Below are 72,089 nucleotides of genomic sequence, written 5' to 3'. Positions count from 1 at the left end.
GTGACTGCACTGTTCATTCAGTAAAACTACCGCAACACACATGACGTTTCAATTTATTACTTGTTTCCTACAAACTCTGTTCCCCACATATTTTGCTGACGTTATTAGCACATACCACTGAATGTAGGTGTAAAATTATGTGCTTGTAAAATGCATAGTTCAGGAGATCTATCGACTTAGATGTGCAAAACGTAAGCGCAATTTATGTCGTTCTAATTTATTACTTCCGTACTATCAAAACTATACCCAAAACATTTCAGACAGTATCCATATCCGCCGCTAAATGGACGTGCAAATTGTATCATTATGCGATAAATAGTTCAGTATGCAAGACGTCTTGAGGATTGAGTTGCGTGAAAACGAAACTGCAGGGCCATATTCGCCAGAGCTACAGGTGAAATATCTGTAGAAATATGTTACATGTACTACGTGTGATGTCAAGGATAAACAGCTCCTAAACACTATGGTCGATTTCAACCAAACTTGATACACATATTACTTATTATCTGGAAAGAAATATTGTGAGGGGTACGAACCACCCATCTCATATCGTGGTACCCGCAATGGACAGAGGAGTGTAGGGAGATGGGCAGAGAGAGGGTAGAGGAGGAGATGGACAGAGATAGGGGAGGAAGAAATTGACAGAGAAGGGGAGAAGGAAGTGGACAGAGAGAGAGACTGGTGGTGGAGAGGGGGGGAGATGGACAATGGACAAAAAAATGGTTCAAATGGCTCTGAGCACTATGGGACTTAACATCTATGGTCATCAGTCCCCTAGAACTTAGAACTACTTAAACCTAACTAACCTAAGGACAGCACACAACACTCAGCCATCACGAGGCAGAGAAAATCCCTGACCCCGCCGGGAATCGAACCCGGGAACCCGGGCGTGAGAAGCGAGAACGCTACCGCACGACCACGAGATGCGGGCGACAATGGACAGAGAGAGGCGGAAGGAAGCTGGCAGAGAGAAGGGAGGAGATGGACTAATAGACGACTGGAATAAATACATACCTGGGAAATGCTCGGTATGTTGGAATGTAATATCCGTCGCGCCTGACAGTCACGTATGTAGCAGCAATACCGCGATTCCTCTGCTGTACTTGCGTAGGGCACTGCCGAGAGTCGTCTGTTGCACTTGCAAACTCGTGTACATTTCCTCCTTCCACTTGTACCTGACAGCAGAATCAACTGACGAGTTTTCAGTTAAACTGCCACTGACGAAGATTCGCGAGTCGAGTTACCGACCTTACGGAGACGACGAGTTCTGGGATGACGTCATAGGACCCGCTGGCGAGTTCAAAACTAGTATACGGAGCGTATTTCTGATCTCCGGTAGCGAGCCCGCACTACTCTTTGAAATGTGTGAACAGCATCGGCGTGCGTTTCGTCTTCAGTAATGCGCAACAAAGTAATATTTCAGTTATCCTGATAATAAGTTTACCAAAATAACTTCACAGCCCTATGTTTAGTAATGTATGTGTATCATACCCTCCATCTGCTTTTTTTTATAGGTGCAGGTAAGTGACAGTAAGTAATTCGAAGATTCTGAGGTCAATCCTCGGTCGGCACTAGTATTTAACGCTTCTTTGTCTCTCCGGTAATTCGTACATGTGAGAAATTCGAAGCTACACCATAGTTTGTATTCCATCTTAAACTGTATATCGTCCTATAAATAGCTAATCACCTCAGTATACGAAGATAGGACAAGAGAAGGCACATCACCTCCAATAAAACTACGTGTAATACAGCACATCGGCGTTCACACTAAACTTCATGTTCAGGACGAATTTCCTTAAACAAGTAAACTCGTTAAATACATTAGATAATGTGCTGAAACAAGTATGAACAAAAGAAAAATAAATCACTCATTTACTCACAAATGTGTTGAACCTGTTTGTAGTAATATTATAGTTAACCCATTGAATTTAATATACCTACCAAATTAGAGAAATAAATTTGTGAATAAAACGATGTATTTTAAATAGGTCATGGGCTCCAGCTTGACAATGTGAGATTTTAGTGAAAAATAAATCCACAACGTCATGAATAACACATAATTTCCATAGAAATTTCTCGTAGAATTTAAGCAGTTTCAAATAGGATCAGGTAACAATCAGGCCGAAAAAGAGGTAACTGACACTAATTAAAAATAAAAAAACAAACGACGCCTAAGAATTTAATTTCTTGGAAAGAGGCCGTGCTGAAAAGCAATCACTCTGAATTTTCTAATTAGAAAACTCTTAAAGCTTTTAAAATAAAACAAACTCTATTAACATTCCACATCTCTATGCTTCATGTTTACGTATTTCCAGACCTCTGTCGCTAAAAGGCTCCGACTTGTAGAATGTAACGTAACGACGTCGGTGCTTGGGGAACAGCGTGCTGTAATCGAGTTTCGGTTTCGAAGAATTCGCCCATACGTGGAGCACACTCTCCTTTTGCACCGACAATGCCAGACCACACACGAGCGCTGTGACATCTGCAACAATCCTACCCCTTGGGTTCATTGTCATCGATCATCCTCCACAAAGTCCCGACTTTAACCCACCCCATTTTCATTTGTTTCCAAAGATTAAACAACACATTTGATAGTGACATTTGATAGTGACGAAGCGGTACAAGCAAACGAGAGGCTGTGGCTCTGTCAACAGTGTCAAACATTCTACAGTGACGGTGTCATTGAAACTGTCTCTCGTGTGTTAGATGCCGGAGCGACTGTTGAGAAATAAATATGTAGAGATTAAGAATAAAGATCCTGGATGTTAATAAGGTTTGTTTGATTTAAAAAGCTTTAGGAGTTTTCACATACAGTAAAACATTCGGAGGTATTACTTTTCAGCAAGCGCTCGTACGTAGGGACTTGGTATTTAGAAATATTCCTATAACTGCGGAGTAAAAAAAAAAATGGCTCTGAGCACTATGGGACTTAACATCTGAGGTCATCAGTGTGGCGTCACCGCCAGACACCACACTTGCTAGGTGGTAGCCTTTAAATCGGCCGCGGTCCGCTAGTATACGTCGGACCCGCGTGTCGCCACTGTCAGTGATTGCAGACCGAGCGCCGCCACACGGCAGGTCTAGAGACACGTCCTAGCACTCGCCCCAGTTGTACAGCCGACTTTGCTAGCGAAGCTACACTGACAAATACGCTCTCATTTGCCGAGACGATAGTTAGCATAGCCTTCAGCTACGTCATTTGCTACGACCTAGCAAGGCGCCATTACCAGTTTACATTGAGATTGTAAATCATGTATCAACAAGAGCGATGTTCTCCAATTATGGATTAAAGTTAAGTATTACATCAACTACGTACTTTATTTGCTACTATACATTCCCTTAACTGTTCCAGACCTCACGCCAGTCTGCGTGAGCTTTAACGCGTGCATTTCGGCCTCCTCTAGCAACACGGTGTTGGCTCTTCTGCCAACACAGCAATCAGTCCCCTAGAACTTAGAACTACTTAAACCTAACTAACCTAAGGACATCACGTACATCCACGCCCGAGGCAGGATTCGAACCTGCGACCGTAGCAGTCGCGCGGTTCCCAACTGAAGCGCCTAGAACGCTCATCCACCACGGCCGGCACTGCAGAGTAAATTTCTGTAGGAGAAAACAGTTGCATTGTGACTGAAAAGTATAGGGAAAATGTGTGTTTAAATAAATTTGTAGTAATAAGCCAGAATACAGAACATTATTACTCCTCCCTTTGATCTGACTAAAAATCATCGTTCCTTCCCTCATTTTTATAGGTAGTTATGAACTTCACACATTTGTAAGAGCATCTTTGTGGCTCAGTGTTTTAATCAATATTCGATTTGCGTTTTAGCCACTTTTATGTGTGTTTAAATGCAAAAAAAGAGGCGAGAACATGCGTTTCTAGGAAAGGAGCATGTTTTGATAAACATTCCCATTATGTTCAATGTTCAATAACTTTCAGATAACTTCTTCCCCTTTAGTTACTTGTCGGCTAAGGAATAGCCTACTTAACCAGTTATTGCAGCTACTGCCTAACTAAACATCTGCAGAAGAGGATTATGAAAAAAAAAATTTTTAACTGTGATCTAATATCCTAAATTTATGGTCAAAGGTGGCAGAAGAGCAACCAAAAGTTTGGCAAGAATTAACGTTTGGTCCTCATTAAAGTTCCGTTTGGAGACTTACATTATTTTTTAAGAAGTCAAGTTCTGAATTATATGAATGCCTCTTGCCACCCCACCCCCCCTCGTCCTCCACCCCCTACAGCGAACTACTGAAATAATAACAGGTAACAGTATAGCCGTTTTGTTTGGCAGTTACATCCAAGAAAATGCTGTATGACATACAAATCTGTTCTTAATAACGAATATAGAGTAAAACAACCCAGTTTTTGTACTGTATCCTTTGAATGGCAGCAAAGATCAAATGAAAATGATAATGTTAATTACATCTGCTCAGCGGTATGTAGTACATAAGCAAAAGTTTCTCATCTAAAGGATACATCACAAAAGCGATGCCATGACATATTACACTTAAATCCTCACAACAAATATTTAATTATTCTGTTAATTACTGACGTGCTTTCCTGGAAAATTAAATAGCCACCGCTTGTCTGATCGACGAGTGTATCAGGCAGTGGGTGTTGCTGCACGTAACATTGTTCGATAAGCGAACTGGCAGCGAAAAATATTAATTTAGATTCCATCTTAATTAGTGGTACTAATACTGATTCGGTCTTCGAATCAAAAAGATGCAGGTTCGTTCGAAAAGAAAGAATAAAACAGCAAGACGCGATGTGTGATTGGTCAGATGATTTTTGAACAATGCGCATTACCCTTCCTGAAACATTGTTTTCTAGAATAGAAAACACGTAATATCAAAATATGTGTCAGAAATCTATAGGAGACTCCAATGGTTGTAAACGCGTTTTCAAATAATTGATTATAATTCATCATAAATCAGATTACGAAAATGGCACATGTTCCTATGTATGTCTCAGCAGAAGGAAAAACGAAAGTAACGTTAAACGGGAAGTAGCCTCTTCCCTAGGAAATCTTTCTACTGTTTTTTGCAACATAAACGTTTATATGTCACATTTACACAGATACATCTCATTACAACGGTAGGGACTAAAGCATAACATTCATGGCATTAGGCTGAGAGTATTTTATTGTATCTTGAGCTGTGTAACAGATTCTTGAACGAAGAATGGGAAAGAATCCCGAAGAATGGGAAAGAATCCCTTCAGGAACAGTTTAAAAGATTGCCCAGAACAAAGTGGAATTTTCTGATGAATGACAACAATATTTCTGTATAGCTTTACGGAAGAAATAAAAAGACTTGTGTTTCTTATGCAACAGACTAGCGCGATGAGGAAGGTGAAGGAGCAAAATTTTACGCTATAATGGCTTTGAGATAAATGAATTTATGTACCTTAGTTTACAAAATAACAATAACTCTGAAATATAAATGCAAACATCCGATAGAGACCAATTACTTGTGAAATTACATCAAGGTGTAGCAAAACAGCGTCGCAAGTGCATTACTGATTGAAACTTACATTGAAGTAAATCGGGCAAGAACTTGCCGCAGATGGTCTTCCTTTGCTAACAACTAAACAACATGATACTGTCCCATAATCACTAAAAATCTTTGAACTATATGCGTAAATGTAAATTGCATTGCAGCAAATCTTTGCCATGTACATAATTATATGAACAGCACGTAGCTCGGTTGTAGTAGTTTATTACTGACTAAAATTCCACTTATTTAGTCAACATATAAGTTGGAAACTTATTATATATGCTGAAAACTTCATACAACAGAACAGTCTGACTTTCATAAGTAAAAAATTACTACCACCTGAACTTGGTGTGAACAGAGAAATGGAAGCATTCAATGCTTAACAGTAGACTATTATTGACCACCTCATCGAGAAAATTAAGATATATTGGAAAAGTCCACAGCAAGTAAATAAAGAAAATGGTCAACAACCTCAATGCTTAATGTTGGAAAGATGTTCCAGAACATACCAAATATCTTCAGCATTCTCACATCAGTACTAAAATTCTACAGCCAAAAAAAAAATAAGACATAAACTTTCGCACAAAACATATACACAACGATGCCACGTTTGCACATTTGGTGCACATACCAAACAGGGGAAAATTACAGAAATTTGATGCTCAAAGTTTAGTAACTTATACCGCATAAACAACAATACAAAGTCAACAATTTCTCGGCATTTAAAATAAATAAGCATTTCATTCATCTGTATACACAGCGTCCTGAAGATACACAAAACATATAGTAAATTGTATGAAATTAATTTGTTTGAGAATCGACATTTTCAGAAAAATGCTAAATACAAAACAGACACCGAGGGACAAATTTGACAGTATCTATAAATTTTTACGTAAATTAATGCTCAGTTCCAAATGAGTTCCCATGAAATTTTATCTGAATTTCATGTAGCTAGATCGTAAATGTATTTTTGCACAACGTTTGTAATATATGTGGAGGGCTTGTAATCTTTGACTTACAAATTAATGACATTGCATTTTCGTGTAAACATACAAACATTCGAATGACATGTTCTTGTCTTAGTGTTATGTGTGCTTTCACGCTCGTAAGGATAGGTACTAGATATTACTGTCCATATTTATTTATAAATACTTGGAAACTAGCCAATAATTTAGATATCTCACACAGATCCCAAGAGCTAACAGAGAAGTTGCAGCATTAGAAAATTGTAGCGAAATGCAGGAAGATCTGCAGCGGATAGGCACTTGGTGCAGGGAGTGGCAACTGACCCTTAACATAGACAAATGTAACGTATTGCGAATACATAGAAAGAAGGATCCTTTATTGTGTGATTATATGATAGCGGAACAAAGACTGGTAGCAGTTTGTTGTTGTGGTCTTCAGTCCTGAGACTGGTTTGATGCAGCTCTCCATGCTACTCTATCCTGTGCAAGCTTCTTCATCTCCCAGTATCTACTGCAACCTACATCCTTCTGAATCTGCTTAGTGTATTCATCTCTTGGTCTCCCTCTACGATTTTTACCCTCCACACTGCCCTCCAATGCTAAATTTGTGATCCCTTGATGCCTCAAAACATGTCCCACCAACCGATCCCTTCTTCTTGTCAAGTTGTGCCACAAACTTCTCTTCTCCCCAATCCTATTCAATATCTCCTCATTAGTTACGTGATCTACCCACCTTATCTTCAGCATTCTTCTGTAGCACCACATTTCGAAAGCTTCTATTCTCTTCTTGTCCAAACTAGTTATCGTCCATGTTTCACTTCCATACATGGCTACACTCCATACAAATACTTTCAGAAACGACTTCCTGACACTTAAATCTATACTCGATGTTAACAAATTCCTCTTCTTGAGAAACGCTTTCCTTGCCATTGCCAGTCTACATTTTATATCCTCTCTACTTCGACCATCATCGGTTATTTTACTCCCTAAATAGCAAAACTCCTTTACTACTTTAAGTGTCTCATTTCCTAATCTAATTCCCTCAGCGTCACCCGACTTAATTTGACTACATTCCATTATCCTCGTTTTGCTTTTGTTGATGTTCATCTTATATCCTCCTTTCAAGACACTGTCCATTCCGTTCAACTGCTCTTCCAGGTCCTTTGCTGTCTCTGACAGAATTACAATGTCATCGGCGAACCTCAAGGTTTTTACTTCTTCTCCATGAATTTTAATACCTACTCCGAAATTTTCTTTTGTTTCCTTTACTGCTTGCTCAATATACAGGTTGAATAACATCGGGGAGAGGCTACAACCCTGTCTTACTCCTTTCCCAACCACTGCTTCCCTTTCATGCCCCTCGACTCTTATAACTGCCATCTGGTTTCTGTACAAACTGTAAATAGCCTTTCGCTCCCTGTATTTTACCCCTGCCACCTTCAGAATTTGAAAGAGAGTATTCCAGTTAACATTGTCAAAAGCTTTCTCTAAGTCTACAAATGCTAGAAACGTAGGTTTGCCTTTTCTTAATCTTTCTTCTAAGATAAGTCGTAAGGTCAGTATTGCCTCACGTGTTCCAATATTTCTACGGAATCCAAACTGATCTTCCCCGAGGTCGGCTTCTACCAGTTTTTCCATTCGTCTGTAAAGAATTCGTGTTAGTATTTTGCAGCTGTGGCTTATTAAACTGATTGTTCGGTAATTTTCACATCTGTCAACACCTGCTTTCTTTGGGATTGGAATTATTATATTCTTCTTGAAGTCTGAGGGTATTTCTCCTGTCTCATACATCGTGCTCACCAGATGGTAGAGTTTTGTCATGACTGGCTCTCCGGAGGCCATCAGTAGTTCAAATGGAATGTTGTCTACTCCCGGGGCCTTGTTTCGACTCAGGTCTTTCAGTGCTCTGTCAAACTCTTCACGCAGTATCTTATCTCCCATTTCGTCTTCATCTACATCCTCTTCCATTTCCATAATATTGTCCTCAAGTACATCGCCCTTGTATAAACCCTCTATATACTCCTTCCACCTTTCTGCCTTCCCTTCTTTGCTTAGAACTGGGTTGCCATCTGAGCTCTTGATATTCATACAAGTGGTTCTCTTCTCTCCAAAGGTCTCTTTAATTTTCCTGTAGGCAGTATCTATCTTACCCCTAGTGAGACAAGCCTCTACATCCTTGCATTTGTCCTCTAGCCATCCCTGCTTAGCCATTTTGCACTTCCTGTCGATATCATTTTTGAGACGTCTGTATTCCTTTTTGCCTGCTTCATTTACTGCATTTTTGTATTTTCTCCTTTCATCAATTAAATTCAATATTTCTTCTGTTACCCAAGGATTTCTATTAGCCCTCGTCTTTTTACCTACTTGATCCTCTGCTGCCTTCACTACTTCATCCCTCAGAGCTACCCATTCTTCTTCTACTGTATTTCTTTCCCCCATTCCTGTCAATTGTTCCCTTATGCTCTCCCTGAAACTCTGTACAACCTCTGGTTCTTTCAGTTTATCCAGGTCCCATCTCCTTAAATTCCCACCTTTTTGCAGTTTCTTCAGTTTCAATCTGCAGTTCATAACCAATAGATTGTGGTCAGAATCCACATCTGCCCCTGGAAATGTCTTACAATTTAAAACCTGGTTCCTAAATCTCTGTCTTACCATTATATAATCTATCTGATACCTACTAGTATCTCCAGGATTCTTCCAGGTATACAACCTTCTTTTATGATTCTTGAACCAAGTGTTGGCTATGATTAAGTTATGCTCTGTGCAAAATTCTACCAGGCGGCTTCCTCTTTCATTTCTTCCCCCCAATCCATATTCACCTACTATGTTTCCTTCTCTCCCTTTTCCTACTGACGAATTCCAGTCACCCATGACTATTAAATTTTCGTCTCCTTTCACTACCTGAATAATTTCTTTTATCTCGTCATACATTTCATCTATTTCTTCATCATCTGCAGAGGTAGTTGGCATATAAACTTGTACTACTGTAGTAGGCATGGGCTTTGTGTCTATCTTGGCCACAATAATGCGTTCACTATGCTGTTTGTAGTAGCTAACCCGCACTCCTATTTTTTTATTCATTATTAAACCTACTCCTGCATTACCCCTATTTGATTTTGTATTTATAACCCTGTAATCACCTGACCAAAAGTCTTGTTCCTCCTGCCACCGAACTTCACTAATTCCCACTATATCTAACTTTAACCTACCCATTTCCCTTTTTAAATTTTCTAACCTACCTGCCCGATTAAGGGATCTGACATTCCACGCTCCGATCCGTAGGACGCCAGTTTTCTTTCTCCTGATAACGACGTCCTCCTGAGTAGTCCCCGCCCGGAGATCCGAATGGGGGACTATTTTACCTCCGGAATATTTTACCCAAGAGGACGCCATCATCATTTAATCATACAGTAGAGCTGCATGTCCTCGGGAAAAATTACGGCTGTAGTTTCCCCTTGCTTTCAGCCGTTCGCAGTACCAGCACAGCAAAGCTGTTTTGGTTAATGTTACAAGGCCAGATCAGTCAATCATCCAGACTGTTGCCCCTGCAACTACTGAAAAGGCTGCTGCCCCTCTTCAGGAACCACATGTTTGTCTGGCCTCTCAACAGATACCCCTCCGTTGTGGTTCCACCTACGGTACGGCCACCTGTATCGCTGAGGCACGCAAGCCTCCCCACCAGCGGCAAGGTCCATGGTTCATAGCAATCTATAATTTTTTCTTTGTCAAATTATTTCTTTCAACAATTTGCCTGGAAAGAATAATGTGGTCAAAAATTGTTAAATGGTTTCTAAGATTCTTCAGAATAACAGGTAAATCAGGCACAAAATACCTTTCCTTGACATCATTGATGTACCTTCACACATGACGCACGCGATTTCAGGGATTGAGCGTCCGGGACCATTCACAGGCCCACCTAAAGAGCCCACCTGGGTCGGGCTAGTGGTGCGCTCTGGTGAGCTGCCAATGAAATAGTATTATTTAAACTATCTCAAACAAGTGCTCTGCCTATTTTTAACCCTGTATATCTGTTGTCCAGTCAATGTATTCAGTGCTATGCACAAACTGTATTTTGCATGTTGCTTTATAAAGTACTATGTTCCACAAATCATGTTTGTTCTTGCTATAGCAAACTTAGAGATGTGAGAGTTACATTTTCTCTGCATGTTAGTGCTCGTACTAAGTCACCTGATGAACTTCCCAATGGAAGAAATACTCCAACGTATCACTGTCCAGCAGCAAACTTTCACAGAACACCACCCGACTCTCGCCACCACTCTCAGTCAGGTGCCCTCTGTGTGATTGCGGCAGGTTACTCTCCTGTCAGTGCAACCATCGCCCTTTCTGGCATATGATGAATCTGCTGAAGATTGAGACACTTACAAGACATCGTTATGCTGACATTTTCAGGTTTTTCACGTGGGCGATGCAAAACTTTGTAGGGCTTTCTTTATTTCCTAGCTTTCGCCATGCATTTATCAGTTGTTGTATCAACTTGAACCTTTGCAAGACCTGGTCAGCTTATCATCCGATGAAATGTGCAAGTTCCTCTCACACTGTTATTGTGACAAAACACGTCACTGCAATGCATGTCAAATTCTATCATTGTCGGAAATGCCCAAACCAATTTTACAAAGCCAGGGTTGCAGAATTACACGGGTTGAGATGTCTACAAATTTGTCACTAGCACCCATCACGAATCCTATGCCACTCACATGGTGTGTGATATTATTATTTGTCTGGCCCTGGATAGGGAAGTCCATGAAAAAGCACTTCAGTGTGAGAATCCAATGCTTATTGATGTGCTCAATATAGCACAGTTCTTTGAAGTGTCACAGGCCATAGGCAATCAGATTGCTGCGTGGCGGGATGTATCGGAAGTTCCTAAACAAACCCCTGTTAGGCATGCTGCAAGTGTGCAGAATGACGGGTAAGCCATTTCATAAGTACAACATTCGACTGCGTGTTGCACGTGGCAGCGTTGGTTACAGCCACAGCACTAACAGGCCGCATCACAACAGTAGCTGCATGTCCCCCTTCCACCTTTACACGAGCATGCTGCGTGCCCTAAGCATTGGGCTGTTTGCAATAAGTGTTGAAAGAAAGCAAGGCACATACAATAGTAACAATGGACATAAACTGTAACTCTATAGTGACTACTGTGACTCTACAATGACTGTCTCTCCAAAGAAATTGTTTATTGACTTGTGTGTGGCTAATAAATTGCTAAAATTACAAGTGGACACAGGAACTGCAGTGACTTGGGCTCCCCCCTACTCACACAGGTTTCACAGAAGTTGGTTAGCTACAATAAACAGCAGATTCTGATCCTAAATCAGTTCTCTGCACCTGTCTCTTACAAATCTGTTGTTCGCCCTTTCACCTTCCTGTTGTGGTTCATTTCCATATTGCAGACCTGTTCGGGTTAGATGTGTGTAACTATTTCAATTTCTCCATCACGTATGACATAAATTTAGTGTCTGATCAAGTTCTTTAGCAGCAACTAGAGTCCCCCTGCTCTGAGTTTTCATCTCCGTTTTCCCCTGGGCTTGGTTGTGCTACCGGTTTTCAGGCCCACATCACCACGAAAGAGTCCGACCGCCCTTGGTTTTTTCTGGGTGCAGCAGGTGCCTGTCACATTGCGTGATGCTGTCTGACGTCACTTCCTTACACCATAACATACTGTGGCTTCTACATGTCGGTCATTGGCGAGCCTCTCGCACCAAAACTTTGATGCACCAGCATGTGTATTGGCCAGACATAGATGACGACATTACATGGCTTATTGCCACTTAAACTCACTGCATTCAGCAACAGGTGGCCCCATGGGCATCGTTTTCCCCCTGGCTGATGTCGCAGCACTCATGGGACCATCTAAATGTTGATTTTGCTGGGCCCTTCCTAAATCAGTATTGGCTCACTGGATGCCTATTCCAAGTTTCTCTACATGGCACGTTGTCTATCCACATCCGCAACGACCACTATTTTGGCCATGTCAAAGATTTTTGCAATTGAGGTAGCTCCATATACTGTGGTTTCCAATAACAGCCCCAGTATCTTTCTTGAGAATTTGCATCATTTTTTCAGGCTAGTGGTGTTCACCATCTCACAGTTGATCCATCTCATCCTCAATATAATAGTGATGCCAAACGCATGATTCAGACATTTAATATCGCCAGCTCTGCGTTAGTTCCAGCTGGGTGCACATGTCGGAGCTTCGTGGCTGGTTCCGTGTGGCCGTCATCTCCGACACTTCCTGCTCCCGCCGATACCTGTGGTGCCAACCACTGGCCTCTATGAGGAGTGTCACGGAGATGTTGTCCTTGGTCCTGCCCTGCAGCCTCCCACGAGAGTGGTCATAGTGTGCCAAACTGCTCCTCATCACTTCCACCCCTACTCGCCAGTGCCGACACGCCACATGCTGTGCAGCCACCATTGTAAGGTGATGAAATGGATGCCAGCATTGTCACTGGAGTTTTTCGTGACTCGTAATCTCAGTGCCTTCTGAGAGCAGTTCTTTTTTTCTGTACCAGTGCTTTTTTTTTCGTACCCTGCATTTTTTATGAGCCTAGTCATATGTATGTGGCTTTCCCACCTTCTAGACTGGAAGAGTGATGTATCTTCACTAGTGACATGCGCAATTTCAGAGGGCATGCATGCATACATACAGTTCACAGGTCCACTTATGGGGGCCAAATACATCGGCCTTGTGGCGCATTCTAGTAAACCGTCAAGGAAACGATATTATTTAAGCAATCGCAAACGAGTGCTCAGCCTATTCTTTACCTGTATTACTGTCATCCAGTCAATGCATTCAGTGCTATGCACAACCTGTATCTTACATGTTGCTCTATAAGTAGTATGTTCCATAAATCATGTTTGTTATTGCTATAAAAATCATCCTTGAAATTCATCTAAAATTGATATGGTGCAAAATGAAGCTAACAAAGGAAAATAGATATTGAAATGTAATGTGACACAGAATTTAAAGTCAAGTTACCTCCCATTAGGAATGTGGACGCACTCAACAACTGTGATATGACTTTCAAAATGATAGAGCACAGCAATCAGCTATCCTTTCATTTCAGGCCTTACCAATCAAATCCAGATTTCGGTCAGTGCACAGCCATTACCAATACACTACTTGATAGTATCAATGCGTGTCCTAGTATGTCGGTCCCCTGTTGTTCAGGCTACTGTAACAGTTCGTTCAAGATTACAGTATAATGAAGGTAGGCTTTGCAGTGAACACATCGGCTGGCTGTATGGCACCCTCTATATAAACTACGCACTGTGAAAAATGCGCAGTTTTGGGAATTATTTGAGAATCGCTTGCTAGGAAGCAGTGAGGGGTTTGACCCAGGAGGTACAAACTAGCTCCTGCCGTCTTGCCAATAAGTAGCAGCCATTAACCTAACACTGTATGAGTACAATGGTTACATGGTAGCAGTTACTTCTGTAAAATATCTGGGAGTATTCGTGCGGAACGATTTGAAGTGGAATGGCCATATAAAATTAATTGTTGGTATGGCGGGTGCCAGGTTGAGATTCATTGGGAGAGTCCTTAGAAAATGTAGTCCATCAACAAAGGAGGTGGCTTACAAAACACTCGTTCGACCTATACTTGGGTATTGCTCATCAGTGTGGGATCCGTACCAGTTCGGGTTGACGGAGGAGATAGAGAAGATCCAAAGAAGAGCGGCGCGTTTCGTCACAGGGTTATTTGGTAAGCGTGATAGCGTTACGGAGATGTTTAGCAAACTCCAGTGGCAGACTCTGCAAGAGAAGCGCCCTGCATCGCGGTGTAGCTTGCTGTCCAAGTTTCGAGAGGGTGCGATTCTGGATGAGGTATCGAATATATTGCATCCCCCTATTTATACCTCCCGAGGAGATCACGAATATAAAATCAGAGAGATTCGACCGGGCACGGAGGCTTTCCGGCAGTCGTTCTTCCCGCGAACCATACGCGACTGGAACCGGAAAGGGAGGTAATGACAGTGGCACGTAAAGTGCCCTCCGCCACACACCGTTGGGTGGTTTGCGAAGTATAAATGTAGATGTAGATGTAAATGTAGAACCAGAAACCTGAACATGCATTAGGCCTTCATGTGTTTGTTTGTCACAAGTTAAACATGGTTCCAATTCCCAGGCTCTGATCAAGGCTTTAGGGAGGTGTCCTTGATTGTAAGGCAAACGCTGGAACTTGAAATCCCCTCCAAATTTTCCCAAGCAAGATTCCCTTTAACCCACTATGACCTCCTCTGACATATGGGTAATAAGAATTACACTCAGAATGGATGAATTTTGAACAATCCTCTCTTATTCCTGGGGTAGAGAATGAACAGTATAAAAAAGTGTCAGACCCAAAACCTGCACAAATACTGCGGATAGGTTGAATATTGTTAGCAAAGTGCGCAATATTAAAGTAATGCAGCGAATTGACGCATGGTGCAGGGAATGGCAATTGAATCTCAATGTAGACAAGTGTAATGTGCTGCGAATACACAGAAAGATAGATCCTTTATCATTTAGCTACAAAATAGCAGATCAGCAACTGGAAGCAGTTAATACCATAAATTATCTGGGAGTACGCATTAGGAGTGATTTAAAATTGAATGATCATATAATGTTGATAGTCGGTAAAGCAGATGCCAGACTGAGATTCATTGGAAGAATCCTAAGGAAATGCAAGCCGAAAACAAAGGAAGTAGGTTACAGTACGCTTGTTCGCCCACTGCTTGAATACTGCTCAGCAGTGTGGGATCCGTACCAGATGGGGTTGATACAAGACATAGAGAAGATCCAACGGAGAGCAGCGCGCTTCGTTACAGGATCATTTAGTAATCGCGAAACAGTCACGGAGATGATAGGTAAACTGCAGTGGAAGACTCTGCAGGAGAGACGCTCAGTAGCTCGGTACGGGCTTTTGTTGAAGTTTCGAGAACATACCTTACCGAAGAGTCAAGCAGTATATTGCTCCCTCCTACGTATATCTCGCGAACAGACCATGAGGATAGAATCAGAGAGATTAGAGCCCACACAGAAGCATACCGACAATCCTTCTTTCCACGAACAATACGAGACTGGAATAGAAGGGAGAACCGATAGAGGTACTGAAGGTACCCTCCGCCACACACCGTCAGGTGGCTTGCGGAGTATGGATGTAGATGTAGAGTAGAAGGTAAGAGTAACACGGTTGATGGCGCACGTATGCTGTTGAAATGAGTCAGGCTAATTTAATTTGTAAGTATTCTATGGCACGTTGTGTTCAATTTATTGTAGCTTGAAAACAGTTGATCTTTAGCCAACATAGACTCTCCGTACTAGATCAAAATGCGACATCAGTGCCACAACTACCCAGTTTCTCAAGAGGTTTATTGGGTATTTGTGACAAAATTGAGCCAATATTCTGAAGAAAATTCATTTTCTAAAATCCCTCACTGGATTATGGTCTGATGATATAAAGCTTATATATATGGTGAGTCACTAACTAACGCCACCAAGAATAACTCAGAAAATATGATAGGAGCTGAAAAGTTTGAGAGACAGAAGTTACACGGGACAACGGGGGCCACAATATGACGCTGGTTTCTTGTTACTAGCTGGGGTCGCTTCAGAGATGTGAAGGTCAACTTTGTTTTTTCAAATGGGATGCTATAGTTTGGTACTTATTTTCAGATAGCGTCTATCGAGACGCGTCCAATGATGTGTAACAGTAAGGTCTTTGTAGGTCAACGAAGGTCAAAAAGGTGGCATGAACGTCCATTTACAGGTGTTCGAAGTGACGATCATTGGTATCAATGATGTGCTGCAATCTTCTTATCATGGATTGAGTGGTATTCATGATCACTTCGGCACTCATTGAAGCCCATGCTCTGACAGTTCTCTCTCACATATCTTCAGGTGTAGTTGGAACGTCTTTATAAACAATGTCTTTTACGAATCCCCACTAGAAAAAATCCAGAGGCGTCAAGTGTGGCGAACGAGCCGGTCACGACACACCTCCTCCGCGTCCAATCCAACGATTTAGGAATTATCTCTGCAACTCATTTCTAGCCATCTGCGAAAAATGTGCCGGACACCCATCGTGTTGATACCACATTTTGTTCCTTGTTCCTATAGGTATTTCTTCCCATAACAGACCCAATGGTTCTTGCAGGAATGTGGTGTACTTCCTACCATTAAGATTTCCTTCGATGAAATAGGGGCCTGTAATTCTATCCTCGAGAATCCCACACTCAACGATCACGGCTTTTAGTGTGCAACTTGCCACAGCCAACATGGATTTTCAGTTGCCCGATAATGCATGTTATGCAAATTAACATTTCCATGGTTCGTGAATGTAGCCTCGTCAGTAAATAAAATAAAATCAATAAATGTGCCAGCCCTCCGAATCTTAAGTTGAGCCCATCGGCAAAATTTAATGCTGCACATACAATCGTACCAGTTAATTCTGTGTGGAGACTGATATGATGAGGATGATATTTATGGCGATGCAGAACACGAACAACACTACTCTGGCTCATGCCAGATTCCGTTGCGATTTGACGCGAACTAACACAAGGATCTCGAACCACAGTGGAAGGAGTACCAATTTCCGTTTCCTCGTCAGTAACATTTTTTTGTCGGATATGTTTCCGATGCGTTAAAGATCCAGTTGCTCTCAATTTATCATAAACATATTTAGATGTGCGAAGTGTAGGGTGAGGACGTTGAGGATACTTTTCAGCGAATAAGTCTCTAGATGTCACTGAATTTCGTTGGCATTCTCCGTAAATGAGAAGCATACCGACTTCTTCTTCGAAGGGATACAACATTGACATTCGCTTGATTCGACTATACTAGTCTTACCGTTCCTATTGGTGTTTATTGCGAAACTGTCGAATGGTGTTTACATGTCAATGGCATGTTAGATGGATATGCCGTATTCGGCGAATATTTACTATTTGCTTGATATACGAAAGAGAATTGTCAGAGTATGTGCTTCAATTAGTGCCGTAGTGATAATAATACGACTCAACCCATGATAAGAAGATTACAGCACTGCATTGATTCCAATGGTCATCACTTCGAACACCTTCTGTAAATGGACGTTCAAGCCACCTTTGTGACCTTCGTTGACCTTCAAAGATCTTACTATTACACATCATTGGATTAGTCTCGATAGCCGTTATCAGAAACCAAACTATAGCATCCCATTAAAAAAAAAAAAAAAGAAAAAGAGTTGACCTTCATATCTCTAAGAGACGCCACCTAGCAACAAAAAACGAACTTCATATTATGGCCCCAGTGGTCCCATGTAACTTTTGTCCCACAAACTTTTCAGCTACTATCATACTTTCGGAGTTATTCTAGGTGGTAATAGTGACTCACCCTGTATACAATACATAATGACCAATAAAGGATCCTGATGTAAGGCAGAAGTTGTATAGCACCAGACCATAATCCAGTGACGGACTTGAGAAAATGAATTTTCTTCAGAATATCGGCCTAATTTTTCCACAGACACCCAATAAACTTCTTGTAAAACTGTGTAATTGTGCCACTGATGTCGCATTTTGATCTAGTACGGTGAGTATACTTTGGTTAGAGATAAACTATTTTTAAGTTAAATACTTAACACACTTATAAAAACTTATAACTTCTTTTCATACTTAACCGACTTCCAACAAACCAACAGAAAGAAAGCCTTACGTTTGTCTGTTGACATTCTAGTAATAAAAATGTACATCGAATTATTTTTTCCCTTTTTACAAAGGATGTTAGTAAATAAGGACGAAACTATTCAGCAGATTCAATGGAACTTCAGTGCTTCGAACACTGCAATAGCAACAAGAAAAGTATCGTCACATGTAAACGCTTTGGCTTAGGAACTTCGTACAGGCAATATTCCAGTTGCCCTATGGACCACGTCAAATTTAACACAGAGTGACAAATGTTAAGGATAGTTGCATATTTACGTCAGAGCGAATAACTGAAGCTTAAGTTGTCGGTTAGAAGTATATAACCAAGTAAGTAATACGAAAAGCAATTTTCTGGAAAAAATTTTCCGTTGTTATTGTGGTCTTCAGTCCGAGGATTGATTTGGTGGAGCTCTCCACGCTATTCTAACCTCCTCAAGCGCCTTCACCTCTGTGTAACTACTGTAACTCACATCCATTTGAACCTGCTTACTATGTTCAAGTGTTAGTCTCCTTTACAAGTCTTACCACAAAACCCACAGACACATAGATTATAAAGATCATGCATACAGCCCAAAATGATAATATCAACACAGCAACTGTAACTATGTAACAACTTTGGCCATCTGTCACAACTCTCAGTCTGTCAAATCTGGCGGTAAAAGGTCGAATTACGAAAATTACAAAAAAGGGCGAGTAACAACAGAAGCAAACCGGAAAACAGCTTACAGCATAACGGTCCTAAATCTACACCGCGGTGTAAAATGATACAGAATGACAGCGACCACTGGTGACATACGGGCGTAAGTACCAAATTTGTATATCTGGAAATTCGACTAACAAACATTGTAATAAAAAATATTATATAAGTTTCGCAGAGGGTCTGAAGATAGCAATTGAATCGAAACGTATCCATCACAATACATACATCATTAATTTACTACAGCAGCAATCTGGGCTTCATTACATAACATCTGTAAGAGGTATCTTCAGTTCTTCGAGCCCATCACATAGTAAATTACTGGAAAAAATGCTTCGCTAAGTCAAGCAGTGTGACAATGCATGTATCCCTACGTTACGGGGCATTTTAGGCTGCAACAGTTGATCTGTAGTTGGCTGCATATCACATATGAAACAAGTCGTTGTAACAATGAAAGCAGTAACTGACAAGTACGATAAAATAAGAAAGAATACAAGGGAAGAAAACAGACGTCGAAATATCTTAAGAATTTGCTAAGAACTTCAACTGCTGTGGTTCGAATAAATGCAAACGGGGATCTACACGTTTTTAACAACCTGCTCCACCCTCACCCCAACTCGTCCTCCCCCATATACACAACACACACACACACACACACACACCGTATACTCCAATTCTATCCAGTGCACTGGTAATGAGGACTTAGCAATCTGGCCTAAGTCAGCTGGTGTTGAGCGCACTGCCTCAGGAGATGACAGGTAATCGCTGCCCTCATTTAATTTGAAAGGGAAAGACTCACGCGCGGGGAGGAACCGACAGAGCGGTATTTCGTGACGAGTTCGGCAGCTGAAAAACCAGAGTATTTTTATTTTTACCTACCTCTGTATGTGTGTGTGTGTGTGGACACTGACCTGCGTTCAGTCACGCGAGGTTCCTGCGAGGACAGCCTGCTCTAACGAGCCGAAAGGTTACGGAACGGCTGTCGTCTGTTGCATGGCTGTCGTCTGTTGCATGGTTGCTGGGGAAATGACGCTGACAAATCACAGTAAAGTGCTAAAATATTTACGCTGTGAAAAGATGTACACTAATTTGGAACTAGAGCTAGATCAGTGGAGCGTGTTCTCATTGAAATTGGTCGAAAAGATGAACGGAGGAGGAGAAAAAAAGAAAATATTTGAGGGAGAACGGAGATTGTGCTTTATGAAACGGGCATTAACACCCATGTCAAACGATCAATTATAGTAGCAGATAAAAAAATGTCAAATTACGATTGAAATTATAAAACAATGTTATTGAAAACGTGTACACAATAAGGCTTCTGTTGCACCATTCAGGTGGATATTAATTTAAACCAAGGAAAACCAATTAACTTTCAGACAGTATCGAAAATTCTTCTGATCACAATACTAAGAAATGGTAACACTGTTCATATCATTACCGCATAAATAACATTGTAGGTGTCAGGTCAAAATGAGCAGGACATTGAACTGAATTATGTGCAAGTTAAGATGACTTAGACGACCAAGGATTAAAAACCGAGACTGATGGGCAGTCTACAATATATAAAGAAGCCAACTAGCAGCGATAGAAACGTGCACTCACCGTAATGACCACGCCATCGACACGATGTTAAACACAAATATTCCTGCCATTCTTAAAAGGTGAGACTACTTCGGCTGTGTTGGAGGCTTTCAGAACTTCATGGAATATCCTAAAAATGTTAATAGATGCACCTGGCGACTGACAAGCGCCTTCTCACCACACTACTATACTCTCGTCACCAACTGGATTGGGGACACGAACGTACTACCCTGTAGGCTCCCTTTCACTCTGACGTCATATGCGATGCGCCATAGCAATCGGCTCCACGAAACATTTTTGGAAACCTTTTTTATCTAAGACTCTTCAACTACCAATGACAGCTGAGACTGGGTCGAACTGGCTCCAAAGAGCGTATTCGTCATTCGATGGTGTTTCAGAAGTAGTGACGTAGCTAGGGCAACTGTCACACAGGACATACTTCAACTCTGCTCACACACCTCCCTCCCCCCCCCCCCCCCTCCGCCGCACACCTCTCCCTGCCAACGAAGCAAAATGTATAGATTTCAATGGTTATCTTTTGTGTGACACAACAGAGGCGCTGAGAAACATAAGGGCCTTAAGTACACAGTCACCGATTTTGAGATTGTAGCATGTATGCATGCTCCTGATAATGTGTTGATATTGAGGCGAACGAGCTTTATCAGTGCTGCGCCCTTACACTGTATACATAAACATTTGCGAAAAGCAGTATCTGCCATTTCTCTGATTTTCACTTCGACATGGGCCCAAAGCACAAATTTTCATTGCTGTAGGAGCGGTCACTGGCTACACTGATGCCCGTTTCTTCATAAGAGCTGCAAGCTCTTGAAGGAATGCCCAACGGTAACCTCATGTATCATGCTTTCATCATTCAGTCTGTAAAATGGACGCTGAGGATTTCAGAACCCTCGTGTTACCAACGTCTCTACCAAACCAAAAGTTGAAGTTCTTGATAATGATGCACATCGAGGAAGACCACAATTTGTTATTTCCCGAAAGTTTTCGTATGCCATACAGATAAGCCACTTATGCACAGTTTCTCATCATTTCGCTCGCATTATGAATAGTTTTCAGCAAAAACATTTCAGAAATTTTAAAATTATGAAGGTCTCAGCAGGTTACCATGAACTGTTGTTTAATGTAAGATATTCTCCATTGAAGTCGTAGCAGCAACCATTTTCTTCAAGTTACGTCGAGGAAGACCACAGTTTATTTCCCACAGTTTGTGTAAGTAAGATGTTTAGGTTTTCTTATTGGTAGCGCCACGTAGCGCTTTGTATGAAAATCACTGGCTGTGCTGTGTGCAGTCTGTGGCTAGTTTGCATTGTTGTCTGCCATTGTAGTGTTGAGCAGTTGGCTGTTAACAGCGCGTAGCGTTGTGCAGTTGGAGGTGAGCCACCAGCAGTGGTGGATGTGGGGAGAGAAATGGCGGAGTTTTGAAATTTGTAAGAATGTATGTCATGAACTGCTATATATATTATGACTAATAAGGTAAATACATTGTTTGTTCTCTATTAAAATCTTTCATTTGTTAACTATGCCTATCAGTAGTTAGTGCCTTCAGTAGTTTGAATCTTTTATTTAGCTGGCAGTAGTGGCGCTCGCTGTATTGCAGTAGCTTGAGTAACGAAGATTTTTGGTGAGGTAAGTGATTTGTGAAAGGTATAGGTTAATGTTAGTCAGGGCCATTCTTTTGTAGGCATTTTTGAAAGTCAGATTGCGTTGTGCTAAAAAAATATTGTGTCAGTTTAAGTACAGTCATGTATAATTTTTCTAAGGGGACATTTCATATGTCGACCCTTAGCCGAGGATACCTCACTGGAATCTTCTGATTTTTTCTTGTAGTTTGTGTAATTAGTGTAGCTATTGTTTATTGCTAGCGCGTAATCATAGAGAGAATTTCCTTTGTAGTTGTAGTTTTTCATTGTTCTACAGTAAAACAGTTGTGGCATGCATGTAGATTTGCACCAAGTATTTCGCAACTGCGCTTGCAATTAACGAGATATTATTTTAATGCCATGTTAATGTGTTTTCTTATTTTGCTCTTCAAATTGTGCTTTTCTGTGTTGTCGAGTGAAATATTGTGACAATAATGGCGTGTGAAAAACGTAATACTAGGCTCCAAAGTAAACTGAGAAATGACAGTGAGGACGAAAGCAGTGTGTTAGCGCCACCGTGTAATGAATTAACTAAAGTTCAAAGTAGTAATTTGGTAATTGTACATAGGGAAATGGAGCGGGCTGCAAATAATGGTGTAGGCAGTGAAACAATTAGTGAACAGGGAAGCATTATCAATCGTTCGGTCGACAACAGCTTGACTCAGGAATCCGAAATGACAGGACACAATCTTGCAAATACTGTAGATTCAGGTTTTGCGTCCTCGCCGTTGCCTCAAATAAGTTGAGACACATTTTCTGCTTGTCAAAATGTGAATGTTGCCGGTGCAAATGCACTGCTGGAAAGCATAGAGGAACAGATTCCAGACACTAATACATTATTATTGCAATAATGCAATAAATGAAACAAAATCAGAGACGAACACAGCAACAGTTAGATACAATGGAACAAAATCAGAGACAAACACAGCAACAGTTAGACACAATGCAACAAAATCAGAGACAAACACAGCAAAATCTTCAAAAGTTAGACACAATGGAACAAAATCAGAGACAAACACAGCAAAAGCTTCAAAAGTTAGACACAATGGAACCAAATCTTCGGAAGTTAGACACCACGATAGAAAAAACACGTGAAGATTTAACTACTGAGTTACATAACATTGAATCTAAATGTCAAAAAGTCTGTAATGACGTAAAAACACAAATTTGTGAGCACTTTCAACCTATTTTTTCGCGGCATGAAAATGCATTACAGAATCACGAAGCAGCCATAAAAGAACTGCAAACTATTGTTCATGAAAATTATGAGACCTTGCAAGCTAAAATTGACTAAGTTGCATCTACCGATTCGGTTACGCAACTTGCAAAAACTCAGGAAAACTTAAAGGACACAGTAGGTACTCTGAAAATTGGTTCAGAAAGACACATGGAGGAAATTAGTTCATTATCAGAGAAAGTAGTTGAACTTTCGGATCAGCTAAATAATTTATCTACGAAGGTAGATAATACTCTGAATGACACAAAACCGGTAGTCCTTAATGACACAGAAGAGTGCGAACAAATTAGTAAATTCAAACAAAATCAGAATCAAATTAATACGCAACATCAAAGAGAAATCCGGGAAGTACAAGATCAGCTGACACAGGTAATACAAGAATTACGTATTTCAGAGGACACTCGCGCTCCAACACGGGAAGAGGGACTTAGAAATACGGAAAAGCCACAAAATAATAACTCAGGGCACTTCGGAAATTATGAAAGAAATTGGCAAGTTGCAACGAATTTTGAAATGGAACCGCCGAAACGACGTAACAATGACCGATATGCGACTCGCCGACATGATGATTTTGACTATAAGCTGTTCATTACTACACGTAAATTTAAAACATTTAAGAATTCTGGCAACGACATTCATCCACAAGCGTAGCTCCATCAATTCTCTCATTGTTTTCCTCCCAACTGGTCATTAGACCACAGATTAGAATTTATGTGTGGCTATTTAGAGGATGAACCAGCTGTAAGAATGCAATCGGTCATTCACGATTGCCACAGTGAAGGAGAATTTTATCATGCCTTCCTCTCAGCATAATGGTCTCAAGCTACACAAGACCGAGTAAAACATAGCATCATAATGATGAAACATTTCGAACAATCTGAATTTTCCAGTCTTGTGAAATATTTTGAAGACATGTTGCACAAGAATCAGTACCTGTCAAACCCATACAGCCCCTCAGAACTCATCCGCATTTGCTTAATCAAACTTCCTGAACATTTACGACATATTATTTTGGCAGGACGTTGCAAAGATGACATTGAAGCTTTTCAGGGACTGTTACAAGAATTAGAAATTGACACTGACAATCGCGGAACGCGAAAACAGGAACACAACAATTACAGGTCACATCCGTTACAATTCCGCAATGAAAGAAATAATAACTGGACATGACAAGGCTATTATTACAACGCAAATCGTGAACAAAACAGACACCACCCATATGACAACCACTGGCAGAGTAATAGTTACAGAGAAAGATCGCACTCCCGTAATTATGAATATGACAGAGATAACCATAGAAACAGACAATATGGAAACCAAAACAATTATTATCAAGGGAGACAGAATAACTTCAGACGCAACAGTTCAGCATGCAGTTACGATTCCGGGAGAAATTTTCCAACACATAACCGACAAACAAGAAACTATGTAAACTACCGACAAAACGACAGACCTGAATTCCATCAGAACTGGCGGGATTCAAACAGAGCAGGGCACTCTCGACAAGGTGAATTTGTAGAAGTTACGTCTCCTAATACCAATAACGATGCGTGCCAACAAAGAGACAGACAATGACTCGCACCGCAGGCAGCCGCGTGCGCCACCTGGCTCAGAGAAAAATAACATAGACACTAACCTTGAGAAAAATTCCAGTACTCTTTACCGACGTATACCACATGATAATTGTGTTCAGGTTGAAACTCTGAGTACTAGGAAGAGTAAAGGATGGCACCATATTTCACATGTAAAAACGTTTATTGAAAGATGATCTGCTTTTTAACTTTGTCTTTGCCATAAAACTTTTCACTTCACGTTACTAGTATGCTTCGTCAGACTTAGAAACTGTTAACATGCCACTATGTTTTAAAGTTAACTATCCAGTTTAGAACATAGGGAACATATTTAGACAGTATTTACGAGTGCATTGTTATAGTGAACAGACGACACAGTGTTATTGTGTGTGTACATTCTTGCTTGTTAGTTGCACGATTACGTAACGACTATAAGGCTGACATACTTAGAACATGTACCTGTACTGCTAATGAGATTTTAATGCAACATTTTGGTTAACTTGAAAATACATTCTGGATTTAAAGTACATTCTGAGAGATACCAGATGACACAGTGGTTAGTTTATTTGACATCTACACGATTATATCACGACGCTACTAAAATGTGACACAATTTACATTGTTGCTTTTGCGGTGTTTCTGTTTTATATCTGCACAGTTTTTCTGTATTATTCTGGAAAGTAAAACATGTTTTAGTAGTAACTTTTGTGGTATAGCTACAATGAGACAGCCTTTTACGTAGCACAACAATGCGTTACAGCACAGTACTTTGTTCATCATGGCAATAAGTGTAATAAGTAAGATATCTATACGCAAAGCATTTCACTTTTGTTTATCATGAGGTAAGTACATTGACTTCTGCAGAACTTAGCTTCCGGAGGACGATAACTACGACACTTCCACAGAGATTATCTTACAACAAGACGCACAGTTTAGCGCTACAGTACACATATTTGCGTGATTAATTTTGTACTTAAAACATTTATTTTTAAAGATATTTGAAGTAAAATGATATAAAGGTTTTCCGTGATACATTTCATTCCATTGCTGTAATCTGTAACACCTGAGGGTATAATTACATTAATCCTCAGGGGGGTACACGCTTACTTTGTGTACCATGTGTTTGGCAAGCACAAGGAGCCCTAGCTAATATGGTATTTGCTTATACAACTTCACACATTGGTACCATATTTCTCTAACACATAAATTACACAGATATCTGATTATTTAACAGAGAAACAAACATTTCTTTAACTACATCAGTGACACATATTTACACAATTACACAGTTGGATAACTTCACACTTATGAAACTGTATTTTGTCTGTAGTTTGTGAACTGTTCATATTTTTTGGAACCATTGTGATACTATGAGAGCTTTGAATGTCGTATTTGGTATGGGATCATGATTTTAAAGTACATTTGAGGTAGATGACACTATTTAAATGAGCAGAGAATTCTTTTTAGGTTTTGAAATTATTGGAGGAAGCTAAGACGTTTTTGAGAATTGACTGAGATGTTATGATATTATTATGATGACGATATGTATTATGCTGTTGAGGTATGTTTATGATCAATAAGATTATGCTACCGAATATGAGGAATTTGATTATGCTACCTATTTCGTATGATGAAATATTGAAGAAGTGTCAACGAATATGTATATGTATAATAAGGTAAGGAATAATGAGTAGTGGTTAGGGACTCTGATTTGTGGAGAAGGATGTTGGAAACCAAGAATCGTACTTTAGAATTATGAAATGTGTGTACATGTGTGAATGTATCACAATGCCACTGATAATTTCTTGGACACTGTTGTATTTATAGGATTTTGTTTCTACACAATTGTAATGCTAATTCTCGACCTGTGAAATTTTTTATATGAGACTGTCACTATAGCGCAAACTGCTGTCATAAATATTTCGGTAGGAGAGTTAAGTGACCACCTTCACGTAATGCGTCGCGGGCACCCATCTGCGCGACAGTCGCCTGGAAAAAAGCCATTAGTGTGTGCTTTTCAGAGGCACAGGTGGGAAGAAAAAAGAGGCCATTATCCTCGCTATTGACATTCCTTTGTAGAAAGCGTTTCAAATACGACACACTCAAACTTGAAAACATATGATTACACTGTGGAGCTCTTAATTTATGATATTTATTAAAATGCCTAATGAAATGACGAGAAACATTTTACATCTATTGTCTTTCTAGTTGAGAGAATTTATTTGCCTTTGGAGACGCCATTTGCCTAGTGAATGACGTTTCATATGTTGCTTTATATATATATTTGCTCATTTTGTTTCTAGCTGCACTGCAGCACTGGTTAAAATAAAATTTAATAGATGTTGTAATATCACTATTTTCTGTCTACAGACCCAGTAAAGAATACGTTTATGATGTACTTTCTTAGAAAAGAGAGCACAAATAATCATTTCCCTTCACAGGAACTGCATAAATAATTTTTTTACCATTTGGTAACTTGTCTGATAGAGTAAGTTCTCGTGATGCATCACTCTAGTGTTAAGATGTGACATAGGTATTAAACATGGCCATTTTTACTGTAATATTTTTTCTGCTTGACCTTTGTCATGTTTAGATATAAGTTACTGCATTTGCTGCTGCTGTTTGCAAGGCATAGTGCTACTAAATGTCACTTACTATTACTCTGTTAAGCCAGTTTTACTACTGATTTATTTTTCTTGTTGCTGCACATTGGCTCATGTAAGTTGTAATGTTGCATTTGCTTGGTAATTTAGATTTACTGTAGCTTGCTTTGCCAATTTCCATTTTTTTGTCATTGGTGTTTCTGTTAATTGTTTTGTGCTGCTGCATTGCCTCGTCCCTTAGTTTAGCATCTGAGGTCAGTAGATTTAGGTTAGCTTAAGATGGGGTAGGCTATATAAGAGAACGAGTTGTGAAGAATTGGAAGAAATGCATTGAGAAGCTATAAGAAAATGGTTTGGCCAAACAAGTACACTCCTGGAAATTGAAATAAGAACACCGTGAATTCATTGTCCCAGGAAGGGGAAACTTTATTGACACATTCCTGGGGTCAGATACATCACATGATTACACTGACAGAACCACAGGCACATAGACTCAGGCAACAGAGCATGCACAATGTCGGCACTAGTACAGTGTATATCCACGAAGCTTCATCCAGTCCCAAACATGCTCAATGGGGGACAGATCCGGAGATCTTGCTGGCCAGGGTAGTTGACTTACACCTTCTAGAGCACGTTGGGTGGCACGGGATACATGCGGACGTGCATTGTCCTGTTGAAACAGCAAGTTCCCTTGCCGGTCTAGGAATAGTAGAACGATGGGTTCGATGACGGTTTGGATGTACCGTGCACTATTCAGTGTCCCCTCGACGATCACCAGTGGTGTACAGCCAGTGTAGGAGATCGCTCCCCACACCATGATGCCGGGTGTTGGTCCTGTGTGCCTCGGTCGTATGCAGTCCTGATTGTGGCGCTCACCTGCACGGCGCCAAACACGCATACGACCATCATTGGCACCAAGGCAGAAGCGACTCTCATCGCTGAAGACGACACGTCTCCATTCGTCCCTCCATTCACACCTGTCGCGACACCACTGGAGGCGGGCTGCACGATGTTGGGGCGTGAGAGGAAGACGGCCTAACGGTGTGCGGGACCGTAGCCCAGCTTCATGGAGACGGTTGCGAATGGTCCTCGCCGATACCCCAGGAGCAACAGTGTCCCTAATTTGCTGGGAAGTGGCGGTGCGGTCCCCTACGGCACTGCGTAGGATCCTACGGTCTTGGCGTGCATCCGTGCGTCGCTGCGGTCCGGTCCCAGGTCGACGGGCACGTGCACCTTCCGCCGACCACTGGCGACAACATCGATGTACTGTGAAGACCTCACGCCCCACGTGTTGAGCAATTCGGCAGTACGTCCACCCGGCCTCCCGCATGCCCACTGTACGCCCTGGCTCAAAGTCCGTCAACTGCACATACGGTTCACGTCCACGCTGTCGCAGCATGCTACCAGTGTTAAAGACTGCGATGGAGCTCCGTATGCCACGGCAAACTGGCTGACACTGACGGCGGCGGTGCACAAATGCAGCGCACCTAGCGCCATTCGACGGCCAACACCGCGGTTCCTTGTTGCTTGTACAGCCCTCTCGCAGTGTCCGGAGCAAGTATGGTGGGTCTGACACACCGGTGTCAATGTGTTCTTTTTTCCATTTCCAGGAGTGTATTTTGAAAGAGGATGTGAACAAAAAAAATAGGGTTTAGGGACAACAGGTTTAGGTAGGATTTTCTTGGAAATAAATGATGAGGTAAGATAATGGAAAATAAATAATGAGGTAAGAAATATGTGAACATATAAATACAGAAAGCATGCTTGAATAGGATTTTTTTGGTGGAAACAAATGTTGAAAAAAGACGAAAGATCTATGGAATGAAGTTTTGGGTTGGAGTGCAGTAACAAATGTTACACTGAAAACAAACCCTCTCCTGTATTTTTGTGTTATTACACTATGTGAATTTGTGTTTTTCCTGTCTGTATGTGTCTAGCTAATATGATTTATGTTGTAGAATTTTTCTGATAATATGTTATTTACCTTGTAAATATGCTTAGACATTATTTATTCTGTTTTGTTTGAATGCTCATGTGTAAAGTTGATGTTTCAAAAGTTATTCTGACCTTTTATGTATTTACTTACGTCATTATTCCTGTAACACTGATGTATATGTTAGTTCAATTCTTTTGTAAAGCCCGTATTACCACAAATGTTATCTGTATTGTTATGTTCTTTAATGATTTATTTTGTACCTTTGTAATTGTATTCTTATGTTATAAAATTGTAATTGACACCAGTTCATCAAATTAAGTAACTTGTAAGTTACATTTCACTGCATACGTTTCTGTTGGTCATAGTATATGCACAATATGTGGAAAAAAAGAGGGCTGTTAGTGCTCCCACGTGTGTTGATAATTCAGCAAGGGACTGGTTAACAGCATTGCTGGTTCTAAGGACAATTCCAAAAACTTTGTGAGTGCACAAGTTGTGGTTTATCGACTTGCTATATTGTCTGCAAGACTTCTAAGGACAATTCCAAAAACTTTGTGAGTGCACAAGTGGTAGTTTAAGGACTTGCTATATTGTCCGCAAGACTCTTCGATGGTGATTGTGCACCTGCACAGTCGCAGCAGATGGCTGCTGGCCATCTCTACAAGGACTACAGTGGGTCTACACCTTTGATGATCCATCAATACCATTATTTCTACAAGGACTGCAGTGGGTCTGCACCTTTGGTGGCCCACCAATACCATACACCCTACCAAGACTATAGTGGGTCTGCTGTGTAATGACCTACCTACCAATCTTCTTCAAAACGTCGAATGACTCTGCTGTGGGTTTGCTCTGGTGTGGCCCATTACCAGTCTGCATGTCGAGAGTCAGCACTGTCTTTCCGTTGGAAGGACAACACTACTTCTTCAAGACTGTATGGAAATCCACTACTTCCGTGTGCATTTTCTTTTACTGCTCAGCCTTTGAGAAAAACACTGCAATTTTACTGTGATGAATGATCAGGACTGTCTTTATGGACTGTGAGAAAATTTTAGCTTTTGACCAACATTGTATCAATAATTGTGTGCATTTGATATCTTAGTTATTGTAATTATGAAAAATTTTATCAAATCATTACTGGCCACTGCCGAAAACAATTTGTAAAATTTTTTGTGGGGAGCATGGGGGCTATGTAAGTAGGCTGTTTAGGTTTTCTTATCGGTAGCGCCACGCAGCGCTCTGTATGAAAATCACTGGCTGTGCTGTGTGCAGTCTGTGGCTAGTTTGCATTGTAGTCTGCCATTGTAGTGTTGGGCAGTTGGCTGCTAACAACGCGTAGCGTTGTGCAGTTGGAGGTGAGCCGCCAGCAGTGGTGGATGTGGGGAGAGAAATGGCGGAGTTTTGAAATTTTTAAGAATGGATGTCATGAACTGCTATATATATTATGACTATTAAGGTAAATACATTGTTTGTTCTCTATTAAAATCTTTCATTTGTTAACTATGCCTATCAGTAGTTAGTGCCTTCAGTAGTTTGAATCTTTTATTTAGCTGGCAGTAGTGGCGCTCGCTGTATTGCAGTAGCTTGAGTAACGAAGATTTTTGGTGAGGTAAGTGATTTGTGAAAGGTATAGGTTAATGTTAGTCAGGGCCACTCTTTTGTAGGGATTTTTGAAAGTCAGATTGCGTCGCGTTAAAGAATATTGTGTGTCAGTTTAAACACAGTCATGTATAATTTTTCTAAGGGGACGTTTCATTTGTTATTTCCCCACAATTTGTAGGGGCGTAGCAAAATGTAGTGCCCTGATACGTACGTCAAAGACAAATAACAACCTTGAAACACAAAGACTTAACAAATCTACTAAATCAACCCTGAAAAACACAGATTTAACAAAACTACTAGGTTTCGTGTGTGAAGTGATCATATAGTTTCATCTGAACCTCAAGCCAGAGAACGTGCTTAATGAAAACGATGATACCGAGAACAACGAAGTGTTTGAATGGATAATAATTGTGTGTGTGTGTGTGTGTGTGTGTGTGTGTGTGTGTGGCACATTTAGAATCTGTCCTTTATGTTCTGAGTCTAGTTTCACATAAATTACAATCTACACAACAGTCAAAAGATGCTGTTGTCACTAGCCTGTGTATGAAAATTTTGTGGGCTCACATTGATAACAATAGATCTAAATATTAATTAAAATTTCATAACAAAGTGACTTCATTATTTCTTTATAGGAAATATAGGATGGTGATATTTGGGTAAAACACAGATCAGGCTTAAGAGACTTGTAACTACAAGGCTATAAATTTGATTTTCACAAACATCTATTTTTGTCAAAACTTTGTGTCTGTGCTTTGGGGCCTTATGGTTCTCAGTGCCTCAACTCAGAATATGGAACACCACACAGTCCAAAAATGAACTGCTTGCAACAATAACGCGGGTCGTGATTCATTTGTTTTATTACTCATCCACGGAAAGCTGTAACACATAGTACAACAGACGCGAAATACACTCTATGGATTTTCGTTAAGTTGGCTCATCGCAACGAAATAGGCTCATTTTAGAGGCTTGAAACAATAAATTATGTTCTCTGTACAAGGGAAAGATACGTCTCATCAAGCTATTGCTCCACCCAGTCCTGCCCCAGTCTCCTCATGATTTCCTTTCTTATATCTGAACCCTTTTTCTATTTTAGTGTTCTCAAATCCATTCTCTAATTCTCCATTCCCACCTTCTGTTCGTACTTTCTTCTTCTTCTTTTCCATTTTCTTCTTCATTCGCCTACTACTTCTTCCTCCCTCTCACCCTTTTCTTTTGCTCTTGCTCACTCTAAACGTGTCACAAGACAGCGACCCCAAAGTGACAGCCCCCAGAGAAGACGCCCGGTACCTTACCCTACTCGTAGCTACACTGCAGACGAGATGTTCTCAACAGAAATGGCACCCGGGGGAACTGTGTGCAGAGGAAGCAAGATATTAGCACTCTTATGTGCTTAGAGTGACCCTCAAACCATTTTGACACAATTAGGGAGTGGTGGGATGGTGCTGAAGATACAAACCATCTGCATGATGGAGAAAGAAAGATTAGGATTTAACGTCGAGTTGGCAAAAGTCTGCCGGCCGGAGTGGCCAAGCGGTTCTAGGCGCTACAGTCTGGAACCGCGCGACCATTACAGTCGCAGGTTCGAATCCTGCCTCGGGCATGGATGTGTGCGATGTCCTTAGGTTAGTTAGGTTTAAATAGTTCTAAGTTCTAGGGGACTGATGGCCTCAGCAGTTGAGTCCCGTAGTGCTCAGAGCCATTTGGCAAAAGTCTGCAGGATGTTTTTATAGTTGAGGAAAGTGATGCAAGAGACTAGGCAGTGAATTTCTGTATGTTCGCAGGAGAGAGGCGTTATTGGACTTTATAAGATGCCAAATTTCAGTGCGGGTCACCTCCACCAATTCCCTGACCGGTGTCATACCATTAGCGTCTATCACCCTGTATCACGACTCGCCAGCCAGGCAATCTTTTCTATGCATCCAGCGTCCAGTGGCGGATTTCATGAACCCGAGGAAATCACTGTATCCCTCCGTGTTCAGTAAGTAATGTGTGTCTTCTACATCGCACAGAGAGAAAATTTTCTGGATGGTGTGGCTGCTAAGAGATGTTTCCGTCTAAAGTTGAAATAATGAGTCATTAGCTCCACTGTGACTCGTCTGTTTGCTACAACAACCCAGGACAGTCGATGGCTGTCATCACAGCCAGTCCCTCATGGCAGTCGACTCAAGCAGCTCGCGGTTTCCCTCAGTCGAGCTGCTCGCGGTGAGCCCCAGACACAGTGACACACGAAAAGCTCAGTGCCTACCCTACCTCTGCATTGTAAATTCGTGTGGTAGCCTCGATATAGATGCCATCAAACGCACTGTACTCACACATTGATGGCCAGTAGAAAGTCTCACAGCATTCCAGCCACATGGCATGGCCAACTATCTCATACTCTGAAGATGGTGAATATGGTATTCTATATCCAATACAGTAGCTGCCTACATGGCTGTAGATGTTCCATATCTGCTCTTCGTTCATTTATTAATACTTCCTCTTACCGTTAACTCAGATTTTCTCTTTTTTAGGTTTCCGTACTTCAATAGCTAAAAACGAAACCCCTATAGGATCGCTTTGTTTTACGTCTGTTAGTCTTTCTGTCTGTTTGTCTGATAGCTCAAAAACTTTATTCTCAGGGCCGGGTAGACGTTTCAAGCTGAAATTTGTCACAGACTGGGTCAATAGTCCGTTGGCACTATAAAATATTGAAACTTCTAAGTCAATACAATCAAAAGATACCTCCATTAATGTCACAAATTTTAATAATTGCGAACTCACTCTTCAAAACCTATGGGGTGCTTCCTGTTGGATTAGAATCGTGAAATTTGTCAAGGAGCAAGGGTTCACAGTACAACCAAAGGATAAAATCAGAAAACTGTAAATTGGTAATTATATCCCACGAAAAATATATTTCATTTGTCATTTTTTATCCGTCGTCGAACTTAAAATTAAAACAATAGTCGAGCATTGAGAGTGACTGAGTTGCAATGGTAGAAGTCTTTAACATCAGGCAAGGAATGATTTTACTCCTCATATGACGTGTTTCGGAATGTATCCATCATCAGATATCCAGGAGCGATTATTGCAAGTAGTATGTGAAACAAACATTCGTAGACATATGCAGACTGCTATGCTAATGTTTGTTTTACATACAACTTGAAACGCCATATCTACTTGCAGTAATCGTTCCCCGATATTTGATGACGAATCAATTCCGAAACGCGTCCTATGAGCAATAAAGTCATTCGTTGGCTGGTGTTTGACTTTTACCACTGCGATCCAGTCAGCTTGAATGGAGAACTGCTGATAATTATAATAATGGTCGCCTGCCTCCTGTATGACTTCATGTCACTTTTATACTATTGAAATTAAAATATTCTCGAAAAACTCGGAGTCCTTGGGATCTATATCTTGAAAATGTTAATGCCGATAACACACAAAAATGGTCGAGATTTTCGATTTCCGGAATGGGTGAACTGTCTACACACATAATTAAGTTTGTACGGATTCCTCATAAGCGAGTCCTACTCGCAGCTGGCCCATTTTTGTGTAGTTGAGACCTTGTGACCGGAAGTACTGCTTATGGTCACTTGAGCTCTGTTGCCAGAAAATCGAACTATATATCGCTTTACCCTGAGAAGTAAGTATCCCTGCACATTTTACTGTCATTCTGTAGTCACTCAGAGCTGAAGGTTGTCAGCAACGACATGTCTGAATAAACAAGTCAGTTTGTTCAAGAGGCGTCTGTATTGTAAAGACACTTCATTTCTCGAATTAGCCTTTACCTTTTTATGCTGTATACGAGGTGCGACAATAAAGTAATGAGACTGTTTTTCTTTGCAAGATGTGGCAACCCTGCAGGCTTGCGTAGGCACCATATCTTTGACCTTGGTCTATAAGCTGCTTCTAGTCCAAGTGGCACATCGATGCAACTGCTCAGTTGTGCTGTAATAAGTTAACACGTGTTTGTGTCTCTCGTCACGGAAATGGAACCGCATAATATTGTGCAACGTTATGCCATTTCTTTTTGTGTTAAATTGGGTGGAAACGTGACGGCAACTTACAGTAAGCTTCAGAAGGCTTTTGGAGAGGAGGTTATGTCAAGAGCTCAAGTTTTTCATTGGCATAAAATATTTAGTGAAGGCAGAACGAATGTTGAAGATGAAGACCGCAGTGGCCGACCATCAATCTCACGGACGGATGTCAACTTGGCCAGGGTGCGTGAACTCGTATGATCTGATCGAAGATTATCCGTGAAAATGATTGCAGAATAACTGAACATCAATCGAGAAACGGTTCGTCTAATAATAACTGAAGATCTTGGTATCAGAAAAATTTGTGCAAAAATGATCCCCAAAAATCTCACACCACAACAGCGAGAAACACAGAAAAATGTGGCAACCGATATGTTAGAGCAAACGGAAATCAATCCGTAATTGTTGAGCCGTCTTACCACGGTGATGACAGTTGGTTTCTTCAGTACGATCCAGAGACAAAACGCCAAAGTTCGCAATGGTGTTCAAAGGGATCACCCAGACCAAGAAAAGCTCGCATGTCAAAGTCAAAAGTGAAATGCATGCTTGTGTGCTTCTTTGATTCCAAGGGAATTCTTCATAAAGAGTGGGTGCCTCCTGGACAAACAGTTAACCAATCTTCCTACAAAGAAATTTTAGAAAGATTCCGTAAAAGAGTTCTTCGTGTCTGTGCCAACATCGCTGATAATTGGATTCTGCATCACTATAATGCACCATCCCATACTGCTCTGTCAGTGCAGCAATTTTTAGCCTCAAAACAAATTTTCGCGGTACCACAGCCCACTTATTCACCAGATATCGCTCCGTGCGACTTTTTTCTATTTCCAAGAGTCAAAACGGCGGTCAAGGGACACATTTTCAAACAACACAAGGTGTCCAAAAAGCTGTGACGGGGGTCGTGGAGGATATTACAGAAGATGAGTTCCATAAATGTTACCATCAATGGCACAAGCGATGGAAAAAGTGTGTGCAATCATAAGGGAACTACTTTGAAAGAGACGACACTAAATTTCATTAAAATGGTAAACAATACCTTTTTTTACATCAGTCTCATTACTTTATTGTCGCACCTCGTATCACTGAAAAATCCTACAGAATCTCGACCCAATATTTACGAGTAAAATGCTGCTGAACTTATTATTTTGCTGCTGATTTTATTTTGAAGTATGTAAAAACCCATATGCGAATTATACCAACAGAAAAAAATCAGAGAGAAAGGAATCTTACGTACTGAAGAGCAGTATTTCAGAATATGATATCTGATGAGAACAGTATGAGAGGATTTACTTATTCCCCCAAAATGGCGACTACCTAATAATACCCGTTTGAAATATGAACCACGCCTTCTTCCACAAGAAGACACAGTGATATGAAAATCTATCGCTCTTGTGCTGGATGGCGCCAAGGAAGGATAAGGAACCTGCGTAGTTATGTCTGTAGTGTGTCTCGGTAGATATAAATTGGCCATGCTCTTCGCAACAACTGATACAAGAGCAGTTTCTTAAGATTGAGAGCTACTTAAGTGTGATCACTGTGAGGTCCTAACACCCCGGTTCACAGCAGCGTCAGCTCACATCCACGAACTTCAGGGTTGCAATTAGATGGAGCAGTTGGAAGACAATGGAGATCGCGGTCGGCTCTTGGCACTTGCCGCTTTGAACCATGATAGCTTTTACTGTCCATTACATTGGACAGAAGCTCCCTAACGTCGACCACAGTTGAACGCCACCGTTCTGGAGCGGAGAGCACAACTACACCCGTCAGGAGCAAAGAAGCAGTCTACCAGACGTAGCAAATCGACATCAGCATCGCCATGAGGTAAGAGGTCACCGAAGCGCCCCTCTCCCTTTGTTGCCCCTATAATTTTCTCACAAATCCTCTCTCTCTAATCTCTTTCATCTTCATGAGATTACCAACACGTAGTACGACCTTTAAGGAATTTAGGAGTTGAATTTGGCGACCCGTCTAACGGTATGTTTTACACCATCTCACTACTATCCGATGTTAGTAATCAGTCTGTGCCTTTAACGTAATTACCGATGTACACATATTAAAATAAATTGCATCATCTCGGTTCCGAGAGTTCCGGAAACTGTACAGAAAATTGGAATAGAGATCAACATAAACATCATTTCCGCCCTTTTTATTACTCATGAATAACACACATTTCATGTTGTACCACCATACAGCGAGACCTTCAGAGGTGGTGGTCCAGATTTCTATACACACCGCTACCTCTAATACCCAGTAGCACGTTCTCTTGCATTGATGCGTGCCTATATTCGTCGTGGCATACTAGCCTCAAGTTCATCAAGGCACTGTTGGTCCACATTGTCCCATCTTCAATAGCGATTCGGCGTAAATCTCTCAGGGTGGTTGATGGGTTACGACGTCCATAAACAGCCCTTTTCAATCTATCCCAGGCATGTCGATAGGGTTCATGTCTGGAGAACATGCTGACCACTCTAGTCGAGCGATGTCGTTATCCTGGAGGAAGTCATTCACAAGATGTGCACGTTGGGGGCACGAATTGTTGTCCATGAAGTCGAACGCCTCGCCAGTACGCTGCCGATATAGTTGCGCTACCGGTCGGAGGATGCCATTTACGTATCGTACAACCGTTACGGCGCCTTCCATGACCACCAGCGGCGTGTGTCGGCGCCACATAATGCCATCCCAAAACAGCAGGGAACCTCCACCTTGCTGCACTCGCTGGACAGTGTCTCTAAGGCGTTCAGTCTGACCGGGTTGCCTCCAAACACGTCTCCGAAGATTGTCTGGTTGAAGGCATATGCGACGCTCATCAGTGAGGAGAACGTGATGCCAATCCTGAGCGGTCCATTCGGCATGTTGTTGGGCCCATCTGTACCGCGCTGCATGGTGTCGTGGTTACAAAGATGGACCTCGCTATGGACGTAGGGAGTGAAATTGCGCATCGTGCAGAATATTGAGTCGTAACACGACGAGCACGAAAAACATTATTCAACATGGTGTCGTTGTGGTCAGGGTTCCTCCGAGCCATAATCCGTAGGTAGCGGTCATCCACTGCAGTAGTAGCCCTTGGGCGGCCACAGCGAGGCATGTCATCGATAGTTCCTGTCTCTCTATGTCTCCTCCATGTCCGAACAACATCGATTTGGTTCACTCCGAGACGCTTGGACACTTCCCTTGTTGAGAGCCCGTCCTGGCACAAAGTAAGAATGCGGACGTGATCGAACCGCGGTACTGGCCGTCTAGGGATGGTTGAACTGCAGACAACACGAGCCGTGTACTTCCTTCCTGGTGGAATGGCTGGAACTGATCGGCTGTCGGACCCCGTCCGTCCAAGAGGCGCTGCTCATGCATGGTTGTTTGCATCTTTGGGTGGTTTTAGCGACATCTCTGAACAGTCAAAGGGACTGTGTCTGTGATACAATATGTACAGTCAACGTCTATCTTCCGGAGTTTTGGGAAACGGGGTGATGCAAAACATATTTTTGATGTGTGTATTTTAAGTACTGTGTGAACTTTCTGATATCTTTGTGTAAAGCCCTTACTCCACGTCACATTCGGATCTGATAAAATACGCATCCTGGAGCATGTCCTACAAAAATTCCTTTTCTTTATAAATATTAGACCCTCACATAAGATGATAACACTGTCTGGCTATAATGGGACAAGAGAAGAAAACGAGTAGCTTACTCGAAGTAACATAATAATAATGGGCATAAATGGACACTTAAGTGACTTCTACGAACATAGTAAGTCGTGGTAAGCATATAGACCAGTATCAGTAATGTGGAAGTGACGCAGCTTTTCTGTTGAGAAGTATGAAATGCAAAGACAAGAGGCAATTACGTGGTTTATAAAGTGATGAACTACCAGTTCTCTCTGTACATCTGCAGCTGCTGATGTACCGTCTGGTCTGCAAAACAGCAAAGAAAAAGTCGATGCCTACTACGGTCTGCAAGTTTTGAAATTGTAAAATAGTTCAGCAGAGTTTGTGTCTCTGATGTAGGCAGAAATCTATGAAACCACGTGAGATAAATCGGTGCCGATTCCAGAGTGCATACTCATTCGTAAAGATATTTGAAATTTTAAAGTAACAGCAAAGTATCACGGATAAGCCTCACAATCTTTGAGCAAGAAAATATAATTGCATTCAAAGAGTGATTATGGCCACTATGACACAGTAAACGTCTGTGTGTGGAACACCTCAAGTAAAATATTTGTTCAGAAAGATGTCCATATGCATTCTAAATGTTGCTGAGCATTATAGTAATTAAGCTAGGCATAAAATTTTGCTGAAACCGACTGGGACAATGCTAAGTATAGCACGCCCGTCGAGTACGCAGCGATGGCGTAAGCATTGTCAACACTCGGAAGAGCCGAAGCATAAACAAGCAGCGAGCTCATTGCGTCAGACTTTGAGAGAGAGAGCGTCAGGGACAATTCACCACCTTAACGAGAGTTCACAACTGACACAACTCTATTCTGTCAAAGGGGCAAGAACGCCTTTCCGTCTGAAAACTTTGAATAAAAGAACGTTCTGAAGCTATGGAACTAAACACTAGATCGGCCCAGAACACTGACAAGCTACGAAAACGGGAGCAATTTGGTCACCAGTACAGGGGCATTACGTCATCGACTGATATAAAACCCTCGTCTTCCTTCCACTCTTTCTCAGAGTCTGGCCACTCCATCTACATCACTGATACAAAAGTCAGCTCCCCGAGTTGTGAGGTGGGTCTGGTGAATACAGCCGCCGCCATCTTGGAGTGCACCCATCTGCCTGTGGAGGGAACTTCAACTCTGTGAGCTGCATTCTTGCCGGTCACACTCGTGACTACCCAGAGATGAGCGATGGATCAGGAATGAAGAACCAGGAATGAAGAACCAGTCTGGCTTTCTGCAGGCTGTTCAAGTTGGGAGCAAGGCGCCCGTGCCGCCGCTCCTGGGCCGTAGAGGCACTGCCTACCTGGCTGTATGCTGGGACCACGTCTTGGGCTGTCCACGTCTCTGTTGGGTCTTCCGCCTACACATTACGGCAACCAACAACAGGGGCTTGCAGACTTATGGGGCCAAGCCTAAGTGCAATTACACTCATCGAGAGTACTGAAGCTCCAACAGACATCCGCAGCTACTCCAGCCTACAGAGAGGCGCCGGTCGCCGCTACCTCCTGCGCTGCCGACGGACAACGCCAGGGCTCTGCCAACAGATTCCTCGCCAGGCGCCAACACGATACCCTGCGCCTCTGTGCAACGTAGACACAGCACGGCCGCTGCTAGGCTGCAGAGGAAGAAGAAGAATGCTTGTAAGTCTGTGAAATAAACGACTGGTAATTGAATGTTGTCTTATTAGCGCCTTGGCGCACCACAGGACCACACTTCCACATCTCTGCTCGACTGCCCTACACCCACACAGGAAGCTGCATCTGGCAGGCTCCTACAGAAAGTATCCAAAAAGGCTAGGCTAGAGAGTGGCGAATTCACCGTTCTAATAGTTGGGTGGACTGATGTAGACTCAATTCTGAATCGTGATTCGAAAACTGACCATCTCAACGAACAATGATCGTGTCGTATTAACGTAGATAAGTGGTCGTTAAACATCTGCAAATGCCGCAAATCCGTCTCCAATGAAACGTAGTAAAAGACAATCGTTGTCCAAGGAGCGGGTACGAAACATAATTACGTGCATGGAAAAACATCCACAGCATTGCAAAAAATCAATTATGAACAGATTTAGAATAATTCCGCAGCAGTATGACAGTTCACAAAAAACTACGGATATTCAAGGGAGGACAAGGTGAACTTGTTACAGAAACTGGTATTTGTGCGTTTCAAGAATGCTCGATACAGTTTACGGGATGTGCGTGATAATACGTTATGCGCATCAAACTGCATGCGAAATAGATCGCAGTAATTTCAAGAGAATCAGAGGATGGTTGCATGACTTCAAACAGTGTTACCAGAATTAGAAGACGTTGGATAACGAAACTTCAAACAAAGCGTCAACTTGAAGATGTACAGGAAATTACGGCATCGGCCCCAAAATTTGTGGATGAGGTTAACAAACGTATCCCATAGTTCAGTACGGAACTTGTTTTCAACTACGACCAATCGATATTTGAAAAGGAAATGCATACAAAAGGAACCCTGGAAATTAGTGGTACCAAAAGATTTGTATCAAGATCAACTAATATCAATGTGTTAATGCATTCGTATTCAATTTGCCGACTGGATGGTAAGTTAGCTGGAAAATTATTTACTGTGCTGGAGAAGTTGGAGGTGCTCTGCCCCCATTCTTTCACGTTCGTGCAATCTTACAAGTCACAGCGAGCAAGAGTGGGCAAATGGGCGTAAGAGAATTACAGCTATGGTATTAGCACTGCTTTTGATCAATAGCTGTTCAAAACAACTTGCCTTTACTTGATTTCTGGTCGGATCATAAAAATTACACTCCTTTAGAGCAGACTATTGCTTGAGAAAAAGAGTGTGACATTACAGTTCATACCATTTGGAACCGCTGGACAAATTCAGCCTCTGGATGTTCGTTTTTCCTGTGCCTGTAACACATATTATCGCACTATCTGCAGCTTCACCTTAAAGGATAGCTAGTTTCACAATAAGCACCACGACAGACTGTTTCGCATTCGGTTGCATACCATCACATTCTATCAGCTATCATCACCTGGTTAAACCAATATGACTACATGCATTCTTTAAGAGTGGATATCTAGCTGAACGTTCTGCACGGATTGTAATTCCCAAGGAATTCGCCGTCGATCTTGATGGTGCGAACCTTTATGATCAGTGTGGAGCGCCGTTTTTCGTTCAGTGTCCATCGTGCAGGTAAATGGTTTGTTTTCAAATTTCTTGAATGTCGACGATGCCCATTCACTGAAGTGTAATACATACACCCCATAGAATGTTGATCTCTGCACACACTTTCTGTAGTCCTCCTGATGTACGTGGTGAGTCATTAACAGCTAATATTTTTTCCTGTCATAATTTTTGATGCAACGGTTTCAAATGAGCCTTACTAAAGATTGGATTTGCGGCCTCGCTCTCATGGGGTTCCTTGTGAATGTGTCAAAGACAGTTATGTTTTCAGAGGTCGACTGCTCTGAACAGAAAACACTTTGCACAACGTCTGCGATGCAGAATACCCAAAAGAGAAATCAATATTAAAAGTTGCGATTGTGACAAACAACATTCAAGTGTTAGTTTCTCTATTTTGCTATTGCAGGACCAGTGCATTTATGATGGCTGCTCTCGGCTACGTGAATTGATTGTATTTCTCTGTCTGTTAATTAATTACAGTAATCGATATTCGACATTGTCCTCCCTCCCTAGTCTCTTAGGTGGCTTTATTGGGACTCCTCTGCAAGTAGGCATGAAACAGATAGTCTGGAACGGAAGAAACTGAGAAAGAAATTAAATTCTGCTACCTACTGCCTATGCCCAGCGGAAATTAGGAGGAAACCGGACGGGCGGAGCAACATTACTGTATGAGAGCGACCGTTGCGAGCATCTAAAATAGCAAGAAACATTGGATGAAGGCGGGAGTGGGGGAGAGGGAAACAACTTAAATAGAGCCTTCATTAACTTTATTCCTGTCATAAGATGGCGGCATCAAGATGAAGAAATGCATTCATACGTTTACTGTGGAGATTCATCTGACAGCACTGTGGTCTCGACAATAAAACTTTGTAGCTAATTACGTTGTTGAGAGGGCCTACCACGGAGAGCCCCCAACTGCTGCACCGACCCACGGAGAGTTTCCAGCAGACAATCATACAGAGAGGAAATGACAGGGCTGAGCGCAGATAAACGCGGGCCGGTAATAGACCATACAATCCAGACAGATTGCCTAATTAACCAGACGTCATACAGTAGCCGCATATGCTATATGTGTAATTCTTATTTTATTTTGAGTGGTCATTGCTTTCAGTGTACGATGTTACCTCTGTTAACATTCACAGCTCAACGTAACTTGTCCTGTAAAGGTCACTGTATGCTTATGATGTGAAACGACGATCATTTACATCTTAACGTAGGTGACGAATATCCGAATTAATGAAAACTGATTTTCATAATCGACTCAGTCGTAGATCGACCTCCGCCTGAACGTGACTTACTATTTTTTTTTTTCAAACAAATCGTACTGTCCGCGCACTTCAACTTTGGGGCACGTTTCCACTTGCAGCGCCACTGCACCTCACGCTGTGAACACTTGTTATCCACACCAAGTGGTTCAAATGGCTCTGGGCACTATGGAACGTAACATCTGAGGTCATCAGTCCCCTAGAACTCAGAACTACTTAAACCTAACTAACCTAAGGACATCACACACACCCATGCCCGAGGCAGGATTCGAACCTGCGATCGTAGCAGTCCCGCAGTTCCGGACTGAAGCGGCTAGAACCGCTCGGCCACCGTGTTATCCACACCACAGCGGGGCTGTGTCTGCAGGAAATTCGTAACATTACTCCTTTGTGACAAAGTGCCACTCTCGTTGCGCAATGCTTTTAGCGTAGGTCGACATGCGGATGCTATTTTCTGAAATTCCTAGGTATAAGGAGCAGTCAAATGAAAATGAGACAGATGGAAAAAAGTAAGTAAACTAATAAGTAATTCGTAAGTAATCGCCAGTTAGTACATTTTTCAAACTGTGAGACGAGACGCTCATTGCCTTAATGGGGAAATGTTTTCGGTTGCCTGTGGAAACATGATTGTACCCAGGTGTACCCCTCTTCGTCCGAAGCAAATCGGCAACAACGAGTGTCTTTTTTTGGGGCTCGAAAGATCCGGAAATCGCATGGTGAGAGACTGGGACAGTATGGACAATGTGTAAGGGCTTCCCAGCGAAATATCAGCAGTTTAGTTGAAATAACTTTGGCATTTGCTTGCGTGAGAGTCTGTCCAAATGAATCGGCTTGTAGTGTGACGGCAATGTTGACGGACGGGTTCAGTGTGTTGCGAAGGTTGGTTCGAATACGATGCATAAGTTTCGCTGTAAAGCCCTTACACATCCTCTGTACAGTCCTGATTTCTCCGCATGTTATTTCCATATTTTTGATGCCCTGAAGAAATACATACGTGGCCGTCGATTTGTTTCGGAAGAAGAGGTGTACGCAGGTAGAATCATGGTTCCGTAGGCAGCCGCAAACATTTTTTCACGAAGGCATTGATCATTTTGTCTCGCTATGTGTAAGTAGGCTGTTTTAGGTTTTATGTTGGTAACGCCACGTAGCGCTCTGTATGAAAATCACTGACTGTGCTGTGTGCAGTCTGTGGCTGGTTTGCATTGTTGGAATTTTTGCTATTGTGGTGTTGGGCAGTTAGATGTGAACAGAGCGTAGAGTTGCGAAGTTGGAGGTGAGCCGCCAGCAATGGTGGATGTGGGGAGAAATATGGCGGAGTTTTATATATATATATATCGTTCTCTATCAAAATCTTTCATTTGCTAACTACGCCTATCAGTAGTTAGTGCCTTCAGTAGTTAGAATCTTTTATTTAGCTGGCAGTACTGGCGCTCGCTGTATTGCAGTAGTTCGAGAAACGAAGATTTTTGTGAGGTAAGTGATTCATGAAAGGTATAGGTTATTGTTAGTCAGGGTCATTCTTTTTTAGGGATTATTGAAAGTCAGATTGCGTTGCGCTAAAAAATATTGGGTGTCAGTTTAGTGTTGATCAGAATAAGAAAAGAGAGAAATGTCTGAGTACGTTCAGTTCTTCTCAGCTGTTTGAAAATCAAATAACTTAAGAGGTTTATCAGCACTAATTTTTCTAAGGGGATGTTTCATATGGAATAAATGTATCAACAGTTATGGTGATTACTTTTGAAATAAAAAACAGCTGCCTCGTTTTTACTTGACTGCCTCTTATGTATAAAGTAACGATATAGCGATTTTTCGATGTAAGTGATGGTAATGCTGAGGGTGTATCGGATCTAAAATATCGATATATTCCATAGATAATATTTTCATTGTGTAAAAGTGTATTCTTATTTGAAAAAGGTTGTTACCCCCCTGGAAGGATTATGTTATTATTTGCATTTGCTGTATTAGACGTCTGTGATGACAGATTTACTCATCAGTTGTTTTGAGAAATTTGTTTGATTGTTTCAGAGACAAAAGTATTAACATTCTTATTATTTTAAAACAAAGAAAACTTGCAGTGATGGTAATGACTCTGAACTTCACTAACGTAAACTATGAAAGAAAATAACTTTCTCTAAATTGCTAATAGTGTCGGGAAATCAACAATTTTACATAAACTGCTTTTTACTGGTGCCACGTCTGTGGTGTCACCGTGCAAGTAATGAGGAAGGAGGAGGGGAAAGAGTTAACACCTCGTTAAAAAGAACTATGTTTTACTCGGCCCGAGTGATAGAACCCTGCGAGAGCACCTTGCTAGAGTGACAATGAAGATAGCAACAGTAGTGGAGCGGAGAGAATGGAGCGCAGTATGGCAGAACTAATAGAAAAGGCATTTCATTTTACAAAATCGACCTTGCATCTTATTTAGATAACGCGGCTGTGTAGTCGTCGTCGTTTACCAGAAGGGCGGCAAGAACTTAAAATTCTGGAACCACCCAACGAGTTTCATATAAATTTAAACATGCAATTCTAACTACAACAATGGAGTGTTCCAGTAATTACACGTTTTTCCCAGGAGATAACAAATCCTCCGCCATCAGTGACTGTAGAACTGTGTAGGAATTTCAACAACGGAATTATGTTTTCAGAAAAAACTCACAAAAAAATAGCTATCTCCCAACAAGAATATAGATGAATTCCTAGTTGACCATATCACAATCTTGTATCCACATGACAAGAAAGGTCTCAAGAACGCTAATGGCAATTATTAGTACAGACCACTACGTAAAGCCAGTGAAACTAAATTTAAAGCCCAAAAGCTTCAGCAAAAGGATGCCAATAATTCCTAAATTTGGTACTGGTAACATCCTGCCACTGCTATTAGCAAAGGAATTTGACAAAACGCGAACACACAATTGGGAACAGCCAAATAATAGTTCATCACAACTGCCCAAAATAAAATTCCTTTCCAAAGACATGAAACCACCCTCGGTGGAGTGAAGACTTTGAACAGGTAGTAAAGTTTCGGCAAAAGTAATTCAGAACATGGAATAGTAACAAATCAGAAAATGCATATGATAGGTACAACAGAAACTTCAAAAGTAATCGCACAGATAATGCGATACGGTGAGAAGAATCAACTCCATTTACTTGGAGAAGACTTCCAATAAGTAATACTAGGAACCTTTTTATAAAATTTCTAAAACAAAGCTAAATGAGTACCATACCCAAAACCTCTGCTTCAAGAAGAAAAACGGTCGCTTGGCACTTCAAAACCAAGAAATCTGTAAAGAACTTTACAAATTAAAAAAAAAAAAAAAGCTTCAGAATTGCCTGAGTCACAGAAATATTTCCACCAGAAATTCCTCCAAGATCCAATATGGATTCACAAGCAGCAAACGAAGAAGAAATTCCTTGGCCAATTAAGAGGTTAAAACTTACAGAGCAACTGGCGAAGACAGAACTACTGAATTGTGGCGTTCGCTGTGTTATTCAGTGGTTTGCTATTTAACTAATTTGTAAATGGAAATGATGATCTTATTTTATTACATTGAGTAATTACTAAATAATTTTTCTCCCGGCTAAAGATTTGATCAAGTTGCTAAAGAACTCCAAGTTAACGTCGTGTTAAAGTGTTGTCTGTAAGTTGTGTAAGTGCCACTAAATCACAGTTCATACAGCAGATTCTATACAACTATTGATTAAGATGGAAGCAGTTATCATCAGCAAAATGTTCATTAAAACCACCGGATATCAGCCGCGTACAACACTGACGTATGTTACCTGAAACAATATTCTTCGCAACTCGTGCGTAATTAATTTCGGCTCCATACATCAGCTAGAAAAGTTTGTTATAACTTTCGTGCTATGAGCACTGTTTTTTAAGAACCAATCTGATTCGAATTATTTTCATTAAAATGAGTTCGGGACCACCGGTGCACATTTATTTTTTCACATTTGTATCACCTTCGGCATTTATTCTGCAGAGTTGCGTAATTTAAATTTGAATTTGCCGCTGAGATAATTGTTAAGATGGCGGCAGACAATTGATAGAGACTTTCTAATGTTAGAGCAAATAAGTAAATATTTAAAATGGTTATTAAACGCTATAAAATCTACTTTCGTATTGTGCACTATTTAGACTTCATCAAGCAAACATTTGATTTGTTTCTAAGGAAAACAAAGACAAGCACGCGATACAAATCGCTATCATCAATGGCTGCGCTCGTTGCAGCGGAAAGAAATAATTAACACAGATAAAGCTTACTGAGAGAGGAATTAGAGTTACAAATAATTAATCACTCATACTTATAATAATAATGAGCTCTATTTTCAAGTAATAATTAACAAATAATTACAATTTCTTAACACACCTCAGTTTGATATGCGTCCACAACTTACAAAAGCCAACCAACAAAAGGTAAAAACAAAGGAAGACCAACGCAGATCACAAAAGGAATTTACAATTATCATTGTCTTTGTATGATACATATCGATATGTCCAATCACATCATAAAATATTACATAAATAATTAATATTTATCATCGTTTTGATTCGTTTTCACTGTTTTTTATATGTCGAATAGATAATGTTTATAACTGTTAGAGGCATAATTTTCTCTCCTCGCACTGTAGCCAAAAATTTATCACGTGGATGTTACAGAACTCATCTGACTCAAAACCTTAAAAGTAATTAAAATAATCATACAAAACGCTTGTCAAAGTGGGAGACTTCTCCAGATGACTGAAAAACTAAATTGATACATCTACTACCTAATGAGGGAGAAAGAATAGTTGTTAATAATTATACACGGGTTTCCCTTCTTCCTATCCTATACCAAACTATGTCTCAAAGTCTCTTGAACCGAGCGCAACAACAACTTGAATGCAAAACTGGCGAATATCAAAGAAGTACCAGAACAAATAGATTCTGCCCAGGACGTATTTCAGTTCTAAAAATAATTGTCAGAAATCAAAAGCTTTCCAGCAGGGATGTAGTTCGTACTTTCGTAAATTTTAGAAAAGCTCATCACTTTGAGGATCAGAATACTGTCTTCCAAATTCTGAGATAAGAATGCACCTGAGAATAGCTGAACTTATCAGGGAAACACTAAATAATATAAAATCTAAGATAAAATTCAGGGGAGAGATTTTGTAACATTTTGAAACCAAAAATGGAGCAATACAAGGTATAGTACCCACTCCATTACTTTCAATTTCTTCTTAGAAAAAGTAATCCAAGACAGGCTGCATCTAAAATCAGAGCTTAAAATTGACGAAACAATCAAATTAGGAAGAACCACCATAAGGAAAAACTGCTTAGATTTTGCAGACGATTTGGCAATTCTATTCGAGGAGCTTCAAGTAGTAAAGAGAAATAGAAATTCTTAGAGCGTCAACAGAATGAGTATGGCTCGAAATACAATTTGAAAAAAAGAAAATACGTGTCTAGCAATAACCTGCCATTCAAATTTCTAAAAATTACGCAGCACTAAGTCGAGGGCTTGCTTGAATTGAGGAATGGGATGAAGGAATTGCACTTTCTTTAAACACTAGACATTCACAAGAGATACACAGCTATACGTATAAGTACATTATTATCATTATTATTGTGTTCAACATTTTTGCCACTCTAATTCCTTGTCACTTAAGTTTAAAGAAAACTTAATAAGGACAAGGAACTACACTGTGGCCGGCCGGTGTGGTCGAGCGGTTCTAGGCGCTTCAGTCTGGAACCGCACGACCGCTACGTCTGCAGGTTCGAATCCTGCCTCGGGCATGGATGTGTGTGATGTCCTTAGGTTAGTTAGGTTTAAGTAGTTCTAAGTTCTAGGGGACTGATGACCTCAGAAGTTAAGTCCCATAGTGCTCAGAGCCATCTGAACCATCATCATTCTCAAAAACTATGGAATCAATAATGAAAGACGGATTAATCAATTAACTGAATAAATATAAACTTCTAAGTGAATAATAGTTTTGGTTCTGAAATGGTGGAAGTTCAGATCCAGCCACAGCAGAATTAAAAAATGTATCACTTAATGCTCCTGACAACGATGAGTGTGTCACAGGGGCTTTCTTACAGCTGTCCAAAGTTTCTGAAACTGTTGACCATGAGATTCTACTAAGTAAGCTAGAATCATTTACAATAAGGGACGTAGATAATAACTCGTTACGATCATGACTAGACGCCCGGGTTCCCGGGTTCGATTCCCGGCGGGGTCAGGGATTTTCTCTGCCTCGTGATGGCTGGGTGTTGTGTGATGTCCTTAGGTTAGTTAAGTTTAAGTAGTTCTAAGTTCTAGGGGACTGATGACCTAAGATGTTAAGTCCCATAGTGCTCAGAGCCATTTGAACCATTTTTTTCGATCATGACTAGCAGCTTGGGTACAAAGAATAGAGATACCGACAAATCTTAATGCAAATAATGCAATTTGAACCATTTTTGAACTACACGGTTCCACGTTTACTAGTGCGTTGTTAGTATCCGTAAGAGCCATAGGTAAATAATTATTGCGACCAATCAAATCTTGTTTTTAACTGCCTGACACTAGAATTGTAGGATTCGTGTGATATGGAAGATCGTGATCAGTTTAAAGAATCATTGTATTGTAAATCACTACAATGGTTCAACATTTACCTTTAACTGCTATAATTGCTTAGTTATTTCGTACTCTCCCATTTTCACTTCACACTGAGGTAGACGATACACCAGGAGGAAGGAAGGAAAATTGGTGCTTAGCATGTCATTAGAGACGAAGCACAAGCTCGGATTAGGAAAGGTTAGGAAGGAAATCAGTCGTGCCCTTTCAGAGGGATCAACCCGTCACTCATCTCAAGCGATCTGAAGAAATCACGGAGAAGTTAGACCTAATTAGCCCGAATACTAGTTCAATTCCTCACTACCGCATCACTTTATTTGCTACGCAAGACATAATCCGGGGATAGGTGAAACTAATTTCATCGGTGACAGTTCCTGGACATTCCCCCTGTACAGAGCTGTTACGGGACATAAATGTGGCGTTAGTCACGGTTAGTTGATTCACCATATTCGATTTATGATTTACTGGACAGGGGCCTCATACGGTGGTAAGTGGCGAGTGGCAGGGTACTCGACTTATCGGCGGGTACAGTGAAGCTCAGCGACCAGTCATCGGCCGCGTTCACGCTGCTAATAAAAGGATTGTGTGTGACCGCCACTTACGTCGCTAAAGATGAGGGCAGCCCGGATGACAGTTGTTATTTCTGCGCTCCAAATTGCCGAGCCGTGTCTCCACCACCTGCGGATCTCTTCGACCGCTCGGACTATAATTTTGGGCGGCGAAACAGAGTCGTGCCTTTCTCGATCGCCCAAGGTCGCCCGTAAATGAAGCGTTTCTCCCACTCCGCAGTAGCAGCAGAACAATGGTTTGTCGGGTGCCTCGGCGCGCAGACAGCAAAATATCGGGGCCTTTGATTGCACTGTCGTCAGGTAGGGAATCACTGCAAGTGAGAGATCGTCTCGCTTACCTACTACTTATTTAGAAAATATGCACCTTTTACCAACTCCTTTCAAGGGAAGATATAATTCAGCCTTGCACAGACACCTACCAGTTGTTTTAGAAGCTCGGCCACTTCTTATTTTCAAGAAACGTCGGCTCCCTAACGCAAATGGGATTTACGGCAAAGAGTGTCACCATATAGTAGAGGAAAGGTGTAAATACGGACACCCTCTTCTGTTTTTGACTTAAAGGTACCTCCTTTTGTAAAAATTCTAGATTTTCTACTCTTAACAACTATAATGACTTTAAGAAATGGTGAGAGGTGAAACAATTATTGGCATCCGTTATTTCTATTCGATAACAAAGATTTACAAAATGCTTGTAGAATGGAACTTTAAGAGGGTGCAAATCGGGAATCCACAAAAAGGTGTACGACATCTTTCGAAATATTTTAGTGAAATGGGTTAAAACAATACAAAATGGGAGACTAGTCTACAAAAAGCAACTTTCGTACATTTATGCAAGAAATATGGAATTATTTTCAGTAATCGCAAACGTAAGTAGCTCCTTCAGCGCCAGCACAGTCTAAGTTTGCCCACATTTGGTACTTAATACATTTTATCCACATATCTCCTCTCAAGTTTTCATCACAAAACATGCAACTTGCGTCGCTTGAGTCTGGTGTATCCCCATCGTTCACGTCAAGGTTATTATCGCTGTCCACAAGATGAGGGCTGCAGGAGCCTGAAGAGTCCAATGATGAATCAGTTTTGTGGAACAAAATTTCTTTTTCTGAAGGTCTTTGGACTTTGCACCTCGGTCCGCAGGGCGTCCTCTAAGCTCAGAGAAACGCAATGAACTCTTCTTGACAGCACTTTTCTCAAGCAACTTTGTTAAATGATCTTTGTATGGCGTTCCAGTGATGTAGCAGTTGCTGCTTTTCGTCCCAGCATTGTGGTTCCCTCCTTAATGTTGGTGACAGGAGATATGTCTGATGGTGAAACTGCATTTGTTGAAGTCCCTGGAGAACTTCCCGGTGTTTCAATGGCTTCATCAACTGGCATAGCTAGAGCTTTTTGTGACTGAGCATCAGGATAACTTAGAGAAGAAGCAGATAATGTCGATGGTCCAGAGATAGCAGGTACAGGAGCATTTGATACAGAAACATTAGGTACACGTTCCACAGTGGAGCAAGATTTTCCTGCAATCAACTCAGCAGCTATGAAATCAGCGTCGCTGAAGATGTAACTGTTCATAGGGTATAATCCAGTTATTTTGAATACGTTTATTGCTATCTCAGCTGATTGGGTACGAAGGTAGGCTTGGCCAAAAACCTCCGTAACGTCGTAAGGTGCGAGAGGACGCCCATTGTGATGCAACAATATTATTACTGCCTCGCTGTAGTACGTTTTCAGAGGTCCCTTGAATGTCTTATCCAGAAGTTGCAGTTTGTGGGTGCAGTGTAGAGGAAGTGAGATGATAGTAAGGTGTTGTTCTTTGGCCAAGTCAGTCACATCTGGATTTCCAGTGTGGCTATAATGACCATCCTAGATGAGGAGAAAAGGCTTTTGTTCAGTCGGACATCTTTTCTCAATGAAATGAACGAACCGTTCGGTGGACAAACTGTTTTGAACCCATCCTGAAGGATGGGCTCTACCAATTGCATCAGGGGGCAACCTCTCAATGGAGCTTGGGACATGTTGGTTATAGGGAAAATAATCATTGGCGGGACGTAATGTCACGAAGCTCACATGCACACGATAACTGTGATTGTAGGCCATCTTTCTGCAGACTTTAGAACTGCGTTTTATTCCTTCCCTTTCATGCCTCTCCCTTTTGGAATTTTGCTTTGGCCCGCGGATAGTGGACTCGGTCTGTTGGATATGAGTGTTTGTTGAAAACGTCTGCCAACAAATAAAAGAAAACCAACACATTCTCTGTATTGAAGCCTAAGGTTCAGGCATAGGAAGTTCCACAAGGTTTGCGAACTGGCAGCTGATCCTTGTCTTTCTCAAGAGAAAGGTCATCCCAGATTCGTCCTGCCTCTCGTCCTCTCAAAGGGGTTGTGAGACTATTTCTCTGGGAAAGTAAAAATGCCATTCTTCTCAGATCAGCCAAGGAGACAAAAAACTAGATGTTTTTCGAGGTCTGCATTTAAAATCGGTTTCCTTTCAAGCTTTGTCTTTTGAACCGCTTGTTCAGGGGTTTCATTAAGTTTAAGAAATCTCTGCAGAGTGGTACGACGCACTCCGAAAGTTCATGCAGCAACTTTCACAGAAGCCTCCTTTTCTTTCATAGCTGCTATGACACCTACCATCTGAGATTTATCCCACTGATGCCTCTGGTTCTTACATTCGAGCGCTTCTTCGCTCTCGCCATTCTGGAAGGACGAACAAAAGCACTAGGGTGCATTATCGCAATTTGAAAATTCTATCTATTTGTTTGTTGCCGTGTGAGTTTTATATATATGAACTTTAAACAAAATTCGACAGCCACATCCCCATAAAATTATATTCTACATCTATACTCCGCGAGCCACCTTACGGTGTGTGGCGGAGGGTACTTATTGTACCACTATCTGATCCCCCCTTCCCTGTTCCATTCACGAATTGTGCGTGGGAAGAACGACTGCTTGTAAGTCTCCGTATTTGCTCTAATTTCTCGGATCTTTTCGTTGTGATCATTACGCGAGATATATGTGGGCGGTAGTAATATGTTGCCCATCTCTTCCCGGAATGTGCTCTCTCGTAATTTCGATAATAAACCACTCCGTATTGCGTAACGCCTTTCTTGAAGTGTCCGCCACTGGAGCTTGTTCAGCATCTCCGTAACGCTCTCGCGCTGACTAAATGTCCCCATGACGAATCGCGCTGCTTTTCGCTGGATCATGTCTATCTCTTCTATTAATCCAACCTGGTAAGGGTCCCATACTGATGAGCAATACTCAAGAATCGGACGAACAAGCGTTTTGTAAGCTACTTCTTTCGTCGATGAGTCACATTTTCTTAGAATTCTTCCTATGAATCTCAACCTGGCGCCTGCTTTTCCCACTATTTGTTTTATGTGATCATTCCACTTCAGATCGCTCCGGATAGTAACTCCTAAGTATTTTACGGTCGTTACCGCTTCCAATGATTTACCACCTATGGCATAATCGTACTGGAATGGATTTCTGCCCCTATGTATGCGCATTATATTACATTTATCTACGTTTAGGGAAAGCTGCCAGCTGTCGCACCATGCATTAATTCTCTGCAGGTCTTCCTGGAGTACGTACGAGTCTTCTGATGTTGCTACTTTCTTGTAGACAACCGTGTCATCTGCAAATAGCCTCACGGAGCTACCGATGTTGTCAACTAAGTCATTTATGTATATTGTAAACAATAAAGGTCCTATCACGCTTCCTTGCGGTACTCCCGAAATTACCTCTACATCTGCAGATTTTGAACCGTTAAGAATGACATGTTGTGTTCTTTCTTCTAGGAAATCCTGAATCCAATCACAAACCTGGTCCGATATTCCGTAAGCTCGTATTTTTTTCACTAAACGTAAGTGCGGAACCGTATCAAATGCCTTCCTGAAGTCCAGGAATACGGCATCAATCTGCTCGCCAGTGTCTACGGCACTGTGAATTTCTTGGGCAAATAGGGCGAGCTGAGTTTCACATGATCTCTGTTTGCGGAATCCATGTTGGTTATGATGAAGGAGATTTGTATTATCTAAGAACGTCATAATACGAGAACACAAAACATGTTCCATTATTCTACAACAGATTGACGTAAGCGAAATAGGCCTATAATTATTCGCATCTGATTTATGACCCTTCTTGAAAATGGGAACGACCTGCGCTTTCTTCCAGTCGCTAGGTACTTTACGTTCTTCCAGCGATCTACGATAAATTGCTGATAGAAAGGGGGCAAGTTCTTTAGCATAATCACTGTAGAATCTTAAGGGTATCTCGTCTGGTCCGGATGCTTTTCCGCTACTAAGTGATAGCAGTTGTTTTTCAATTCCGATATCGTTTATTTCAATATTTTCCATTTTGGCGTCCGTGCGACGGCTGAAGTCAGGGACCGTGTTACGATTTTCCGCAGTGAAACAGTTTCGGAACACTGAATTCAGTATTTCTGCCTTTCTTCGGTCGTCCTCTGTTTCGGTACCATCGTGGTCAACGAGTGACTGAATAGGGGATTTAGATCCGCTTACCGATTTTACATATGACCAAAACTTTTTAGGGTTCTTGTTTAGATTGTTTGCCAATGTTTTATGTTCGAATTCGTTGAATGCTTCTCTCATTGATCTCTTTACGCTCTTTTTCGCTTCGTTCAGCTTTTCCTTATCAGCTATGATTCGACTACTCTTAAACCTATGATGAAGCTTTCTTTGTTTCCGTAGTACCTTTCGTACATGATTGTTATACCACGGTGGATCTTTCCCCTCGCTTTGGACCTTAGTCGGTACGAACTTATCTAAGGCGTACTGGACGATGTTTCTGAATTTTTTCCATTTTTGTTCCACATCCTCTTCCTCAGAAATGAACGTTTGATGGTGGTCACTCAGATATTCTGCGATTTGTGCCCTATCACTCTTGTTAAGCAAATATATTTTCCTTCCTTTCTTGGCATTTATTATTACACTTGTAGTCATTGATGCAACCACTGACTTATGATCACTGATACCCTCTTCTACATTCACGGAGTCGAAAAGTTCCGGTCTATTTGTTGCTATGAGGTCTAAAACGTTAGCTTCACGAGTTGGTTCTCTAACTATCTGCTCGAAGTAATTCTCGGACAAGGCAGTCAGGATAATGTCACAAGAGTCTCTGTCCCTGGCTCCAGTTCTGATTGTGTGACTATCCCATTCTATACCTGGTAGATTGAAGTCTCCCCCTATTACAATAGTATGATCACGAAACTTCTTCACGACGTTCTGCAGGTTCTCTCTGAGGCGCTCAACTACTACGGTTGCTGATGCAGGTGGTCTATAGAAGCATCCGACTATCATATCTGACCCACCTTTGATACTTAGCTTAACCCAGATTATTTCACATTCGCATTCGCTAATAATTTCACTGGATATTATTGAATTCTTTACTGCTATAAATACTCTTCCACCATTGGCGTTTATCCTATCCTTGCGGTATATATTCCATTCTGTGTCTAGGATTTCGTTACTGTTCACTTCCGGTTTTAACCAACTTTCCGTTCCTAATACTATATGCGCACTATTTCCTTCAATAAGAGATACTAATTCAGGAACCTTGCCCTGGATACTCCTGCAGTTTACCAATATTACGTTAACTTTTCCTGTTTTTGGTCTCTGAGGACGGACGTTCTTTATCAACGATGATAATGTCCTCTCTGGTAAGCCGTCAGGTATTTTATCGTTTCTCCCAAGGGGGGGGGGGGGTCCCTCTAACCTAAAAAACCCCCGTGTGCACGCCACACGTACTCTGCTACCCTAGTAGCTGCTTCCGGTGTGTAGTGCACGCCTGACCTGTCTAGGGGGGCCCTACAGTTCTCCACCCAACAACGGAGGTCGATGAATTTGCAACCATTATAGTCGCAGAGTCGTCTGAGCCTCTGGTTTAGACCCTCCACACGGCTCCAAACCAGAGGACCGCGATCGACACTGGGCACTACGCAGATATTAAGCTCAGCTTGCACTCCGCGTGCGATGCTGGTTGTCTTCACCAAATCAGCCAGCCGCCGGAAGGAACCAAGGATGGCCTCAGAACCCAAGCGGCAGGCGTCATTCGTTCCGACATGTGCTACTATCTGCAGCCGGTCACACCCAGTGCGTTCAATAGCTGCCGGAAGGGCCTCCTCCACATTACGGACGAGACCCCCCGGCAAGCACACCGAGTGCACACTGGCATTCTTCCCCGACCTACCCGCTATTTTCCTGAGGGGCTCCATAACCCGCCTAACGTTGGAGCTCCCTATGACTAATAGGCCCGCCCTCTGTGACTGTCGGGACCTTGCCGGAGAATCGGCCACTGGCCCAACAGGCGAGGCATCCTGTGGTGGCTCGGAAACGATGTCATCACCACTAGGAAGCACCCCGTACCTGTTGGAAAGGGGTAAGGCAGCCGCCACGCGGCCAGATCCCACCTTCGCCTTTCGGCCAGGCACGCGCGAGCCCACCACTGTCCGCCATTCACCCTGGAGGGATGGCTGACCGGTAAGATGCTCACTGCCGGAAGACGCAGCGACATCAGGGGTTCCATGTGATTCCAAGGCCACCGAAGTAGGCATAGGTCTCACCACAGTTGCCCCAACGCCACTACGAGCCGACGCCTGCGCCTCGAGCTCGATGAGCCTAACAGACAAAGCCTCCACCTGCCCCCGAAGAGTGGCCAATTCTCCTTGCGTCCGCTCACAACAACCACAGTCCCTACACATGACTATGTTTACCCTACCCTATACGGTGACAAATTCCCAAGATAATCTTCTGATGAGCTACTCTGATAATCAAGAAACACTCACTGAAATACGAGACGCGAAAACTACGCTAGGTTTTCCCAGAAAAACTAGGAGGAAAAAAGAGGAGAGATGGGGTAATTATGTACCCTCCTTAAATAGAGGTCCATTTGTACACAAACCCAATAGGCCCATATTTACACCAACAATTCTTAACCAACATGGTGACTATGACGTCTAACCTAAAAGCGTGTGTAGCGTAAAACGTGTTTCTAAAAGTAGATTTTTGGATTCCGTTATCCGGATATCACTGAGAAATTGTTTTAAACTAATCAGGACATAAAAGAAAAAGATTTCACATACCTGCCAAACGTTTGCACTCCTGAACAAACACCAATTCACACAATAACCGATGCTGTAAGTACACTGTTTGAAACAATGGTTCCAACTGTTCACTGCTACCGTCTATCAATAATTGGCACCGTTTTCAGTTCTGGTCGCCAGACTGCGGCACTTCCCACACCCTCTTCGTGAGGGGTGCCCATAATTACAGCTGTGCCCATTTTTCCACCTTTTTCTATAACTTTAATTGCAAAGGGATACTTTATAGTGTTGATAATTTTCTGGCCTCCATGCTGACCACTCAATTTCAGTCAATTAAAATTTTAGAACTCAGGCAAAGTAGGCAGGATTTCACGGTCGGTATTTGCGTAGTTGCTGATATTTGTTTTATGGGGATAAGGCCGTGGTCCAAGCCGTGATTCATATTTCATTGATGAAGACATCATCAAATGTTTCAACGGCTCAGAAAGCAGTTACAGACTCGAACAAGTTCAGCAGGCTGAACTGTTTATAAGTATCCACGCAAAGCTCGGTTCGTGACGTCATCAGACGACTGTCTCAGATCGGAGAGTCGGACTGGTGTATGTTATGGAACCTGTAGTGGGGAAGAGTTTGGCCCAAACTTTGACTAATTTCAGAGTTCGACATTAGCGCTGATATCTGGCAGGTGGCAGCACTAGCAGTGGGCAATATGTACACTGAGGTGAGAAAAGTCGTGGGATAGCGATATACACACATACAGATCGCGATAGTATCACGTACTCAACTTATAAGGGGACACTGCATTGGCGAAGCTGTCATTTGTACTCATGTGATTCATTTGAAAAGGTTTCCAACGTGATTATGGCCGAACGACGGGAGTTAACAGACTTTCAGCGCATCATGGTAATTGGAGCTAGACGCATGGTACATTCCGTTTCGGAAATCGTTTGAGAATGCAGTAATCCGAGATACACAGTGTCAACAGCGTGACGAGAATAACACATTTCATGTATTATCTCTCACCACGGACGGCGCAGTTGGCCAAAGGCCTTCACTTAACGTCCGAGAGCAGTGGCTAACTGCCTTTGCTATCAGCACAACATCGCCTGCCCCCCCCCCCCCCCTTCTCCTGGTCTTGTGACAGTATCGATTGGACCATAGACGACTGGGAAACTGTGGCCTGGTCATAAGAGTGCCGATTTCAGTTGGCAAGAGCTGATGGTAGGGTTCGAGTGTGACGCAGACCCTAAGAAGTCATTGACCCAGGTTGTGAGCAACGTAGTGTGCAAGCTGGTGGTGGCTCCATTATCGTGTGGGCTGTGTTTCCATAGAACGGACTGTCTCCTAGTTATTTTCGGCAACAGGCCATTTTCAGTCATTCATGGACTTCATGTTTGCAAACAACGACGAAAATTTTATAGATGACAATGCGTTATATCAGAGGGCTACAATTGTTCGCCACTAGTTTGAGGGACGTTCTGGACAATTCGAGCGAATAACTTTGCCACCAAGATCGCCCAACATGAAAGTTGTCGAACATCTATGGAACATAATCGAGAGATCAGTTAGTGCACAAAATCCTGCACCGGCAAGGCCCTCGCAAACGTGATGGCATAGTGGCAACATGGGTCAACATTTCTGTAGGAGACTTCGAACGATTTGTTGAGTCCATGCCACGGCGAGCTGCTGCACAACGCCGGGCAAAGGGAGGTCCGACACGACATCAGCAGGTATCCCATGACTTTTGCCACCCAGTGTGAGGGTGTAGGGGGAGGGGGGGCGGATAGATACGCGGAAAACAGCTCTGTCGTTGCCTTACTGCGGAAACGGAGGCTATCTATCTGACATTCGTAAGGGCATGATAGTTGGCTTTTGAGACAAGGGTGGAAGTACTTCGCAAACAGCTAATTTTTTTAACTGTTAGCGTGCAGCCGTAGTTAAAACATACAGTGTTCATGGATGACGAGGGCTGGAATTTTGCAATACCGCAACTAGACGTCCATTGACTGGTGAAATATGGAATCTTTGAGAGGAATCACGTTTTGCGCTCCATCGGCGTTAAACGTCTGAACGTAAACACCCCGCAGCAATCGTAGGGGGCTGCAGGAGGGAGCGTTATAGCCTGCGGAATGTTTTCATCGCATTCCCAGGGTGATCTCGTCATTATGGAAGGGAAAATGGATCAATAAAAGTATTCATTCATCGTTGGGGAACAATGTCTGCCTCTACATGCCGTTTTTTTTCCTCGGCACGATGGTATCTTCCAGCTGGACAATGTAATGTGTCAAGAGTTCACAGTAGTAAGCGATTCGAAGAGCGACAGAATGAATTTACCGTATTCCGCTGTCCACCAAACTCCCCGTATTTAAACCAGAGTATCTGTGGAACCAACTCATCACTGTTTGTTCCTGCGACTGTGTCGACTGTTCCTTCCAGACGCGAGTTAACAATTCGTTGAAGCCTTAGAAAGCGAGCCGCTTCTTCTTCTTATAAGCATTTTTCGTTAGTTTTTCATTCTCTACTTTGACAATCTTTTAAATTTTACAATCCTCCTCCAAAATCAAGGCAATATTTCCCTAACGCCTTCTTCGACAGTTTTTTCAATGGTCCATATTTCTGTTTCATTCAACAGTATGTTCGACAAGCCTTTACAGTGTCCTCCTGCTTCTTAAACAGCATTTTTTTCGCTTTAGGGGAGCGATACAGAGTTTCTTCCACTATGTTTCTTCCAGTTTTGATTTCTTTTTCTTTTTTGTGTGCTTCCTTAAGCCAAAATTCGAACTTAAACACCTTGTACATTAAATTAAAAATATTGACCTTTTAAAATTTTTAATGACAAGTCAGGGGTATGTTAGATAAATAAGTCATGATTTCCGTGGAAGTGTTAACTTCCACATAAACAGCACGAAGAGGAACTGTCGTCTGACCACGCTTTAGTTTCTCTTTCTGTCTAAACCCCTTTCCTTGATACTGAACTGTTGCTTGTACATTCTTTTCTACTTCAATGGCCAGAAATTACGTAATAATCTTTCAGTTCCCCCGAGCACTAATGTTGTCCTTCCTGGTCAGCATGCAGTACTTTGATCCAGCTGCTCGATACCTGATATCACTTGTATCAGTACACCGCAAAGGACACCTCATTCAGCAGATTTCAGGAAATAGATCACTTTACGGTGTAAATACATACTGCGTAATCGAAGCTTCCTGAAGTCTTCCAGTCAGCATTAGATTCTGAAAATGCTGCATTGTACTAGGCTTTGTGAAGTATGCTTAACTAGTTCGCTGCCGTAAGTCAGTCACAAGATAGCAAATCCGTCACTTCCCGTAGCTTCCAGGCATAATTCAATGGCGCTATTCCTAGAGGACAATGCACTGGGCTGACAAAAGTATGTGATAGCGTTATAAACATATACACATTGCGCTAGTATCGCTTACACAAGGTATAAGATGGCAGTGCACTGGCGGAGCTGTCATGTGATCCGTGTTAAGAAGTTTCCGACGCGATTATGGCGGCATTAATAAACTTTGAACGCAGAGTGGTAGTTGCAGCCAGACGCAGGGGACATTTCATTTCGAAAGTCATTAGGAAATCCACTATTCCGAGATCCACAGTGTCAGAAGTGTGCCGAGAATACCACATTTCAGATACTACCTCTAACCACGGACGATGCAGTGGACGACGGCTTTCACTTAACGACCGAGAGCAGCGGCATTTGTGTAGAGTTGTCAGTGCTAGCAGACAAGCAACACTCTGTGAAATAGCCGCAGAAATCATTGTGAAATGTACACTGAACGTGTCCGTTAGGACAGTGCGGCGAAATCTGGCGTTGATGGATTTTGGCTGCAGACGACCAACGCGAGTGCCTCTTATAACAGCTACAGATCCTGTCCTGGGCTCATGACTATAACGGTTGGAGCCTAGACGACTGGAAAACCGTGACCTGGTCAGAGAAGTCCCAGTTTCAGTTGGTAAGAGCTGGTAGTAGGGTTCGAAAGTGTCGCAGGCCCAAGTTGTCTATAAGGCATTGAGCAAGCTGTTGGAGGCTGCATAATGGTGTTTACATGGAACTGACTGGTTCCCCTAGTCAAGCTGAACCTATCAATGACTGGAAATGGTTACGTTCGGCTATTTAGACACCATTTGCAGCCATTCATGGACATCATCTTCCCAAATGACTATGGAACTGTGCCAGGGCACAATTGTTCGCGACTAGTTTGAGGAGGATTCTGGACTATTAGAGCGAATGATTTGGCTTCGCAGATCGCTTGATACGACTATCATCGAACATTTATGGGACATAGTTTAGAGGTCAGTTAGTGCACAAAATGCTGCACTGGCAACACCTTCACAGTTATGGATGGGAATAGAGGCTGCGTGGTCTTGTTGAGTCCATGCTAAGTCGAGTTGCTGCAGGACGCCGAGCAAGAGGAGGTCCGACAGTGTAAATTACTTATGAGCTACGAACAATCGTACTCAAAGTCTCTGCCACGTAAATGTACCACAACTAATTCAAGCAGTGTGGCTGGAAATCTTACCCAAGGCCTTGCCTTTTGCGACCTTTACTCTTTCCAGGTGAGTTATCCAAATAGCTCTTACGACCGAACCGTATATAATTTTTCTTCATTCATGGTTCATCGTGAATGTCCACCGAGCCCATCTATCACTCTTCTATCTAGACACATGTATGTAGTGTCCATTATTTTAGATTAGATTTACTTTCATTCCAATTCATCCGTAGTGAGGAGGTCCTCCAGGATGTAGAATATGTCAGAAAAACAACAATACATGACGAATATTTACAACTCAAACAAATAAGCTAATGTACCATTCCACAGGTCCCAAGTGGCATGGTTTTTTAGTGAACGCTATATGAAATAATCATTTTACAAATACTAATGCACTGAATTTTAAATAAGAAAGTTTATTTATTTTTTTACAAGGTAATAAACGTGTAATACAACTACTAAATACTTGTTTACAATGAACACATTCTGCACTGAACTGGTGCAGAAGTTAGATTGTACTCACACACACACACACACACACACACATATTTGCAATGAACACATAGCTGCACTGAAACTGTGCAGAAGTTATATTAGTTGGTTTTATTGAGAAATTCATCAATGGAGTAGAAGGAGTAGGCTTCTCTTAAACTGAATTTCATTGGTTGTTAAGCTTTTTATGGCTGCTGGCAAGTTACTGAAAATGTGTGTTCCTCAATAATGCACACCTTTTTGTACAAGACTAAGTGACTTTAAATCCTTGTAAAGATTATTCATGACCAGCGATTTGATGTTATTTGTTGATAAACGTTAGTAACGTTAAAGTTATGTATGACTTACACCGGTCTTACTATATCTAGCTTCACTCTTAAGACATATGCTAAAGCACTGTCATTTCCACTTGATAATAGTCAAACGACCGAAACTGTTATAGTGGAATGTTGACATAAAGAATTTCACAGCAGAATGCACCCGTGACTTCCTTTACATATCCAATAAGTTAACCGACATGGCTCCAGACATTAAGCCACGATCGTTCACTCATGTCATGCACCTATCCGAACACCCTTTAATGTAAACAATGAGCTATTGTCGTCTTGGTCGTCTGAGCCGTATCTACCACTGTGTCCTTCTTCCGTTCTGTTTCCACAAAACACACACCATTAGAAGTAAACATTTCTTTCTTCATGCTCGACGGAAATATTCTATCAAATTTCTATGGGCTTTGAAGGTGGATCGATATTGTGACTGTTCGCACCATACTGACGACATCAATAAAAAGCAATTATTTACTTAAACTTTCGTGTTTAAAAGTTAATTTTAGCGCTTAAGGGTGATATAACATTATTTAACGGAGCGTTTCCGTTGTGAATACAATATGAAAAACAACAAAAGAAAACACAACACGCAGTAACCACTAAAATTAGCCGGCCGCGGTGGTTTCGCGGTTCTAGGCGCGCAGTCCGGAACCGTGCGACTGCTACGGTCGCAGGTTCGAATCCTGCCTCGGGCTTGGATGTGTGTGATGTCCTTAGGTTAGTTAGGTTTAAGTAGTTCTAAGTTCTAGGGGACTGATGACCACAGCTGTTAAGTCCCATAGTGCTCAGAGCCATTTGAACCATTTTGAACTAAAATTATCACAGAATTTGTAACAATTAAAAAAAGTCAAGAATGATGATGTGTTGCCAAAAGCTGAAAGGCTGTATGAAGATGCTTTATTCGGAACAGCCCGTTTCCCGTCGGTATAGACGCATCTTCAGATTTATGGTGGTTATATTTTATTATGACAACCCACCAATGTTGTCTGACTTCGTGATTAAATTCCCAAATACTCTGACTCTGATTGCCCATCTACATAATTATATGAAAATATAACCATTATAAACAATGAAGTGCGTCTATACTGACGTGAAACCAGAAGTTGAGAATGAAGCACATTCATACAGCTATGTATGCGACACTTGGAAACACCTCATCATTCTTGACTTCTTTAATTGTCATAATTTTTATGATAATTTGAGTGGTTATTGAGTGCTGAGTGCTTCTTACTGTTATTCACACTGTCTCTGAGCTGTGGTTGCCTCCCCAGAAAGTTGTTTGTGAATACAATAATAATAGGCTCTACTTATGAATGTGAAATTCTTTCCAGTTACTGTGTTACTCTTTATTATGTCATAAAAAAGTTTCGAAAAAAAGAAAGATCAGAAGATCAGACGATGATTTTTTGAGGGGCAGAGTACAAGCTCGAAATGGGAAAGGTGGAGGAAGAAAATCATCTGTGTCCTCTTGCATGAAATCATCTCTGGTTTTGCCTTTGGCGATTTACGGAAAATTCTAAGAACCCAGTTCTTGAAGACGGGGAATTGAACCGCTGTCCTCCAGAATGCGAGTCCAGTGTACTAATCACTGCACCACTCACCTGCTCAACTAGTTTCCAGATGAAAGGCCTCTCTCTAATGCTCATCAGTACAAAAGCCGTAATGTCCAGTCATCATCATAAAATGTTGAGCTTCAAGAAGCAGTGGTAAGCAGAAGTCGTATCATTGGAGGATCAGGTGGTCGTCATGCATCTACCTTCAAAGGTGGACACGTTCATGTGTCGGGAGTACTTTCCTTCGCTCGCTGTAGCCTGTGTCAGAAGATCTTTCAACGTAGGGGTGACGAAACTGGGTGCCATACGAACAGCAGCTCAAATTAAAACACAGCACGGGTAAGCACCGATAATAGAGCATCAAAGGTATTGTTGGTAGATGTTAAACCAACAAAGTGCGGCAGTGGCCTAGAACGAGGGAAACCTTCTAAAAGCACACAGATATTTTGCGTAAATTACCGTGCATAAACAATGAAACTGAAGGTTGATGGCGCCCTAAGAGAACAGAGCGCTGCTAAAGCTGTAGGACTCCTTAAAACTCGACTTTAGCACGCCGAAACAGCTGGTGGTGAGTAGCATTACGGGCACGTGACTCTGTAAAGAAAGTATACTGTGTGAATCACTTAAAACTTGCACCGCGGATATTGCGGAAATGGAAAGTGCTGCTAGTGTGCGGTTTTCACAGAATGGACTGGTAGTCAGCGGCTCGTACTGTTAGCCAATAAACAGAATGAAACAATACTTAGAATGTATATTGCTTGCGCAAACCTATGCTTTTTAAAATGGTGCAATGCCTGTTGACAATAACAAACTAAAAGTAGGGTAAATTAGAATGTAAGTGGTGTTTGTAGCAGGCGTCTAGTGCAAGTCGTTTACGAGTTATCGGATTTCGAAAAGTTCTCAACCAGCACTTGTCTGTGCCATTCAACCTGCGTAGTTACTAGATACAATGTTTTTATATTTGCTTACAGTGAGTTCGTTGAGTGCATTGCGACTTGCTAGTCAGTTAGTGTGTGACAGTCCAAGCAGTACGTCTTGCGTGGACGATGGGCAGATAAAGCCGGCATGCTCATGGTGTATGGAGTGTCGGAAGAATGCAGTTCGATCTTGTGTTGTGTGTGTGGCAACTAATGTGAACCATCTCAGCAATTATTTATCAACGTATTCAGACAGTTACGTGAAAGCGGCAGTGTAACATCTAGACAACGTAACAGAAGGAAGCAAGTGACGACAGAAGAGGGGGAAATTGTTCTTGCTGCTGTTGGAGTTGATCCGCATGTTTGCTCCAGCGCAATTGCACGAGGTAATGGCATGGGGCACGCAAGTGTCGTACTCATTCTGCGTCGACATACGTTCCATCCATATCACATCTCTCTCCATCAAGAGCTGCATGGTAACGATTATGAGAATCAAAAGGATGGGACCCCTCTACGCCCACACCAACGTGGTGACCAAACCAAAAGTTTTACTGTCACCTCCGCAAACATGTTAGTTTCTGTATCAGGCGTCACAGGATGCGGGCTGTGATGTTGTCCATGCGTCTGGGTAAGATTACTCATTAACATGGTCCATCAGAAGATAGAAGTGGTCGAAAACGATTGAAGGGTAGCGGTTGTAAGGGCAGAGGAAAAAAAAGTGCCAAGGCAAGAGCCAAGGGAAAAAAACCTCTGCGACAGTAGGGCGGGTAGTAAGGGCAGTAGCGGCTTGCTATCTGCGACAGTGCATGCAAGGTGTGGTTGTGTTAGTTCGAGGTATCGTGCATCGTTACCTTTGTCGTTGTTGGAGCTTGTTGCGGCGCTTGCTGCAGTTGCTGCGTCCCTGCAACAGTTCATGGTCGTTGTAGATTAGTGGGCGATCGGTCATAGATCGGCTCACAGACGGTGTAGGGGGTGTGTGTGGCTGGTTTGCGTGCTGTGTACAGTACGGTTTCCCTGCGGTTGCCTGTTTTTCGGCTGGTCGCACATCTGGGTTTCCAGTAATAACTGTGTTGCAGGGGCTCGCCAGTACTGTCGTGTTAGCGTTCTATGGACCATAGATGTTTAGTTCCTAGCCAGTAATGTCTTTGGTCTGTTATGCTTCCATCTATGGTTGTGGTCGTAGTTACCCAGAGAAAGGATAAACGGGTTGCACGAGTGTCTCGTGTTATTGTACAGTCGTGTGGAGAGTTTTTGGAATACCTGCAAGATAGTATCTAGCCGGTATTCCCGGTGAAGGTCCGCGATGCGTGTGTAGCGCGGAGCGTTGCTTATGATTTTGAGTACTTTGTTCTGTATGAGCTGCAGACGGCGCAAGCGAGTTGGCGCAGCGTATCCCCAGACAGGGGCTGCGTACGTCATCAGGAATCGTGTTAACTTCTGTACACGGGCATTAAGATAGGATACTCCAGATGCATCATGTATCTTGTTTAGTGATGAAGCTACGTTAATCAATCATGGTCAGGCAAACCTCCGAGACATGCACTATTGGTCTGTTGACAATTCCTGTTTTCTTCGTGAGGTGGAACGTCAGCGTGCATAGAGTGTGATCGTGTGGTGTGGGATAGTGAATCATCAGTTCATAGTCCGGTTTTTCATAGACGGAACACTGAACGCGCACAAGTGCTGCAGCCTCCTAGCAGACCATCTTCCACGGATACTGGAAGACGTTCCTCTTCAGACTAAGAGGAACCTGTTGTACCAACATGGTGGCTCTCCAGTTTACAGTGCACGAAGTACTACAGCATGTCTTCACGAATTGTTTTCAAATTGTTGGATTGGACGCAGAGAACCTACACCTTGGCCGGCCTGTTCCCCAGAATTGACGCCTGTAGCCTTTTTTTCTGTCTGCACAGCTGAAAGACGCTGTTTTCAGAGACATACCAACTGCAACCGAAGATATAAAAGGACATATTACTGATACGTGCTCGAAGATCTCCGCTGAAATGCTACCACATGTGCAGCAGTCGTTCCATACCGGACTGGAAGTGTGTGTTGCCGCTACCGGTGGTCATTTTGAACACAACCTGTGGTAGTCAATTGTCTCGTTACTGGTCAGAATCCACATAACTAGGGAATGCACTTGCGTTATTCTTTAGCGTGTGCTACCACAATTATTGTGCAAGTGTCGGTGTGGGATCTCTTCAAAATACGACATCTCGTAAACGAATAGAACTAAAATCCTGCAACAGACACCACTGACGTTATAATTTACCTTACCTTTAGTTTTTGTAATGTCAGTAGGCGTTATTAATTTAAAAAGTTTGTTTGCACGAAAAATACACTTTGTAAGTGTTATTACAATCTGTTGTTTGGCTAGCAGTACGAGCCCCTGATCATCAACCCATTCTGTGAGAAGCACACGTCAGTAGCACTTTCCATTTCCGCAATATTTTCGGTGCAACTTTTAGCTCATTCACCCTGTATAAGCAGTTCAGAGGCGAATGGTGGGGATTCATTCTAACAAAAAGGTTAGTCGGCTGTTCGTATTATGCTGTCGTAAGGACGATGAAAACACGATCAGGTGACATGGTGTTGGGTATCCACGCCTCATGGGAGAAAGTGGAGGTTGGAGGCTTACTCGTTGTGTAAAGTATGTTAGGCGGTGATCTGTGCCATATTTGACGACACAGTACAACGCTGGTGGAGGCGTAAGTATATCGGAGTGCACCATTTCGCGCATCATACATGCTGGACTACAGATCAATGAAAAGTGTCGTCTTATCTACTGAATCACGTTCCTTGCTGAACGAGGTCGAAGTTCGTGTCCGCCGTCATCCAACCGAATGGCTGCTCGAAACATGCACGCCAGTGCGAGCAGTGTTATACTATGGGGAACGTTTGTCTGGGGTTCAGTGGGACCTGTGATAGTAAGTCAAGGCACAACGACAGCTGTCGATTGTCGTAAACATAATTTCGACCTACCAGAATCCCTTCATATCTGATGTTTTCCCCGACGGCAATGACATCATCCAGTACGTAACAGTTTACGTCACAAGATCAAAATCGTGCTACAGTAGTTTGAGGAGAATGATAGTGAACTCACATGGATGTCTTGATCACCAAACTCGCCTGATCTGAGCCCGATGGAAGACACATGGGACAGATACGGGCACCAACTCCGAGTCCTTAAACAAAAACTCGTAATTTACAGGAATTGTGGGACGTTTGCGAAGAGACGTGGTGCCGCACACCTCCAGGAACCTACCAAGGACTTCTCGAATACATGCTGCACGGAATAGCTGCTGTATTGCGTTGCAAAGGTGGACCAACATACTACTAATGGGGTGGTAGTAATGTTTTGGTTCTTCAGTGTACGTACTCGGCGAGCGAGTGTGATATAGACCACAGTTACGTGGTAGCGTGTAATGCAAAATGTATTGTAACGTTTAAGTTAATTCATTTCTCGCATTTGTTCAATACGTTTGTCAAAAGCACGAAGTGTGTGTAATTTGTTCAAGGAAAAGGGTAGTTTGTCAGCCATGGGAAATGGCTATCTCTTTAATAAAGCAGCTACCCACGCCACTGCCGGCCGCGGTGGTCTCGCGATTCTAGGCGCGCAGTCCGGAACCGCGCGACTGCTACGGTCGCAGGTTCGAATCCTGCCTCGGGCATGGATGTGTGTGATGTCCTTAGGTTAGTTAGGTTTAAGTAGTTCTAAGTTCTAGGGGACTGATGACCACAGCTGTTAAGTCCCATAGTGCTCAGAGCCATTTCAACCCACGCCACTGGAGGATTTACAACTCACTCTGTTGATGCTCAAGAGTCTTTCCCTGGTCTCTGCAACGACAACCAACATCATCTTTGAAGTAACAGGGGGCTGCTGCAGGGCAACTCAACAGTCTCGTAATCCGTGTCGAAGTAAGTGCAGTCCAGTGACATTTAGAAGCAAGTGTCGAAGCTGGATCATTGCCTGTCGCGAACAACGTTCTGTCAAGCCTATCAAGTGCGAGTAGAGCTCGACTTACAGATTCAGTTTGAGACCACGTTCATCCGGTGGTTCTTAGAAAAAGCCGGATAACTTTGCGTGCCTAGCTAGAAAGACAACAGAGGATGGCTTCTACCGAGCTCATGATTGGTTTCTCAATTGGAACGTCACCTTCAGTTACATCTCTTTTCTGGTGTTGTAACAACGAACTGTCGGTATTTGACTTTATTTCTGTCAGCGAAGCACCCATTAGCTCTACAGAAAGACTTCCAATTCAACATGTCCCGCAGCTGTAACTTAGCAAACGTTGCGAATATTTTTTACTATCGCAAAATCGATTTTCTGTCACTGAGTGACCATCTTCAGTGCTGTATTGTATAACTTAAATTAGGATGCACTGTTGTCACTAAGCTTACGGCAATCACATAGACTCTAGAGTCTATGTGATTGCCGTAAGCTTAGTGACAACAGTGCATCCTAATTTAAGTTATACAATACAGCACTGAAGATGGTCACTCAGTGACAGAAAATCGATTTTGCGATAGTAAAAAATATACGACCAATGCTGTCTCTTTTTTCAAGTATACCTGTTATCTGGTCGTAGTGCACAAGACAACATGGAGTCGCCAATCAAACGTTGCGAAGTTAGCAAGCGTCATCGACAAAATTTGGTTTTAGCCAATGTAACGTAACCGCACTCGTAGTCGAAGTGGTTAAGGCACTCTAGTACAGTAGCAGGACAATCCAAGGTATTGGTCTTACTCTTGGTGGCACGAGAATATTATCTTCCCAATTTAAGTCGCGCAACGAGCACCGAGTTTTGAGCATCAAGCTATTTGTCAACGAATACCGACATTATCACCACTGTACCACTGAGTGAAGATATGTGACACTGTTCCTGCTGATTCAACCGTCTTGGTGTTACTTGGAAGGACAGGGCTGTTTGTTTACATTAGGTTCATTATAACAGTCCGCAGCTCGTGGTCGTGCGGTAGCGTTCTCTCTTCCCGCGCCCGGGTTCCCGGGTTCGATTCCCGGCGGGGTTAGGGATTTTCTCTGCCTCGTGATGACTGGGTGTTGTGTGATGTCCTTAGGTTAGTTAGGTTTAAGTAGTTCTAAGTTCTAGGGGACTGATGACCATAGATGTTAAGTCCCATAGTGCTCAGAGCCATTTGAACCCATTTCATTATAACAGCACAAACTCAATATTACAATCAACAACATACTCCGTCCACACGGGACAGATACTGCACTCAGAAAGGCAATACAAACGACGTGCACTAGGGCTTTGCCCCACAGGGCAGTGAGAATTCTCACATTGCCACAACAATTCTGGAAATCACTTCGATCTTGTTACACGCCGTCTACTGCCCGTGTGTGACTGTTGGCTTCAAGCGAATTGGTGGTTAGGGCTTACAACCGATGTACGCATGTTATGCCACATTAGTAATTTATTTTAAGCACGCGCTCACCCAGTGGGAGCGATTGGTAAGTGGCATTCGATACACACAAATGTAACGTATTGTGCATAGCCGACCGTTGTGACCGAGCGGTTCTAGGGGCTTCCGTCCGGAACCGCACTGCTGCTACGGTCGCCGGTTCGAATCCTGTCTCAGGCATGGATGTGTGTGATGTCCGTAGGTTAGTTAGGTTTAAGTAGTTTCGAGTCTAGTGGACTGATGACCTCAGATGGTAAGCCCATAGTGCTTACAGCCATTTGAACCATTTTTACTGTGCATAAATAGGCAGAAAAACCCATGACTGTATGACTACACGAAGAACAATCACTGGAAGCAACCACATCCATAAAATATCTAGTAGTGTATGTATTGAGCGTTTTTATCTGGTACGAAGCCGTTTAATTAATCGCGAGTAAGGCAGTTGTCAGGTTCATTGAAAGAATGCTCAGGTCGAGTAGTCCATCCATGAAAGTAGCAGTTTACAAAATTCCTCGTTCGATTACAGAGTCTTTCACTAAGCGGGAAAGCAGCACTGCAATACTCATCTAACTGTTCTCAAATGTTCAAATTGTGTGAATTCCGAAGGGACCAAACCGCTGAGGTCATCGGTCCCTAGACTTACACACTACTTAAACTAACCTATGCTAAGAACAACACAAACACCCATGCCCGAGGGAGGACTCGAAGCTCCGGCGGGAGGGGCCGCGCAATCTGAGACATGGTGCCTCAAACCGCGCGGCCACTCCGCGCGGCGCTCAGCCAACTCCAGTGGCAAATGCTTCAATAGAGGCGTTCTGCATCACTGTGTGCTTTACTTTTAAAAATAGGAAGATGTGCTTCGCTAGAAGGGTCGAACTATGTACCGCTTACTCCTACGTACATCTCGAGAGAAGACCACGAAGTTAAAATCAGTGGGGTCCGAGCTGGCGATGGGGCTTACCTACAATCGTTCTTCTCGCGAACAATTCGCAATTGGAACAGGAAAGGGAAGAAATGACATTGGTACAAAAACTACCCTCCTTTACCCACTGTACGTTGGTTGTCGGATTATAGACGTACAGAGTGGTTGTAATTAAACTTTCGCTACTTACGACGGCCCCCCATGAAAAGCGAGCGATCATATGGTAATGAAACTTTGTGGAAACATTTGCAAGGACTTGCAGAAGGGGAGTAACAAATAAACCATTGAAAGAAACACATTATAATTTCCACGTTAGAGGACAACATTCGTTAATTGCGTTCCACGGTCTACGTTTCAGGCTACAAACGTTGCTCAATGTGACCACCACCTGCATCCATGACAGCCTAGAACCGTGCTAGCGATTGCTCTACTGCTATCCGAAGCGTCGCAGGTGGAATGTTGGCTACCTCCTTCGCTATGCTCATTTTCAACATCCAACTGATATTAGTGTTCCGTTGATAAACTCTGATCTTCAGATAACCCCACAGTCAGAAATCACACGGTTCAAATCTTGTGATCTTTGTGGCCG

This window comes from Schistocerca cancellata, chromosome 1, assembly GCF_023864275.1.
Source record: "Schistocerca cancellata isolate TAMUIC-IGC-003103 chromosome 1, iqSchCanc2.1, whole genome shotgun sequence".
Taxonomy (NCBI): domain Eukaryota; kingdom Metazoa; phylum Arthropoda; class Insecta; order Orthoptera; family Acrididae; genus Schistocerca; species Schistocerca cancellata.
This window is presented reverse-complemented; position numbering follows the sequence as displayed.